At 35.8% G+C, this 72,089-nt stretch overlaps 4 protein-coding genes and 1 pseudogene across 7 annotated transcripts; 4 read left to right on the plus strand and 1 right to left on the minus strand.

Moving 5' to 3' along the window:
• The first annotated feature begins 253 nt into the window (after nt 1-253).
• LOC142615378 (protein RSI-1-like) lies at nt 254-1,038 on the plus strand. The gene is made up of 3 exons (XM_075788131.1): nt 254-331; nt 714-735; nt 857-1,038. Exons 1-3 carry the CDS (start codon nt 254-256, stop codon nt 1,036-1,038), a joined length of 282 nt encoding a protein of 93 aa, XP_075644246.1.
• Nucleotides 1,039-17,566: 16,528 nt separating this feature from the next.
• On the plus strand, nt 17,567-24,160 carry LOC142621830 (G-type lectin S-receptor-like serine/threonine-protein kinase At4g27290). Its single transcript, XM_075795197.1, has 7 exons — nt 17,567-18,988; nt 19,120-19,245; nt 22,480-22,637; nt 22,732-22,942; nt 23,086-23,323; nt 23,406-23,556; nt 23,746-24,160. Exons 1-7 carry the CDS (start codon nt 17,704-17,706, stop codon nt 24,049-24,051), a joined length of 2,475 nt encoding a protein of 824 aa, XP_075651312.1. The 5' UTR covers nt 17,567-17,703; the 3' UTR covers nt 24,052-24,160.
• Nucleotides 24,161-26,231: 2,071 nt separating this feature from the next.
• LOC142629425 (zinc finger BED domain-containing protein RICESLEEPER 2-like) lies at nt 26,232-29,037 on the minus strand (annotated as a pseudogene).
• A 3,572-nt stretch (nt 29,038-32,609) lies between these two features.
• LOC142613049 (senescence-associated protein AAF, chloroplastic) lies at nt 32,610-40,679 on the plus strand. 3 transcript variants are annotated; one of them, XM_075785236.1, is made up of 13 exons: nt 32,610-32,782; nt 34,924-35,317; nt 36,625-36,777; nt 37,117-37,190; nt 37,491-37,567; nt 37,674-37,745; nt 38,883-38,951; nt 39,150-39,196; nt 39,305-39,434; nt 39,522-39,590; nt 39,691-39,794; nt 40,189-40,264; nt 40,346-40,679. In XM_075785236.1, exons 2-13 carry the CDS (start codon nt 34,986-34,988, stop codon nt 40,517-40,519), a joined length of 1,377 nt encoding a protein of 458 aa, XP_075641351.1. In that variant the 5' UTR covers nt 32,610-32,782; nt 34,924-34,985; the 3' UTR covers nt 40,520-40,679. The 3 variants fall into 3 exon arrangements, with proteins under 3 accessions (XP_075641351.1, XP_075641365.1, XP_075641358.1); XM_075785250.1 differs by lacking the exons at nt 40,189-40,264; nt 40,346-40,679 and adding an exon at nt 39,890-40,070; XM_075785243.1 differs by lacking the exon at nt 36,625-36,777 and having other exon boundaries at nt 32,643-32,782.
• A 5,081-nt stretch (nt 40,680-45,760) lies between these two features.
• LOC142622439 (myosin-binding protein 3) lies at nt 45,761-49,982 on the plus strand. 2 transcript variants are annotated; one of them, XM_075795901.1, is made up of 4 exons: nt 45,761-47,215; nt 47,338-47,553; nt 47,653-49,114; nt 49,247-49,982. In XM_075795901.1, exons 1-3 carry the CDS (start codon nt 45,931-45,933, stop codon nt 49,077-49,079), a joined length of 2,928 nt encoding a protein of 975 aa, XP_075652016.1. In that variant the 5' UTR covers nt 45,761-45,930; the 3' UTR covers nt 49,080-49,114; nt 49,247-49,982. The 2 variants fall into 2 exon arrangements, with proteins under 2 accessions (XP_075652016.1, XP_075652015.1); XM_075795900.1 differs by having other exon boundaries at nt 45,796-47,215; nt 47,335-47,553.
• The last annotated feature ends 22,107 nt before the right edge of the window (nt 49,983-72,089 follow it).

The following is a 72,089-nucleotide window of genomic DNA, read 5'->3' on the forward strand; positions in this document are numbered from 1 at the left end:
ATCCCCAAATATCCCTTATAAATATCTCTTATAATTTCACCTCTCCACAAACCACAACTTGCCACATGGGTGAGTTGTTGCATTTGTTGTGCCACTTTATGTGGCACAAAGACTAATTCTTCCCTAATTGCATATTGATCATCCCCAAATGTCCCTTATAATTTCATTGCTTCAGCATCTCTCATTGTGCTTTGTGAGAAAATTATTACTTCATTAGTTTAGCGCTAGAGTTTAAGCAGCCTCTAATATAGATATGCCAGGACGTCCGTACACCTCTCTCATGTTGCTGGTTTCTTTACTTCTCTTAATCACATTCTCTGACATTGCTGAGGTACAACAATTTTCTCGCTTTTGTTTTTTGAAATCGTGTCTTCAACTCACATTTTCAGTTGTTTGCACACTTGTGTGTCTTTACACAGTCTCTTGTTTTTCATATTTTGTTACTCTAAGAGAGGGTTTGGATAGCACATCTGCGTCTAGCTTTCCGCGTTTTTTTTTTTTTTAAGACCAGCGCTTAGTGCACTGTTCATGGGACATGAACAGTGCACTAAGGCATATGAACAGTAAAAAAAGAGTAAACAGTAATTTTTTTATACATTTAAAAATTATTTTGCTACAGTGTTTTCAGTTTTCAGCAATAAGTTCTATCCAAACGGACTCTAAATGGTTTATGCTTGTGTCAAATTCTAATGTGTATATATTTCATGAAACAGGCTGCAAAGCTTCGTCCTTCAGGTACATATTTGTACAGTTCTTGTGCTCAAATGAAACACACTACTAATTTTGTTATTCTTATGAAGAAGTACATGATTTTAAGTGATCTGATGAACAGTAATTCTCTAATTGTGACATACAGATTGCAAGCCAAAGTGTACCTATCGTTGCTCGGCAACTTCACACAAGAAGCCATGCATGTTTTTCTGTCTAAAGTGCTGCTCCAAGTGCCTCTGTGTTCCTCCTGGCACTGAGGGCAACAAGCAAGTTTGCCCATGCTACAATAACTGGAAGGCCAAGGATGGAAGACCCATGTGCCCTTGAAATTCTTTTATACGATAGTAATAGCATAATCGGATAGCAGTAATGGCACAATTGTTCCCTTGGAGAGACAATCTATGCTGCCTAAGATCTGTATGGTAGTAGATCTTTACCCATATAGTGATGTAGTTTTTGTTCCCTTCATCTGTTGTGAAGGGGGCACTATTGCAAGATGCATACCTGGTTGCCACCTCATTTTTATATTGGCTTTTAATAAAAGACTTAATTAATTATTTCTCTATGACATTTGGACCTAGCATACCTTTACGTGGAAAGACAATCGACTCTATAAGAGTATTGATTTAAGAATAATTTTAGAAATTTTTAATGGGGAAAAAAATTGTGACAACTTTTTATATTTCCAATAAAAATGATATCATAACTTTTCTAAAATGTTTAATTAACAAATGGAATAAGAGTACCTATTAATCAGCCAATCTTTACTATTTATAACAGGATTCTCCTCTTTGAACTAGATTTTTATGTGGTTTAAAAATACCCTTAAACTCTATGTTTAATAGGGACAAAACTATCTCAAACTCTATGTAAAATGCCTAAAAAATAGGACACTCTCCTAACAAGATTCTCCTTTTTGGACTGGACTTTTCTGTAGTTCAAAAATACCCATAGAATATGTTTAATAGGGAAAACAAACTTGGGGATAACCTGGTAAAAATATATCTCCAACTTCACGTAAAATACCTACAAAATAGGACATTCTCCTACTAATTAATGTCTTTAAAACAAACTTATCCAAAAAATTTCTTGTACAAAAAAAACTTATCCAAAAAAGAAAAAACTTCTCAGTACACTTTGATATTTCCTTCAATACCACGTTCCAACTTTTTTTTTTTTTTTTTTGCTTTATCAAGACTCATTGGTTTCTTTTATTTTATTTTTCAGTTTTTTTTGTCGTTGTTGAATTTCCGGTTTCCTTAATTCCCAATCTCAAGTTTTTTTTTAAATTAATTTTTTTTAATTTTTAGTTTCCTCATCCATATTCCTTAAATTTAGGCACTACCATATATGCTCATTGAAATACCCCACATTCCAACTGAAATTCAAATAAAAACTGTAAGGACTAGAATTTTAGCCCACCAACGATTGATGATGGCCCAACAAACCCAAAATAATATATTTGTTAGAGAGTGGATTTTACAAGAAAAAGACTCTACAAATCAAGTATGGGCCTTAATTGGTTGGATTTGTACCACGAAGATAGGAAAACACAATCTAAAAAAATAACACTCCTCGGTCAGTTTCGAGGATGAAGTGTTCTTATATTCACTCAAGTTTTTCTAAGTACAAGATGTTCCTTCTTTTTTTCTTCCTTCCCAGATTACATGCCCCATTTTTCACGGGGGCCTTTTCTTTATATAGTTCTTCCATCCTCATCCCAGCCTTCCACTTGTTGATCATATAGGTGATCTCTTGGATGCTTGTCCCATCAGAAACCTGGAAGCTTTGTGGATAATTGTAAACTAAGATATCACTATTCAAGTGTCATCTCCACATAAATACGGTCAAGTGATTTGGTGTAGAGCATTTAATGTAGTGGTAGCAGCCTTCTTCCCAGATATGTCCTCCCTTATTATTAGCTACTTTCCTTGATGTTTATCCTCAAAGGAACAATTCCCTTTTGTACAGAACTTCCGGGATAGCTGGGCTCCATCCTGCAATAATACTTTCCGAGGAGGCCTGGTTCCTCTGGAACTATCGCTCATCTGTTATTATCTTCCCTTATCCTCGGCTAATTGACCCCACAGCTTACTAAACCTTTCAACCATCCTCGGGCTCCTACATGTCCTCAGGCACAGTCCACTGCCCAATACTCTTGCTCGGCCTATTTATCCTCACAACAGCGCCTCAAAACTCTACCTCTTTTCTCTCTTGAAGGAAGTGGGGTTTTGATTTTTGCTTCCGAACTTCATACATGCAGTGAACATTCCCACATGATAACGTCTTTTCACCTACTTTGAATAAGCTCTTGATGCTTCGGCATCCATAACGCCCCATTAATTGCTTCACACGGTGCTCTGTCCCTCACGTTCTACAGTGCGATGATAATCCTACAATAGAGATTTTTTCATGGGAATTCGAGTGGGAAATTTCTTGCTCCCTTTGCCTTGCTATATAAAGGAAGCGGGGGGTCCAATTCTTGAATCTTCAGACTTTCAAAGAAGCGGTCCGAAGTGCTCCAAACTACTTCTCTGTAAGTGCCATTTACTATTCTTCCTTCGCCTATAATTCTTTTCCTTATTCTTTAGCATTTTTCCCTCCACCTCTCTTATGGGTAGGTTTGCTAGTCTGGTAGATACTCTTGAGGGCATAGAAGCCTTTGAAGCCCAATATAATATACCACTCGGGGTTACCATACAACATTGCCTTCTAGGGGATCGACATGCTCTTAGGCCAAAAGGGGCTATGGTGATCCCTATGATAGCTTTTATAGAGGGGGGAATGCAAATCCCTGTGGGAAGGGTGACTAGGGATCTTTTTAATTGCCCATAGAATTTGTCCAACCCAATGTTCCCCAAATCTATTTAGGATACTAGGTAGTGTTGATGCCCTTAACCAAAAAATGGGGGTAAACCTTACCCACCACGATGTTAACTTGGTATATAATTTCCAATACCTTAAGGACATTGGGTATTACCTCAAAACTAGGGTTCCCTCAATTAGACTCATTTCATGTCTCCCCGAATCCAACAAGGGTCTAGACCAAGACTTCTTAATTGTCTCGAGTGAATGGCATGATGGCCTACATTGTCCAACTTGAGATGGGCAACCAAGTGGGGCTTCCTAGGCCTAAGCTGTTGGAAAATCTGGTTTTGTATCTCATACAAAACACACAGCGAAAGCAACAAACATAGATCTACTTCATTCATGAGAGATAACATGTAACCTTGAATTATAGAACAAAGAATAGAAAGCGTACCTTGATGCAGTGTAATTCAAAACCAAGACTTGAGAATACCTCTAATTTTCATCCCAATTCCATGTGGTGCCTAAGAAGTGTGGTCTCTCAATCAGTTTACACATATGTATGTTCAAGGGAGAATAAGAGAGCGACTTACACTCACATACACACCATTTTCATCTTCTATTTTCTATATTTTGAAAATTCTGTATGTTTCTCTCCTTATACATAACTGATTATCTAATTGGACTAGCCTTTTGGACCTGCCCAATTGGGTTGTATTTTGTGGCTTGAGATGGGACCAAAAGGAACAAATAAGACTCTAGCTCCAATGGGCCTTGGGCTTATTTATCAACTCTTGACAAATCCAAAGTTATCATTAATTATATTTAATACCATTATGTAAATATAATTGCACTCTAGATCTTATTAATAAATTATATTCCAAGATTCTAATGATATCATTTGACTCCTCCATGAAATATCTACAATGAACAAAGTCATAATGAATTGTCATTTTGTAAGCAACTATTTTATCCTTGAGTATCCGATTTAATCTTTTAGTTATTCACCTTTATTGAAATCCGATTTCAATAAATATAAGCTTTAGTAACTCCTTACTAAAGTAGGCACCCTAAATAACCAGTTCCCATTAAACTTATCTCAAGGGGATATTTTGTGTCTTCATAAAAGAAGATTATGAATTCCATCTTGAGAATATGCGTTCCCTCAACAGTGAATATTAGATCTCACTCCTAATATATCAAAGTAACCTACATTTCATGATCAGGTTCACTATCCTCTTAGGATTGAGAGTTTAGAAGTCGTGAGATTAATTATTCAGATGAAAGTTGTTGATTGAATAATTAATCTCACAACGGTCCAGTTCAATATGTCTTAACTCTTAAGACACATCAACTAGAAGTCTTCACTTCCATAATCAAGAAAAAATATCTTAGTTGATGTGTTAGTCTTCATAGATGAAAAACTCAATTTCATCACTGACTACAAACTATATTTTGAGTTTACAAGGAACTTGTGATTTATATCTTTTGTGACTAAATCACATACAATGCATCTCAAGGATTATGATGATTTCCCATTTGTTCATTTATAAATTGTCTCATATAATTAAACAATTTAATTATTTATGACATGTTACTAAATTGGATTTTAGGGCATAAACCCCAACATAAGCAAACCCTTCAAATAATAGAAGCTTTAAACTTAAATCTGTTGGGAAATTTAAACCCCGGTTGATAGAATTAACAAATTTTAAACCCAAGTTGTTAATTAGATTTATTATGAATAAACCTTGTTAAAACAAACAAACATCAATATCATGTCAATATCATGCACAACAAAAAATTAAATAAGACAAGATATGATGACCTAAGAAAGTCAATGAAACAAACTAGTTTTACAGTAAAAAACCTGGGGGGAAACCTTTCTGAAAAGAAATCCACTATAGTAAAAAGAAGTTTCAAATCTAGTACAAAACCTTTATCCCTAGACTCTACAATCCCCGTAGATGAATTTACAATAGAAACCTTCTACAACTTTAGAACTTCTGAACTCTTCAATATATGAACACGTAGTCTTTTTGCACGGATCCCAATATGTGACTAATCAATGATGCACGGCTCCTAGTTCATGACTAACACACCAACTTGAAGCTGAAAATTGGCTGCAAAGTATTTCACTTTATCGACAATGAAGATCAAGAAGCACTTGGTTAGAAAACCCTAAGGCGCAAAGACGCAGTAGCTTTTTTCAGAGAGAATAAGGCACTCGGTCATCTTTTGCATGTGTTTTCCTTGTATTCTGTGTGATAGCTTTAAAAATAAGCCTTATATATGTCTAGGGTTGTGAGGAAAGAAACCTTACATAAATACATAAGCATGGGCCGAAAATCAAATCTAAAAAAATGATTTTTGTAATTCTCAATAGATACAGCTATCGAGACCTCGATAAATAGAATCTGTCGAGAGCTGTTGAGACTCATTAAACCTCGATAGATACTATCTGTTGACAGCTGTTGGGAATCTGTCCATTTTTAATGAACAGTCCTTCTTCACTTGTTTCTTGGACAGACTTGCATGGCTTTAACACTTGAACTTGAAACCTTGTTCCTTAAAGTATTAAACACATCCTAGATCTACCCAAATATAAGTAAAGTGTGTTTTGTCAAAGGATTAGCCAATTCTAAATGACATATGTTCTTTACATGTTCCACATATGTCCTAACAAAATCCTTTTTTCTTTTTTAGCTATTGCATGTCTTCTCTCCTTCTTCTTTTAATTGTTATTTTGTTTTTGGATTTTTGCAAAAAAAAACCATACTACCCCCAATTTTAGCTTGGTTAACAAGGCAGACCTCACTAGAATTCTTCAGTCTGAGATCTTTCTACACATGGACAGACAACCGCGTGTCGCCCACATAATCCTTGGGTACAAGCCGATTTCATCCAGCTTTCAATCCCCAAAGAACTTCATCAAAGCAAAGGATCCTTGGCTGAAGCAGATTAACATTGCAGTACCTGGATTCCTCACTAGTCCTCCTATTGAAGGTAGTCATCAAGCCATACTGCCCGTTCAACACATAGCCGAGGACAGAGCGACCTCCCCGGGTTCAGCACGAGAGGAAGAAACAGTCAAAATCATTGAGGTGGTAGATTCTGAAGAAGACTTTGAAGTCTTTGACCAACCAGACCCTATAGAGTCTCCAAGCACCACTTCTAGGCCTCTACCCTCTACTCAAATTAGCACTAACCAAGAGAAGATTGATATTCCAAAAGTTATGGTACTCCAACGTAGGACTTAAGCTATTGGAGTCACACGCAGGGGGATCCACACCTGAGGTAGCCATCCAACCTTGACCTCCAACTCCCTTTCCTACCTATGCTTCCCCTTCTGAACAACCCGAAAAGAAAAAAAAAAGGGATGGAAAGGGTAAAGAAGTAACCAAGGAGGGTAAAGTTGTTCCCTCCAAAGACCTCGAGCCCCAGAAAGGGGTAAAAGCTTCTAAAGTTGCACCGAGAAAAAACATGTTAGAGGGCTCAAGCATAGAGGTGGTCTTTGAGTGCCGCCCTAGGGTTCCGATTTGGAACCCATCACTTGAGTTGTATGAAGCCCATCTTCCTTTGGGCTCCTTTATTAGAGACTTTCAGAAGGGAAAAGTGGGCAACGTGGCCAACGCTCTAGAGCAGCTCCTGCTTTTGCCATAAGACATGGCTGACCTAAGGTCTCTAAAAAAGCACGAGGTTTTCCTAGCCCTGAAGAGGGACCTTGCCATGGTATGAGCCTCAACTTATTTCTATACCGCATATGTAAATATTCTTATTTTAAAAATTTTACTTCTAGGCTATTCCTCACACTATTGCTTTCTTTCAGGCAGTTCAAATGAAAAACATTGTTGAGCAATGGGTGGATAGGGCACATGCCCAATTGAAAGACGAGAAGGCATGCCGGATATCTGCTGTCAAGACTCTGGCCATGGCCGAAAAGAAAATTAAAGACCTTGGCACAAAGCTGATTGAGGTAGATAAAGAAAGGAAAAGCGCTAAAGCTATTTTGGCCAGTGCTGAGAAACAGGCTGAGGATCAGCGTCAGCAATTTCGAAAGGCCAAGGAGCAGATTGAGTTTCAAAAAAAAAAAAAAGCTGGAGAAGAAAGAGGAGGCTCTTGCTCAGGCTGAGCAGTTCGATTATGATATTGGAGTGAAGAAGACAAAGGATGCTCTAAAGGCCCAGGTCATAGGAGTTTGCTGAGGTTATTGTCTCCAGGTATGGACCGAGGCATTGAACTTGGCCAGAGTATAAGCTTCCTTGGATCTGAGGAAAACAGAAAACATTTTCTATCCTCTAGTGTCGTGAATAGTACTACTTGAGTTGACATTATACTCCTCCACGTGAAAGACAGGTTGCTACCCAAAGTTGCTTGTGAAAACTCACAATTAGGAAAATATTTTGCCTTTAACACTCGGTAAGCCAATGAGTTTTGTTTTTGTTGCAACCTCTATCCTTGCTTAGCTAAAAGGGCCAGATTGAATTCTTTTAAACTCTTAAAACCCATCCCTCTGCAAGCTTTTGGAGAACACAATTTCTCCCAACTTAGCCACGCCACCTTCTTTTCTTCTTGCTTTTGACCCCACTAGAAATTCCTGATCATACTTGTTAATTCCTCACAAAGAGAATCAGGCAATTTGAAATAACTCATAGTATAAGTTGGAATTGCTTGTGCCACTGCTTTGATGAGTATTTCTTTACCTGCTTTGGACAACAACTTCTCTTTCCAACCATCTAGCTTCTTCCTCAATTTATCCTTGATATCATTAAAAGTATTACGTTTGTTCTTCCCTACTAGAGAAGGCAAGCCAAGGTATTTCTTATGCTGCTTGATTACCTGCGCCCCAAATCTATTCTTTATCTCTTCTTAGATCTCCCTTAGAGTGTTACTACTAAAAAATAGTGAAGACTTGGCTCGGTTGAATTGTTGGCCCGATTCATCCTCATAAACTTGTAAAATCTTTTAGAGCTCATTGCATTCTTCCAAGGAAGCTTTACAAAAAATCAAACTATCATCAGCAAAGAATAGATGAGATAGCTTGGGGCGTCCCCTACTAACTGCAATACCACCCATCTTTCCCTCCTCCATTGCCTTTTTTATTAAAGTTGAAAGACCTTCTGCACATAACAGGAAAAGGTAGGGAGACAAAGGATCCCCCTATCGGATTCCCCTACTAGGGACAATACGACCCCGTGGCTTGCCATTAACTTTGATTGAATAGGATACAATAGTGATACACCTCATAATCAAAGCCCTCCATTTGTCATTAAAACCCAATTTTTGCATTAATTTCTCCAACCATATCCATTCCACCCTATCATAAGCCTTGCTTATATCCAGCATTAAGGCCATCTCCCCTACTTTGCCCTTCCTCTTCTTACTAATATGGTGCATTGTCTCAAAAGTTATGAGTACATTATCAATAATCAACCTTCCGTGCACAAATGCACATTAGGTATCACTAATAATAGAGGGAATAACCTTTTTTAACCTATTAACAATAGCTTTAGAAGCAATCTTGTATATCACATTACAAAGACTAATTGGTCTATATTCAGTTATCTTCTTTGGTTCTTTACATTTTGGAATAAGCATGATATGGGTTTCATTAAAATTTGGAGGAGAGATACTTGAGTTTAAGAAATCCAGAACTGTCTTTATAACCATATCACCAACCTTTGGCCAGAAGTGCTGAAAGAACAAAGGGGGCATACCATCTGGGTCTAGAGCTTTCAAAGGGTACATCTGCTTGAGTGCCATCTGAACTTTTGTAGCAGTGAAATCTTTTGTAAGAGTTTGATTCATTTCCGGACTCACCTTGTGCTGGATAACCTTCAATACCTTTGTGAAAACTGTGGGATTGCTTGATTTAAAAAGACAACTGTAGTAATCCACTGCAATGCCTTCAATTTTATCGTCCTCCTCCTGCCATCTCCCATCTGCATCTAACAAACCATCAATGTAGTTATTTTTAAACCGGGCTAATGCTTTCTTATGGAAAAACCTCGTGATCCTGTCCCCAGATTGCAACCAATTAATGCGAGATCTTTGTCTCCACATCTCATCTTCCTTCTCAAGCCAACAATTCAAGTCAATCCATGTCTTCTTCATAGCCTGGCTTTGTTCTGTTGAGAAAGGTTGTCCCTCTAACCATTCTAATCTTTTTTGTAAATTAGCAATGGTATGGCTCACATGACCAAACTCCATTTTATTCCATGTATCAAGCTTTATCCGGCATTGCTCCAAGCAGCTGGTAATTGTAGAGTTTGAAACCATAGACAAGCCTTCATCCCATGCTTCATGCACTACCTCCTCACATCTGGAGTCCTGTAACCACATTGACTTGAATCTAAAAACTTTTCCCAACTTCCTCTTTCTAGGCCTTCTTTCCAAGTGTAGTGATAATGGGGAATGATTCGAGGCTGATGAAGTGAGATGATATAATTTGGCTGATAGGAACAAATTTAACCAATTTGTTGTTGCTAGGGCTCTATCCAATCTCTCTCGAATCTGTACTCCATCTTCCCTTTGGTACAACCATGTAAACTTTGGACCCACAAACCCTACATCCTAAAGCCCACACCCATTGATGGTATCCATAAAATTCCCCATTTGTTGCTGTGGCCTACTACTCCCTCCCTCTTTTTCATTCGATCCTATTATCTCATTAAAGTCTCCAATGGCTAACCAAGGCAAATTAGAAGTGCTGCTAAAAAATTTGAGTTTTTGCCATGACTCAGGTCTTTTAGAAGTTTTAGGTTTCCCATAAAATCCAGTCAGGTGCCACCACCCCACATCGGCTCCTCCATCCACCATAGCATCTATATGTGACTGAGAGTATGATTGGATATCTAGTTTCACCTCTTCCTTTCAAAACATCCCTAATCCACCACTTTTTCCCCTACTAGGAACAGCTAAACCATTTTTAAACTTAGTCTAGTCCCTCACCTTTACCATCCAATCTAAATCTGATTTTGTTTCCATGAGAAATACAATTGCAGGATCTTCTTTATTGACGACCCTTTGTAAGGCCTTTACTGTCCGAAAGTTCCCAAGCCCTCGACAATTCCAGCTTATAAGACTCATTGTTCCCGGCAGGGTTGCGTTGCAACCTCCGTCGATATAACTTGAGAATCCATAAGAAAATATGCTGGATTCGATTCATCATTCCCTTTGATCTTCTTGTCGTGCACCAAACCATCCTCTACATTCTGTGGTTGATAGTCATTCTTCCTTTTTGGACCCATCACCTCAAGCACATGATTCTTGGATTGATTGGGCTTCCGTGCTATTCTGGTCCACGAGCTTTTAGTCGGCCCATTTTGCTTCGATAGAGAGTCCTGGATAGGTATGGCTTCAACAAGAAGCTATTTGTTTCTTCCCCGAGCTTATCCCCTTTCTTGTTGCTTCCACTTTTCCTTCCTTTTTTATCTCTATCCTCATCTGTCCACCCTATTTGAAATCCACCATCCGATAAACTCTCACTCTGAATCACAGATTCTGACTTATTTGTAACCAGGTCCCTCTCCACTTGCGTGACGTCTGCCACTATAACTGGAACATCTATAAGCATTGTCATCTCCCCATTAATCTCATTAGGATCATCCGATATCAAAATTGAATTTGAATTCCCTTTGAACCTGTTGATGGACTCATCGATATCTCGAATTATCTCCTCAAAATCCGGAGTAGCTTGCTCAGGGGTCGAAATTCCGGCAAACAGCGTCTCCATGCTTCCTCCATGCAACGCCACTACACCTTCTAGAACTAGCTGATTTGGTAGACTATTCTTCTCTATTGTTGCATTCCGTGCTGATGCACCCGATATTGGTGTGACCACACTTGTAGAAGCATGATTTTTATTCCATGATTTGTCATACCCCTGCAATTCCACCACTGTTTTCCTCGATGGATTATATTGCGTTGCTCTTATCCACGACCCAAACTAACGTTCCCTTTCCACCATAGTACCCTTGCTTCGTAACCACATTACACAGTCCTTATCATCATGACAAAGCTAGCCGCACCAATAACATATGTTGGGAAGGTGCTCATACTTAAACGAAACCCACCCCTCTGAATCCTTGTCCTAAGTGACGCATCTTGCCCTACACAACGGCTTAGTGATGTCAACAACCACACGAATACGCATGAAATTACCCCCTCTCAATTCTAATGTGTCCTTACGGATCGATACAGCTCCTAGCGTTTCACCAATACTTAGGGAGACCTCAGTCGTCATGAAAGAGAAGGGGAGCTCATGTATTTGAACCCAGAAAGAAGTTGTATTGAATTGCAAATTCTAAACTAGATTAGATCTGTCATATCACTCCATTACAACCAGATGTCTGTCAAACGTCCACGGTTCCCCCATAAGGACTTTTTCAGCATCAACATTAAGCTCAAAATCAACTAACACCATGTTGTTTGCAATATCATTAACCTCAAAGTTATCTCTTGTTCTCCAGAGTGGCCTAAACGTGCGAGCCACTGCTTCCACATTGATGTTCCTGCGAGTAAAGAACTTCGCAGCTATGACGTGTTCCCCAGTTTTCCTTTTCTTCGAAAGATCGACCTTATTTCCTTCCACTTCAAACAACGAAAGCTCTTTCCACTTTTTCGCGAGGTTTTCCATCAAGTATCCCTTGAGAACTACCCCATAAAACACACCAAAGCCCTACTAGTAAGCACCTTACTATAGGGGACGTATATACCTTCCACATGAAGGAACAATCTATGCTACCATAAGAATAGAGAGAATTCCCCCCCTCTTACTGAGAAATTTTTCTCATGTATTCCACAATCCCCTAAAGCTCCTACCTATTATTATTATAATAATAAGTATTTAGTTTATCCCCCTTGATTAATAAAAAAAAAAAAATTGCCCCTTGAGAAAAGATATATATGTTTATATATATAAAACGAAGAGCTAAACATTAGATTTTGAAAAAAAAAAAACACAGAGATAAATATGGCATTTCCTTGAAACTTAACTCATGGTGAATTTTAAGTTCAAATCAAATTTATTTTTCTAATGACATTTAAACTCAAAGTAACTAGTTAAATTTAAATAACTAAAAAAAATTATATTATTTTCTCATGACATTAAATTCCTATTGCTCGATCCCTCTACTAATCCTTTTTCCTTCAATACTTGACTCTTTCATAGTTTCAAATCCTAGGTTTTTAGTATGAACTCAAATTGTAAATAATTAAATTAATAGAAGAAGAAAGTTGAATTCTACATAATTTCTTAAGAGCAATCAAGTCAATGCGATGATATACAACTTTCTAAGTATATTGCTATGCTTTTAAGAATAATTTAACCTAAATATGAAAAATAAATTATAGTGAGTTTTTATTAAAGTCATATTAAAATTTTGGGACTAATCTTGCTTCCAATCTTGCTACCTGAAGTGAAATCTTGGTTCTGCCAAAATGAAGGCACTATTAGAGAAGACATGTTGAGAAGGAGCAGAGAAGACTTCAGAACCTTGGATCTAATACATTGTAGAAATTATGAATAATATACTATTAGAGCACTCACATCAATCAATGTGTAATAGTATAAGCAGTAAAATTTGCACATCTAACTCCAAAAATCACCCATGTCAGTCCATGTAAACTTGTGTAAATTTCAATTGTTTTTATAGTAACTATGTATACGCATGGTTAGAGCATCCGCACGAGTATGTGTAAAATAGAAAAAGATGTGAATTTTACACATTTAAGCCCCCCAAACTACCCACACCAGTCCATGTATACCACTATAGATTTACATTTTTGTTACATAGTTACTATAGTTTTTCATCTTAATATTTTATTAATTTTTCATTATTTTATCTCTCTCCCTCTTCTCTCTTCTTTGTTTCACTGTAAAACCCAGCCACCATCAACCAGCCAACACCACCACCAGTTACTACCCATTACGAATTTGATTATCCTATCACAATACCCAATCAACCCATTAGCTGGAAAACCCAAATCAAACCCAATGGAGATCCAAAATCAAACCCATCACCACCCACCAACCATGGTAACTAGCACCGCAAACCAACAAAGAAGAAGAACCCAACGAAGATCCAAAGAAGAAGAAAAAGAACCCAACAGAAATTCGAAGAAGAAGAACCCAACGAGATCCAAAAACCCATGACCACCCACCCACCATTGTAACCCAATGTCAAAACCCACCAAAGAAGAAGAAGAAGAAGAAGAAGAAGAACAAGCAAAGAGCTAAGAGGCGAGAGAGAGTTTTTCATTTTGTGTGTGTGTGTGTGTGTGTGTGTGTGTGAGAGAGAGAGAGAGAGAGAGAGAGAGAGAGATTGTTTTGATACAATAGGTTAAATAATAAAAAATGAATATTTAAAGAAAATAGAGTGTATAACAGATAATCTAATGTTGAAGTTTTTGTAAAATGCTTGTATAAAATAGAAAAAGTAGGTTATTATGCTAAAATAGACGGAAAATTTTAGATGGTCTGTCTAAAATTTTCTTTCTATTTTAACATAATAACCTACTTTTTTCTATTTTACACAGCCATTTTGCAAAAATACCTACATCAGCAAGGTTATCAAAATTAGGATTCTAAGCAGGATCGTGGAAGGTAGGTGGGATCGTAGATCATAAGATCGGATCATGGATCATAAGTTCTTACATTATTTGAGAAAAAAAAAAACACATTGGTATGTTAAATAATCACATAAATTATACATTCATTGATATAATTACCATATATCACTATATCCATTTGTAAGCATTATTTGAAAAGGCCAAAAACCTCAAAATGTGACACTATTGGGATATTTTTTTTATTTGAGTCCAACTGACACTCTCTCTACATTAGAGTGGAAAAACTTGATCTATTGAGGTTTATTTTTCATTTAGGTCCAACTGAGCCTTCTGTGAAGTTAAAAAAGATTACAAAAAACCAAGATCGTTTGGGATCGTCAAAATCGTACGATCCTACCGATTCTAAACGATCGCAAAGATCCTTAAAAGATCCGAATCGTTTTGGGCAGGTGAGATCGTAAAATCGTAGGATCGTAGGATTCAGATTGGGATTTTGACAACCATGCACATCAGACAGTCTATTATACATCATCTTTTATTTAAATAACCATTTTTCTCACTTTTAAAATTATTTCATACCAACCCACCTGAACACACACTCTCTTTTTTATTTTTTTTATTTTTTTATGAACATTCTTATCTATGTCTTTCTTCTTCTTCTTCTTCTTCTTCTTCTTCTTTTGCAATTTAGGTTTGATTATGGGCGGTGGTTTTGGGTTTGCAATTTGGGTTTGATTATGGGTTTGCGGTGATTTCTTCTTCCTCTTCTTCTTCTTCTTCTTCTTCTTTTGCAATTTGGGTTTGTTTATTTATATGGGTTTAATGAGTTTAAAATCTAGATTTAGAATGAGTTTGAAGAATTTAATGATTTGTATAGATTTGAAGAACCCAATGAGATCCAAAAACCCATCACCGCCCACCCACCATTGTAACCCAATATCAAAACCCAACGAAGAAGAAGAAGAAGAAGAAGAAGAAGAAGCGAAGAGCTGAGAGGCGAGAGAGAGTTTTTCATTTTTGTGTGTGTGTGTGTGTGTGTGTGTGTATGTGTGTGTGTGTGTGTGTGAGTGAGAGAGAGAGAGAGATTGTTTTGATACAGTAGGTTAAATAATAAAAAATGAATATTTAAAGAAAATAGAGTGTATAACAAATAATCTGATGTTGAAGTTTTTGTAAATTTCTTGTATAAAATATAAAAAGTAGGTTATTATGTTGAAATAGACGAAAAATTTTAGATGGTTTGTCTAAAATTTTCTTTCTATTTTAACATAGTAACCTACTTTTTTCTATTTTACACATCCATTTTGCAAAAACACCCACATCAGTAAGGTTAACAAAATTGGGATTCTAAGTAGGATCGTGGGAGGTAGGTGAGATCGTACATCATAAGATCGGATCGTGGATCATAAAATCTTACGTTATTTGAGAAAAAAATAAAAAATACACATTGGTATGTTAAATAATCACATAAATTATACATTCATTGATATAATTACCATATATCATTACATCCATTTGTAAGTATTATTTAAAGAGGCCAAAAACTTCAAAATGTGACACTATTGAGATTTTTATTTTTATTTGAGTCCAACTGACCTCTCTCTACATTTGAGTGGAAAAAATTGATCTATTGAGATTTTATTTTTCATTTAGGTTCAATTAAGCCTTCTGTGAAGTCAAAAAAGATTACAAAAAACCAAGGTCGTTTGGGATCGTCATAATCGTACAATCCTACTGATTCTAAATGATCGCAAATATCCCTGAAAGATCCAAATCGTTTTGGGCAGGTGAGATCGTAAAATCGTAGGATCGTAGGATTCAGATCGGAATTTTGACAACCATGCACATCAGACAGTCTATTATACATCATCTTTTATTTAAATAACCATTTTTCTCATTTTTAAAATTATTTCATACCAACCCACCTGAACACACACACTCTCTTTTTTATTTAGTTATTTTTTTTATGAACATTCTTATCTATGTCTTTCTTCTTCTTCTTCTTTTGCAATTTGGGTTTGATTATGGGCGGTGATTTTGGGTTTGCAATTTGGGTTTTGATTATGGGTTTGCGATGATTTCTTCTTCCACTTCTTCTTTTTCTTCTTTTGCAATTTGGGTTTGTTTATTTATATGGATTTATATATGGGTTTAATGAGTTTAAAATCTAGATTTAGAATGAGTTTGAAGAATTTGATGATTTGTAGAACATGTTGCTGGATTCAAGATAAGATAGAGGGTGAATAGAGAGAATCGGATGAAAGAGGAGAGAGAAAATCAAATACACGATTATTGTAGCAAGAATGGATATGCATAGTATTATAGATGGAATGATGTGGGTAGATATTGAGCAAAAACGTGTAACATTGTGCACTTTTTCTATTTTGCACCTACAGATGTAATCGCTCTGACTATTCATATACAAATATATTTTTTAGTACTTTTTTTACTCATATATACAAATATAGAGAGTAATAAATAATTGATAAAGAAATACTATTTAAATGAAATGTATTGTAAAATAGATCATTTGATATGAGTATTTTTGAAAAAATTGTATAAAATAAAAAAGTAGATTATTATGCAAATGGCCTTAGTATAAATAAAGTGCAAGTATATCATACTATGTAGACTATGAAGTACACTAATACAAGGAAGCATAAATATATTAGTTTAATGGGCCAAAGAAAAATTCTTGAATCCCAAAGGGTGGATTCAAGACATGGTAAATTTTTAGGGTCCATTTGGTTGAAAGGGTGGAAAATTGAGGGGATAGAAAATGGTGGGATGATGGAAAAGTGAGAGGATATAAAAAATTTTAATTTTCCTCATTTTTGTTTGGTTGAGAATGAAAAAATGAAAATATGGAAAAAAAAAAAAAGTTTGTATAAATTTACTAATGTACCCTTCTTAAAAATGATGCCCAAATGCAATGTCTAGAGGAAAAAGAAAAAGAAAAAAGGAGGCAACTTAGGAGGAAGGAAAAGAAACCTATAAATAAAGGGTGAAGAAGAGCAATGTATAGGCAAAGGCATGTGCACGTACACATGGGCATTTTTGCCCATTAAGCAGCCCTATTTTCTTCTTTTAGCTTTCTCTTTATTCTGGAGAGAAAACTTTTTGGTGGGCCCAAAGAGAAAATATCTAAATTCTACCATTCATTTTTTTTTCCTATCCACCCAACCAAACACACTCAAAACAAGTTTTCCTTCCCATTTTCTTTCCAAAGCTTTTCATTCATCTATTTCGCCCATAAACGGAGGAAAGGCATGGTTCGCAAGAGTTAGGTACAACGTACGCCCAGAGTTAAATGCTGGAGGAAAAATTTCAGCCAAGTCTACTTTTGTTGAAATGTCCAATACGCTCTGATTCTGATTCACAGGAACGTAAGGTCTATGTTTAACTAGTGACTTTTCTTTGGATAAACTGGTTAACTAAAGACTTGGTTGATTGTTAGATCCCTTGTAAAGACTTGGTTGACTGTGAGACTTGCTTACAGAACTTCGAATCGATACCCCGAGAATTCCCCAGTTACACACAACTTAGGTCCTCTCACAGTCAAGAGATATAACAATCACATTAGATAATAAAACTCCTTTCACCAATTCAACCATGGATTTGAATTCCATTCTGTTTCAGGGTACCATCTTACTTCTTCTATTCTCTTGGTGCACCAATGCAGCTGATAGCATTACTCAATCCCAGACAATCAGTGAGGGCAGAACTTTGGTGTCAGCAGGTGGAAGCTTTGAACTGGGTTTCTTTAGTCCAGGTAGTTCCACCAATCGTTACTTGGGAATATGGTACAAGAATATCGCAGTTAAAACTGTTGTTTGGGTAGCAAACCGATGCAACCCAATCAAAGACTTGTCTGGGGTGTTGATGATAAACAACACTGGCAATCTTGTTCTTCTCAGCCAGAATACTACTAGTATTGTTTGGTACGCATATTCAACAAAACAAGCTTCCAATCCAATAGTACAGCTTTTGGATTCTGGGAATTTAGTAATAAGAGATGGGAATGATGGAAATTCAGGAAACTATTTGTGGCAAAGCTTTGATTTTCCTACTGATACGTTGTTACCAGGAATGAAGCTTGGATGGGACTTAAAATCCGGTCTTGTCCGGACTTTATCAGCTTGGAAGAATTGGGATGATCCATCTCCTGGAGACTTTACCTGGAGAATGGAACTTCATGAAAATCCTGAAGCAGTTATGTGGAAAGGCTCGGAGGAGTACTACCGGAGTGGCCCGTGGAATGGCCTTAGATTTAGTGGTGCACCGGATTTAAGGCCCAACCCCGTTTTCAAGTTCAATTTCGTCTCCAATGAGAACGAGGCATACTATGAGTACCTCACCTCGGATAAATCCGTAATGTCAAGAATGGTTATGAACCAAACCAACTATTCCCGTCAACGATTCATATGGATTGAAGCAGATTCAACTTGGAGCCTGTATGCATCTGTGCCAAGAGACAATTGTGACAGTTACAACCTTTGTGGTCCCTTTGGAAATTGTATCATTGGCGATTCACCAATCTGTCAGTGTTTAAAAGGATTCCAGCCTAAATCACAACAAACATGGAACCCAATGAACTGGTCTCAAGGATGCGTACGCAGGACACAATTGAGTTGCCAAGGAAAAGATAAAGATGGGTTTCTAAAATTTGGTGGGCTCAAGTTGCCAGATGCTACAAACTCTTGGGTGAGCAAAAATATGAGCATTGAAGAATGCAGGATCAAATGCTTGAACAATTGTTCGTGTATGGCTTATACAAATTCAGATATCAGAGGAGGAGGTAGTGGCTGTGCCATTTGGTATGGAAATCTAATTGATATTAGACAACTTTCAGCTGGTGGGCAGGATCTGTATGTTCGAATGCCTGCTTCAGAGTTAGGTATGTACAAACTTAGTTTTGTTCGTCTGATTTCTTGTTTCTCTTTGGATTATTTGTTGCCATATATAGGTTTTTTTTTTTTTTTGGCTGAGTTTTGATTGTATTTGCTTTGGTTGTTCATCCTGACCCAGGAGAGGCCAAAGATGAGCAAAAGACAAGGGTCATAGTGATAGTTATAGTTGCAGTTACCGCTGCCATAATTTCTGGGGTGCTCTTAATTGCCTATCTCATTTGCAAAAGCAGGACAAAGTTCAGAGGTAATGTTACTTTCTATGACCTTCAGAAAACATATTGCCATATTGTTTAATTGAGCTTCTTATTACAAATGTATGGTAGAGTTACTAATTTTCCGAACAGGAAAACTATGAAATGTGCGTAGCCATTTGGTCATAATCAAAATGCATTGCAGAGTGAAGAATTGATTATAGATATAACCAAGATTAAGATTTAACCAAGATTTTCTTTAAACCTGACCTTGTAGTTTCTATATCACTTGCCAAACCCGACTTGAGTTAGAAACATAAATATAACTTCATCAAAATTACGGATTCCTTGTTTTTAATCAAATACTTGCCTTTAACCAACACAATATGCAGTTAGGATTTGTAATGTTTTCACTGACATTATGCATATTATATATTTTACATTCTTGACATTATATCTATATTTAGTCGTTGCAAAACGGAGGGTCAAAAATTAGGTTCAGGTCTAAAAGGGTTACTTAAAACAGGTTAAAAACAAGTCGAGTTGGATTGGATTGGGTCAGCCTATATGTTTTCACATGAATTTTTTTATTATTTTTAAAACTTGTATTTTCCACTTGGCAAGCCATGTAATTTCCACTTGAATTCACCGCTTATATCAAAAAAGAGCTTAGCTCAACAAATTGATACTTTGTTTAATAATTTTATAAAATTATACAAATTCCAACATTATTGTCCACAATAAAATAGCACAAACACATATGAGTCTAGTTTATTACACAATATCAACATTCCAAAATAGAAAATAAAATTACAACTGCCCTATTGAATAACAAATTTGACAAAAAATAAAAAGATATAAGAAATTTACAATCTTGAAAACTAATTTCATAATTAGATATTTTGAAAATAAATCTAATAGTTATGTTTAATTTTAGATGCAATGTGGTTAATATTCTATTTCAATTTGAGAATAAACATCAAAATTTGATTGTTTACTTATTTATACATGATCTTTTTTATAAATATTATGTTATTGTTAAGCAACACACTCTAGGAAACATCTGAAAGCTCAATTAGTGTGAAAATACTAAAGCTTGCTTAGACCCGCAGTTTTAAATTACGGCTAAATTGATTTTACTCTAACTTATTTAAATGCAAAATAAGAGTAAATGAAGCACAATAAACAAATAACACTATTCTAAGCCATAAGCAAACCACAATGAGCAATAAACGTAAAGCTTAAAGAATAGGGAAGAGATATGCAAACACAAGATTACATCGAAACATGTTATCGAAGAGGAAACCGAAGAACTCGGCGAAAACCTCTCTACGACCCTCTAAGTCGAAATTGATTCGCTAGTGAATAAGTTGGAATACACGAATATCAAAAAGACCCTCCAAGCTTAGTTTACCCAATATACTTGAGTCCTTCAAGCTCCTGCTACCAATAAACTTCTCGGAGTTTTGTCTTCACTAACTTTTCAGATCCTGCAATTCCGCCTGATTTCATCTGCCACTCAATGACTTCTTCCAATACTTCCCAAAGGCACCAAAAGTTCTCTCAACACTCAGAATGTGTGAAGTAAGTGTTTGGACTAAGAATCTCTCAAGGATGTGTAAATAAAGAGGTGGGAGTAAATAGAAACTTTAGAGAAATGATGTAGAGAGTTGCGGGTAAAACAATCTCTAACTCTTAAATGTTTAACTAGGGTTTTTCTCTCAAAAGTTTCTTCAGAAAATACTCCTTCTTCTTCTTACATTTCGTGGGTAATAAGAGTTTATATAGTGTTGGTAAAGCAAGAGACAGTGGGTTTCGCGGGTCACTCACGACTTGGCCTGAGTCGCAAGTCACTTGCGAAATCCAACATGTCAAAGACTTTTCAAATTCCAGCATATGCTTCTCACATGGCTTGTTTCGCGGGTCATCAGTCGCCAGTCCAGTCGCAAAAACCACTTCTTCACCAAATTCTCACACACAACCCTTACATAAAATCCTACAAAAATACAGAGAAATGATTGAACAAAATTACAATCAAATTTGACATGGAGTTAAAGCCAACATAAATATAGTTGTAAATCACAACTTTACAATATCATTTTTTAATTTTGAAAAGCTGTTTATTTTGGCTATGAACCTGTAACAATATAGGCCTAAGCACCCATAGTTTATGCTAGTTTCATTAATATACTTTAGGTTCACTCTTTTCACATTTATGAATGTTTTTCATACATGTCTATAATTTCAAATATATGTTTTTAACTCTACTGTAATCAAATTATTTTGACATGTACTTTATCATTTGATATCTAAAAATCTTTACTTGTTGCGTTATTCAAGTGAAATGAATGCCTCAATTATTAATCTTTCAATTTGCTTGCATGTAACTAGATAAATGTTTCAATTGTTTTCATAAGGCCACTATATTTGAGAGAGAGAGAGAGAGAGAGAGAGAGAGAGAGAGAGAGAGAGAGAGAGAGAGAGAGAGAGAGAGAGAGAGAGTTATCCAAAAAATGTTAAACAAATTGATTTTTTTTTTTTAAATAATAACCACGTGGCACTAACATTATATTTGTCAATTGTGTTTGAGTTGTGCATTGTAAAGCTCAAAATAAACAAGTAAATCAACCATGTCTTAATTTTATTATTATTTTTATCCAATATTTTTTTTTAAAATTGGTCGGGTCACAAGTCTACCCGTTTTTATTTCTGGTTCAAGTCTAGTATTTTCCTTTAGGTTTGGACTGAGTTGTCAAGTCCGAGTCATTTTGCCACATCTATCTATATTCAGTTGAGGGAGAATTTGAACCACGTACATGGAAGAATTGGACAATACCATTTTGAAATGTAAAGGTTTGGGTTGTGAGTCAAAAAGATTACATTATCATATTAAGAGCATGGATGGGAACGGACCTGGTATGGGTCGAAACCATGGTCATATTTGCAATATATTTACAAATAATATACGATTTTATTAGTATTATTAATAGAATTAGCCCCTCCTTAGCTTTGCCACTGACCATTGCCACAATAAGTTGAGCAATGTCATTGAATTAGTAAAATCATGTTTTTCATATTATTCGTGAATTTCCAGGTTATGGTTATGGGCCTTATGGCTTCGTTAATTGGCTCCCAATCAAGTTATGATTTGGCTTGATTAATATGCATTTAGTCCAAATGAGTTATAGCTATCCTATTTATTTATTTATAATTGGATAATATAAATCATGTTTTACTTTAATTGTTTCTCAAAAAATATATATATACATATATTTTACTTTAATCAGAGAAAATGGAGAACAACGTGATCATAGATAGGCGCATTAAAAGCGAAAGAGAAGATTTGGAGCTCCCATTATTTGACCTAGCTACAATCGAAAAGGCCACAGACAATTTTTCAAGCAACAACAAGCTTGGGGAAGGTGGTTTGGGACCTGTGTACAAGGTAACTTACAGTGTTCTAGTTTAAGAACCCCAAGCAAAAATAGCTTTTATCATATTCAGTATATGGTAACCTTCCTACAAATGTGAATTTTTAGGGTACACTAATAGATGGACAAGAGATTGCTATAAAGAGGCTTTCACAGAGCTCTAGACAAGGATTGAATGAGTTCATAAATGAAGTAATATTGATTGCCAAACTTCAGCATCGAAATCTTGTTAGGCTTCTTGGTTGTTGCATTCAAGGAGAGGAGAAAATGCTAATCTATGAATATATGGCCAACAAAAGCCTGGACTCTTTCATTTTTGGTTTGAATCCCTCAAAACATAATTATTATGTTATTAGATAAGAAATTTTGTTATGAATTTTACAAAGAATTTACAACCTAGTACTTTTAATTTGGTTTATAGTTCAGGGTGACTCTTGATAACATAAATGAGATACTTGTCAGATCAAGCAAAAGGCAAAATTCTACCTTGGTCTAAGCGGTTCCACATTATTAATGACATTGTTCGGGGGCTTCTTTATCTTCATGAAGATTCTAGACTAAGGATTATACACAGAGATCTTAAAGCAAGCAATGTATTACTTGATAGTGATATGAACCCAAAAATATCAGATTTTGGCTTGGCTAGAATATTTGAAAGAAATCAAACTGAAGGAAATACAAATAGAGTGGTTGGAACTTAGTAAGTATCAATTTAAAATACTTTAAATAGAGTATATATTTATTACTAATTGACATGTTTTATTCTTAATGATGTTTTGCAGTGGTTACATAGCACCTGAGTATGCCATTGATGGACTTTTCTCAGTAAAATCTGATGTCTTTAGCTTTGGAATGTTATTGCTAGAGATAGTAAGTGGAAAGAAGAATCGAGGGTTTTACCATCCAAACCATAGTCTTAATCTCATTGGACACGTGAGGATCCAAAAACTTTACATGAAAATTTTACATATAATGCTTTCTAAAATTATATATATATATATATATATATATATATATATATATATATATAGATACGTGTGTGTGTGTGTGTGTGTGTGCGCGCGCGCGCATGTGTATTACATATAATGAACCAATTATTGATAGAAGGCTGCAATTTTTTAGGCATGGAAATTATGGAGAGAAGGCAGGCCTTTGGAACTAATTGATGTGTACTCAGACAACTCTTGGACTCTACCGGAGATGTTGCGTTGCATCCATGTTAGTCTCTTATGTGTGCAACAAGTTCCTGAGGATAGGCCCAACATGTCATCTGTGGTTATGATGTTAGGCAGTGAGAGTTTACTACCTGAACCTAAAGAACCTGGTTTTCTTATAGGAAAAAATTCACTTGGCGTGGATTCCTCATCGAGCAAACATCAATCGTCTTCAACAAATGAGATATCTATTACACAACTAGAGGCACGATAGAGGATTATTCTATTATATGTACCACATTGCATATCCTATAATCAATATCGTTCGCTATAAATTTAGTAACTTCTTATACTAGAATTCCAATACTCGAGTTTGTTTTATCAATCTTCTTTGACACTTCGAATTTGAGATTCATTTGCATAAGTTAAGCATTTTGAATTCTTCTTAAATAATGTTGGGTTCAAGACTGACCCTATTGGAATATATCTATTACCCAAATTTTTATACAAAGATTGAATTAAGTTACAACCACATCATCAATCTTGAGTTTAATGTGGCAGAAAATAAATTTGACACATGCAATATGGTCATAATGGGAAAAACCCTAATGGGTGATTCAAAGGCAGCCACCAAATTTAAAGAATCCACTAACAAAAATTAAGGTTCGAGTACAAGAAATATACCCAATCCTGAAGTATCTACCTATAATAGAACTTACTGAGCTATCTAAGAGTAGCTCCAACCCAGTTGGACTACTCTTCTTAGTGAACTACTTCACTGTGCACAAATATCCAATTCTTCACTGACTTCATAATCAACCATCTTGATTGAAGAAGTTGTAGGTGCAAATTTCTTCACAAAAAACACGCTCCAATGGTAAACCAGAAGTAGCTCGATGTAAAAACCTAAGGCGCACAAGGTTGCAGAAACTTCTCCAAGTATTCATGTGTTCTCTTTATGATAATAGCTCTAAAAATATTCTTATATACCCTTGGGAAGCCTAGTGCATGAATCCTAAGTGGGCCAAGTCATTATGGTTTGAAACTGAAAATTTTGTTTTAGTTTTCCCACAGCTCAATCGGTCGAGTGGAGTTGAGTTAGGAGTCGAGTTTGATTAAAGCTTGATCGATCGTGAGGAGTCTAGCTAGGAGTTAAGACAGCAAAACTCTATGATCTTGAGCAGTTTTCTTATGTCTTCAAAATCATTCTTTAACACTAATATAAACACTAAAAACTAAAGACTCAATTAAATCAGAATTACCATTGAGTTTTATGAGTTTTGATGATTTTTGTTTGAGAAAGAAAGGAAGAATGAGGAGAAAAGGGAGTTGTGTGATCTGAATGTTTTTTTTTTTCCTTCATGAGATTGAGAATTGAGGATGTATGGAGAAGGAATGAGGGAGTGAGATAGGAGAGGGAGAATAAAGAGGAGAAGAAGAGAAATGATTTGTAACCATTGAGGAAATGAAGAGGTAGGAGAAGAGATTACAAACAACTAAATGGTCATCTCCATCCTCTCACTTTTCTTATTATCCTCCTTCATTCTCTCTATTTTCTTCTTCTGCTCATATTCAACCTTGTCATGCCCATCTCATTCAGTGTCCTCATAGTTATCTTCCAAATCTTCATCTCGAACAACATTTTTCTTTCCTTTTCCCTTTTCCAGCTTGGATAACCTATCCATGATACTCTTCAATATCCCTTCCATATGGGAATCATGATTACCTCTACTTTCTTCTTCGGCCATTTCTTGGATGATGTCTTGACAAGTAGTAGGAACTTGAACAATGGGAACTTTTCTCAAACTACTTGACTTGGGTGAACGAACCCACCTAAGATTGAGGATGTGTTCTTGAGATGCTTGTGGTGCTATATTGTCTGAGACGAGGACACACTTAATTAATCACATTTGTCCATAATTCATTTTGACCATAAAGGGGACTCTCGAGCCATGGCATTGGGCTAAAACACTTCTCTATAAGACTTCTGAATAGGAATGGCAACGGGTCGGGTTCGGGCCGGGTTTTTGCATACTCGGACCCGACCCGCGGGCCAAGACCCGAAACCCGGACCCGGCCCGAATAATAATCGGGTTTTTTTCTCGGGGCCCAGACCTGTCCCGCCAGGCCCTGCGGGCCCCGTTTAACTTATTGGGCCCAAATTTGGCCCAACCAAAAAAAAAATTAAAGCCCATTAAATTTTTTTCCCTAAATTCAAGCCCATTCAAGTCATTTAACATGGCCCAAATGCCAAAATTTGCCCTGTTATATGGTAGCCAAATCATTTACCTCCATTTATATCATTATATGGCACCCAAAATCATCTTATATGGCAATAAATTACTTAAAAAGCTACAAAATAAATCTCACAAGTCTAAGAAATTACAAATTGTCTTATCCTCCACAAATCAACAAATTAAAAAGACTAAGAAATTACAAATGGTTTAGAATAATTACAAACCAACAAATTAATCTAACAAGTCTAAGAAATTAAAACGGCTACTAAATTATTACAAAATGTTTAATCGTCCACAACTGTGACACAACTCCCATCCTCTTCATTAGGCTCCCCATCATCAAGAATTGTTTGAAAATCACAATCACCAGACATAGTTGAAGAACCTACAACAATAATGAATTAAAAAATGGAATAAACTTCATCAATTTGTAACAAGCAAATATAAAAATACAATTTTGATTTTATAAATAAAAATTAGACAATTACTAACCGTTGATTTCACTCCATAACTAATTCTGAGCACACATCATTGCCTCTATAGTCTTGGGATGTAGCCTACTACGGTGTGGACTTAAAAGCCTCCCACTAGTGCTAAAGGCAGATTCTGAAGCAACAGTTGTGACAGGAATGGCTAAAATATCTCTTGCAATCCTTTGTAAAGTAGGATACTTGAGACCATTACTTTTCCACCATCCCAAAATATCAAAATCTTCACTTCTCTTCAACACTCCCTCATCAATGAAATAATCAAATTCCATTCTAGCACTCCCATGTTTCTTTGAACTATTGTTCACAAACAAATCAAAACATGACATTGACCCACTCAACTTAAACTTCATTTGAGCCGCAGGGCTTGAAGCACTACTTGCAGGAATATGAGAACTTCCTTCATTATTTGCAGGGGACTCATCTAGATCTCCATACTCATCAAGCAAATCATAACAAAGATTCTTTATTTTTTCAATCTCCAAATTTGAATTATCACCATAAATGTTAGGATAATAAAACTCCAATAACTTCATCTTATATCTTGGATCTAAGATAGCAGCAATAGCCATAACAACACTAACATTAGCCCAATAAGAATTAAATTTAGCAAGCATACTTTCTGCCATTGTAGCTATCATCTCATTTGAAGATAAACTCCATTCATTCAATGCAATTTTCAACTCACACACCAAAGTAAAATACATATTAGTTGTGGGGTACTTACGACCTGAAAAAAACTCAGTCACACTATGAAACAACTCCAACTTCCCACAAATATCTTTGGCCAACTCCCAATCATGATCATATGGCAAAGAAGAATAAGATGTTTCACGTTTAGCCAAACGAGGAAAAACATCTTTATAAATCAATGCAATAGAAAGCATTAAGTAAGTTGAATTCCAACGAGTTTTACAATCTAAGACTAACTCTTTGGTGCATTGAACACGCAATTGACGTGCATTTTCTTCAAATTTTTGCCTCCTTTTTGGTGATCCAGTCCAATAAATCACACTATCACAAATCCTTTCAATACCATCACCAATAAGAGACAACCCATCTTGAACAATTAAATTCAAAATATGTGCAGCACATCTCATATGCAACATAGACCCACCCAACATGAGAGAACTAGTATCAAGCTTATTCAAGAGAAGTCTTATCATAGCATCATTAGTACTACAATTATCAACGATTATTGTGGACAACTTCCTATCAATATTCCACTCTAAAAAACAATCAACAAGGACATCAGCAAGGACATCTTTTGTGTGTGGAGAAGGAACATAAACAAACCTAAAAAAATAATAGGAATAATTATAACATAACTCAATAAACATTCTAAATGTAAATTCTTTAACATTCAATTTATAGATAAAAAAATTACCTTAAAACCCGGCTTTGCAACGTCCAAGTATGATCAATAAAATGAGCGGTAATGACCATAAACCCTCTCTTTTTGTTACTTGAAGTCCACATATCAGTTGTAATTGTCATTCTACTTCCATTCTTGTCCGTCATCTTCAAAACTTTCTCCCTCTCATTATCATAGATTTTAAGAATGTCACTCTTCAAAGTATTTCTTGTGACAAGTTTAAACAACGGTTGAAGAGAAACCACAAATTCTCTAAACCCAATGTGGTTAACTATTGAAAGGGGGTATTCATGTAGGATGACCATACGAGCAAGATTATTCCTCACTTTGCCTTGATCAAATTGATAAGCATTTAAACTCATAGTTCCATCCACCTTATTTTGTTGTTTAATTAACACTTGTTGTCGCATATCCCTTATATCTTTAAACTTCAACCGTGGACATCTTGCTAAATGATTACGTAAATGGGTTGTACCTTGGCTAGAATCACCCAAGTAAAGTTTGCTACAATGATGACATTGGGCTTTAATTTTTCCATCAACTTTCTTCCTTGTAAAATGATCCCAAACATCTAAGGTAGTCTTTCTTTTTCTAGTTGTATCCAACTCCAAGCCCTCATTTGTAGGCTCTCGCTCTCGCTCTCCCTTTCCCTCTCCCTCTCCCTCTCCCCCTTCTTGTTCCTCTAACTCTAAGTCTTCTCCTAAGTCCACCGTTGGGGATTTTGGACTCCTAATTGGTTCAAAAGTTTAGGAATTAGAATCACAACAAATATACTTAAATTTATTATGTGACATACTCATTGATTAATACGCACAAATTCATAAATACACAGATTCACAAATTCTATCAACCCAAACATAATTAAACATGATTAACTACAAATTCCAAACGCTTACTCGTTGTTTAATGGGCATAAAGGTGATGGTGATCACGAGGGTGTTGCCGAGCGACAATGGTGAGGGTGAACGTGAAAATGGTGAAGAAGGCCACATAGCTGGCAAAGGAAAACGTTCGGTTCTCAAGGGAGAGCCGCTTGGCGAGGAAGAACTAGATTTGTTTCTCAAGGGAGAGCCGCTCGGCGAGGAAGAACTAGATTTGTTTGTGTTTTCCATCTCCATTTTAGACTCTGCATTCACAACAAACACAAAATCATGTGACATGAATTACCCAAAACCCACATACCCCATATTTCAAATTCAACAAACTGTTTAACCACAAAATTCAAAATTACCAAAACCCAACATGAAAATTCCAAACCCAAAAGTATTCACTCCAGCAAATATTAAGCACTATAATATCAATTTTCATTAGATTTCTTTGTATAATTTTTTGACTAATCATCTACTATTACAATTTACTCAATAAAAATTCATAGAACGAGCCCACATATAGAACTAACATATAAAAATCCAACACAGTTGCTTATACATTGAAGAGATATTCAATTTCACAAACTGTGCAAACAAATTTAACATCCCCTTTCACTAAACATCTATTACAAAATAAAATTTCATACAATGAGCCCACATATAGACTTATCATATAAAAATTCAACACGATCGTGTATTCATTGAAGAGATATGCAATTTCAAAAACCATGCAAACAAATCAATAACTGCTCAAAACGAAGCTATGAAGCAATTGATAAGAAGAAAATGGATAACAAGTCTCTGTTTATTAGGTTTAATTAGATATGAAAAGTCAGTCTTTTGTGTTACTGAATCAATTGTTATCTCAGTTGTGCTTATTGGATGGCTGGTGCTGAAGTACAATGATTGGAGAATGTGCATGTTTGTTGAGTTGAGTGATAGGTTGTAGAATGTTCTTGTTTGTTTTCTTATTACTACAGGTCTTATGTTGCTGAAATTTAACGGAAATATACATAAAGAGTTGAAAGTTACTTCTAAATTTGGTCATGCTTCTCTTAATATAGATATTAAGCAAAACCATCATGGTGCTTTGTTGAAAGGTTTTAATAGTCCACGAACTTGATTAGAATTTTTACTTGTTAATTGTTATCAATTGATTAGAATTTTGGGTTTTAAATTTGAAGCTGGAAAAATAAAAATAAATGAGTTTTGGGACTGATTTATTTTGGTAGGGAAATTCTCTCCAGCAAAGCTGCATTTGACATACTACATACAACAACAACAAAATTTTAGTCCCAAAACTACAGTTTCGGCTATGAATCTCAACAGACTAATCAAAATCATTCACAAGTAACTAACATTAAAAAACCCAAGTTACATGGATTAAAAAAAAAAAAAAAAGGTACAAATCGAAATAGGCAAATCCATTGACAAATGAACCAATAATGTCATGTGTTTCCACAAAATTGTTTTGAGAAGCAAAACCTCGTTTAGCTCAGCTAATCAAACAAACACTAATCAAATCTCGCCTTCTTACCTAGTAATAAAAATAATCATTATTATAACTGCCAAGTCCAACCAATGTATGTGTTTATTGGTCCGTCTCAGAAAGTTGGACAAGTCAAACAAACACTAATAAAAAATACACACATACATATTATTATGGTACCTTTTGGCCGCGAGGCGAGACGGCGACGTGACGCGAGGCGAGACGGCGACGCGAGGCAAGGCGAGACGGTGAGGCGAGGCGAGACCGCGACGCCAGACGGCGAGGCGAGACGGTGACGCGAGACGAGAGCTGCGGGCTGAGGCGAGGCCGCGAGGCGAGGGGGCTGTGTGCTGAGGCTAGAGGGCGGCTGGCGAGAGGGCAGGGCTGAGTGTGAGAGAGGCGGCTGGCTATGTGTGCAGTGAGTAGAGAGTAGAGACTTAGGGTTTACAAAACAAAATCAGAAACTATATATATATAAGGGGTATTTTAGTAATTTAATATACCGGGTATTTATCCGGGTATTTATCTGGGTCGGGTTTCGAGTCGGGTCTGGATTTTTTTGATAAAACCCGGACCCGACCCGGACCTGTTTCGGGTTTTTTTTTTTTAATCCATACCCGACCCTATTCTTTATCGGACCGGGTAAAACCCGGCCCATTAGGGTCGGGCTAGACCGGGTATCCGCGGGTCGGATTTAAATTGCCATCCCTACTTCTGAAAAAAGTGGCAAGATGCTTAAAAAGTTGAGCCCTTAAGAGAAGTGAATATTCTAAGCTAACCCCTGGCCTATGATTTACTTGTAACTAAGACCTAAGTTTTGAAAGGTTGAAAGGTTTGAAACAACTTATGGGCCTAGGTCTAAAATAAATCATGACATCACTTTTTATTTTGATTGCCCCATTTGGAGATTCCCTTTAGAAGACTCCTTTTTTATTTTTTTTTTTTTTGGCTTGAAAAAAAGATTTTGACACAAAATTTTTTTTTTGTTTTAGAAGGGAAATACTTTTATTATTAAATGCTTTGTTATTATTATTCATAAGATGCAAAAAAAAAAAAAAAAATGCAAGAAAAACATGACCTGAAGTGATGCAAAGATCCACAAGGCAATGTAATGGGCTTCAACCCGTTCTTCACAGTGTGAAGACTTCCAAAATTCAAGTCCCACATGTCATTTTAACGTGGAGCTCTTGATCCTTAGAGCCTGAGGTCACCTCAGTTAAGGGTTTTTGTTAAATGTGTTATATATAATCTTTCATAGACTCAAATTCTTAAAGAAAAACTTTTAAATTCGCACATCTTGATACTGTCAAAGAAATGAGATCACGTAGAAATGTGTGTGCACGTTCAAAATCAAAAGTAGTCTGTATCTCGCTCTTCTCTTTCCTATGGATGATACGGGTGCTAGCAATGACATAGGTGAAGATATAGTTTATGATGATGATTACACCTTTGAGAAAAACATTCAACAAAAATAATATAGAACTTGGTTTTAATGATTGAACATTCATCATTGTGTACGCTTGCGTTGTTACAATAGTAGAAATGTTTGGAAACATCCTGTTGTTCTTTGTGTTGTGTTCCTTAGCTGGATTGTTATGTATATTTATGGTGTCCAAAACATATAACTTTGGAATTCGGAGTTTGCCATTTGTTTATATGTCGGTAATTTGGTACATATTGTTCTTTGTGCTGTGTTCCTTAGTTGGATTGTTATGTATATTTGTGGCCCAAGCGTATAACGTTGGAATTTAGAGTTTGCCATTTGTTTATATATTGGTAATTTGGTACTTTTGGTGGTCATTTCCTTCCTTTTATAATTAATTTGTTTTCCCAACGGTTCTTTAACATATATCATCATATGGGGGCCTTTTTTCTCTTACTAAATTAGCATCTTTCAACCCTTAATCCAATCAATGAAACCCGGACATGTATAACGATTCCTTATTAACAACCATGATATGTATTGTACCCACGCAAGGAGGAAATGATACTTGAGTCCCATGGCCATGAATATGCATATCAAATAATGTTCTCCAAGGTGTCTAAGGAAGGATAGCATGTAATTGATGTAGGCGTGACCTTACTCATGGTGAGGTCCAAAAAGTCCACTTCCCAAACAGATTATCGGACCTTTATCCATAATGGATAGGCTTTTCTGTCGTTTAGCAAAAGAACCGAGCAAGGCCATAAAATTTTTTAATCAATAAAACAATAATCCCATAGACATAGTGACGCCGACATCATAATTGCAAGACACGCGGCAAAAGTAAGCAGGGCAAACCTTGAACTGCAGAGGAGGTCGCATGTACCAAATTCTTTGTCCCTGTTTAGTAGTGTTGGCCTTTAAGGGGCCACAAGCTTCAATTGTGGTTGCAATTTCCCTTCATAAATTTCTTGGCCCTGCATGGCCCAATTTGCTTCTCTCTCTCTCTCTCTCTCTCTAAAACTCACTCTACATATTCACCAGCTTTCCTTAATCCTTGTACTTCTACTTCTCTCTTTCTCTCTCTCTCTCTCTCTCTGGGAACTAAGTGCTATTTTCAACAGGTTAGTTTACTCATTAGTCTCATGGTCGTGCTTTTTCTTGCTTTCTGAACTGACTTTATTTTTTTAATTGCCTTATGCTGTTATTCTACACTTTTTCCTTAATGGGTATTCTTTATTTAAGCTGTAATTAGTGAGATTGAGTTGCAAAAGTTTTCCTTGTGTGGCACAACTCTGATGCTTGTAGGTTTTGTTTGTACTAACCTTTTCCATACGAGGTATTTTTGAATTAATGATGCATGTTTCAGTATTGGAATCCCTTAAAATACACTTTGTGAGTAACCACTGTTTGTAAATTTTCATCAGTGTGATTAGTTTCATGAATAATAAATGTCAGTTGCTTGAAGAAAAGACTTCCTATGCTGAAGCCTAGGGACAATTTTGTAACCATGTTGCTAGTATGAGATTTATATGGAGGCATGATTTCTTCTTGAATCAAGCTTTGAGTGTTGACACACTTCCAATTAGTGCTCCTATTTTTGGATGATATTGCTTACAATAATTGTGAGTAACTCAATACCTCTCAAAAGTGCCCGATTACAAATATGTTTGCTTTTCTAAAATTGGTGGATAATCTTACCTGTATCTGGTATTTCGTACTAGGATTGCTTTAGACTTTACTAACAATTTTATCATGCTATACATCTGAATATAACAGAAACATGGAAAGATAAAATATCTTCATTTAATTGAGATAGTGGAAATTATTAGGATAATGGCTAAATGATAAAATTTAGAGAAATGTTATGTCCACAATATTTTCACAACAAATCCTATGTGGCAGGTTGTTACGAGTTGTCATTGGTGGGGTAGAAAAGTAATTTTAGTGATAGGTTCAAATTAGAACCAATAACAACTAACCACCTATGATTTGTTGTGAAAATATTGTGGACGTAACACCTTTCTAAAATTTAACTTAATCTTTTGGGATAAGTGATAGTTTATCATGGTATTTGAGCATGTGGTCATGAGTTCAAAACCTGCCTCTACTCTAGCTTCCATTTAAGACGTTAAAAATACTACTTGTTGGGAACCACTTATTAAGGGGAGCCTAAGTGCACATGTGAGGGAAAGTATTAGAATAATAATTTTACTGATAAAATTCACAATTTTCTGACAGTTTAAGCTTTTGGAAAAAGTGGTAGTTTATCAACAATGATGAGCTTCATAGCTCAAGAATTTTCCAATGAAATAATTTATCACTATTTAGGTTGATTTGAAGCTTGAAAAATCTTAGAATAAGAAATCAAAGGACTTCTCCCTCACAGTGTTGGATCTTGAAATACACGAGGAAGTGCTAATGTTTTGATAGATGATCTTTGTCTAATTGACTATTTGGCCATAGAATAGATAGAAATAGCACGTCTTTTTTCTTCATTTTCTTGCACATTCCGTGTGAGTATGATAATGTGAGCCAAGCTTTGATGTTATTTGTTATGGTATTAACTTCAACATATGTAAGTGTCACAAGAGACTTTTGGGCTGTGATTATGGCCATGACATGAGTTTCATGTTTTAATACAGCCTCAAAATGGCAAGATACTTTGTGGAAGAATTACATCAATGTATTATATGAGATACGTCTTAGATGCAAGACAGATTCCCTTGATTAATTATTACGTTTAGAGGCTCAAAGTACTTTTCCAAAAGTTAAAATGGCTTAAATTTGATGCAATTGTAAATTTTATGAGTGCATAGGTGCCTTGAGAGACTTGTAAGGGATATTTATAGGGATATCTGGGGAAAAAAAAAAAAGTGTCCTCCTTTGGAAAGTAATAACTTGATGGTCACCAAGGTCATACATAGTGCTATGTTTGCAGCTTCTCCAAATAAATTGTTTTTCAATCATTGGTCAAGATTTATAATGCTTTGATTACGTGGTTGTTAACCCCACCCCCCACCCCAAATTCTTTTCTAGTTTCTCTCCCCTTTTGCTTTAGTTGTCATGTTCTATTTTCAATATAAGCATAAATGGTAATGGCAAGGTATTTTGTAAATGTTTTTGTATGATTGCAGTTTTTTTTCTTCCAATACACCTTTTGTCATGTTATAAAATTTGTAGTTGTTCATTTTCCACAAAATACTTAAAAAAACTTATAGAACATATGACACAGCCTGATGATATGATTTTGGTTTTACTCAAGATTTGAGCTTCTGTAAGGGAAATGGTGTTTAAGGTCTGTTCGTTGCTGTCTTGATTCTTCCGATGGCAATTAATGCAAGCAAGGTTTCAAGTGGTCCTGTGGTGACTGATAGGACAAATGTCTCTAGATTCACTGGATCTGCATCTTCTTTTGCCATGTCACCACAACACAAATTGCAACTTACAAGTCAAGGAATTGAAATTAGACAATCAAGCCCTGGGCGTCTCTTGAAAGCAAGCTCAAGCTTTTCTGGTGAGGGTTTGTGGGGCATATGCCGAAAACCTTTTAGTTTCATTTCTCGGGGTTCTTCTCTGTTACGTCGGTCAAGAAAAACACATAATACTGAAGCAAAAGAATGTGTTACAACTTATGGTGATTGTGAAGATGTAACTAGGTAAGAATGATTAAGTATTAATGATCAACTACCATTTTATTGATATAGTTTTATACTTTAATTTGATTGTTTTTTTTTAACTTGCCATGATGCATGTATTCTTAAGTTTCTGGAAAGGATTTACTATGACATGTATATTTTACAAGGGCGTTGTTTTTTTTCCATCTCTGCAAGGCAGCAAGGTGTTGGGAATGGCTACCTAACATCTAGATATGGGAGATGGCTGTATCTGTCACTATATTAATAATTGAAGGTGTTGAAATAGATATAATTGAATGTGGATGGGATATATAATGATGAACTTTTAACTATAAAATAGTTACTTTTATGAAAAGGATACATGTTTCAAGATTAATCCTTATGCTAATATCCAATGTATTAGACATGCATCATGTTTGTCATCTCAGCATATTTCCAAACACCCATAGGGATTAGTTGTTAGTTTGAGGGCTGTTGCACTGAAGCATATGCCCTTCGTTTAGCATGCAAGTGTCACAATCTACAGACCGTCTTCTATGGCTAACTAGTTAAAACATACATGTAAGTTGGACATTATGATATGTATATGTCTAGATAATTAGAATTAATTTCCATAAACTTGTAGCTTTGCTTTGCATTAAGCATGTGATATTTCCTGGTCTCTATTGGGCCAATAATGCTAGGAATTAGATAAGGCTTCATCAACATATTAGCATGGTTATAAAAGGACTAATTAAAGATGAATGTGTCATCATATCTCTGGGGTAGAAAATCTCGCCACATTTACAAATGAAATGAAATTATTATAAAAGCTAACATAGCATTGGTTTATGTGTTCCATCCCGGAAGGCCAAAATCTCAAAATTACTTGAGCACTTGTGTAACAGGAGTGGAAAATATGGAATATAGTTTCTGTATGGCTATTATAGATCTACTCTACTTTTTTCTCCCTTGGAAATCTATGTGTACTCATATATGTTTGGTGAAGCCTTTCTTCACTTATCTAAAGTACAGCTTTTTCTTCCCTTTACATATTTTCACCTACAAAGTAAGGTTATTCTCCACTATGTTCAGCAATATCTATTTTCCAGTTCTATATACTTTAGTTACAATGGCTATTGTTCTTTTGTAAACACTTCATTTGTAACTAGAAAATGAAATTGTATTCAGGAAAAAAAAAAACAACAACAACTAGACAAGCCCTTATGCTTATTTGCCAAATGATTGTGCAATTTCATGCTTCCTGATGTTGACTTGTTGAGCTTTTAAGTTAGTTGATGCTTTCATTTTATTTTATCTATATATCTAAAAATCCTGTTGTAAAGCAGTGCACAAATTGGAGATGAAGAAGATGAGCATCAAGCTATGCCTGAGAGGACTACTCACTCCAATCTGGGCTTAGCCGAAGCTTGTAAATATGTCTACAATGATGCTAAGTTTGTAAATGAAAGGGCTCGTAATGACATTTTCTTGCTTTCTCGGTAATCTTCAGTACTATGTAGGCCTGATTATTAAGAGCTTGCAATGATGATCATGAATACCATGCATTGTGGATGTAAGATCATAGAAATTTGGTGAACTAGATAACTCTTTTTTTCCTTTTCTTTTTTTAAATTACATGCAATGAATTCTTGGGTTCAAACTAGGCTAATTGGTAAAGCCTTAGGGCATCTAATAAAATCAGTGGAACATGGCACAGTGGTTCTGTTTGGTTGGGTTTAAATATTAGTTATTGGTATTTGCTTGGCTATACATGGCCTTTAAAGTATTTTGATTTTATGTAAACGCATTATTGCTAATGATTTTCCACTTAATGTCAGTGGCATAATGAGGTTGGATGCCCGTGCACGTCAAGATTTAGCTATTCTTGAGTCAGAGTTTCTTAAGCTAAATGGTAAAACTTTTTCCTCCCTCTCCAGCTTAAGAGCTGTCCAATTGCTAAATATATGTTGATTGGGCAATAATGAAATAATCCAAAGTTGTACTGCAAAACAAGTAGAATGAGCTTATTTTATAGCATAAAAGTCTTTATCTTGAGTGTATAGAATCAAATTCACAAAATTTCAGGTATCTATTTCCCACAACCTACAGTGGAATTGATTTTGTTTTTCCTTGGTGCCCAAACATGTTATTACTAATTTGTTGTGTTTTATCAAATTTAAGGTTTTCCTCATGCTGACCTTATGCTTTGTAGCCCGGGCAAGAGAGGATACTGAGAAAATTGACCGTGATATGAAAAAAAGGGCTAAACACCTGCATCATATTGCCACTGTATGTATGGCCAAATTCTTCAATATTGGTTCACTTGGGGATGAAGACACGAATTTGATATTGCCTATGTGGCTGATATTTCAATGATCTTTGTATCCTCTTGCAGATATTGACAGACAAAGCCCAGTCTAGATTGAAAAGAGCTGCTGACAAGCATTGGAGTGATGGAGCACTAGAGGTGCCATTACTATTTTAATTATCTTGTAATTCTTGTATGTCTGCATAATTCTAAATCTGTTAAGTTGTACAGGACCCTTACGATTTTATTTCTATCAAAACATTAGGGGGTTCAAATGTTGCAATTGAAAGTTTTGGATTAAACTGTGATAGGACCAAAACCCAAGGAGATAAATTGTAATTTCCCCTAAATTTTATTATTAAGGAAGAGGTTGGACCTTGGTGTGATAGCAAGTGCTATCCTAGAAATTTTATAATAATTATTGTGAAATAATAGGAATTTGAATTAGTTTAATACTTCCATACATGGTAAAGATTGGATTATTCTAATTGGCTGCCTAGATAGGGTAAAATTAAGTAATGTTGCATATAGAATAAATAGCATTAGAAATGAAATTCATATTACATATGGAAGTAAATGTATTAAAAGTTCATGCTTCTGTTTGGATTTTTTTTTTAAGTGTGAATATGTGGGGTGTTAAAATCTGACGTGTACAACATGGGTATGCTCTGCCTTTAGAAGTAGAGTAATGCTACAATTACAACAATTGAGTTGGCAAGATTTTATGGTTCTTATCTAGACCAACCGTTGACATCATTTTTTTACCTACCATTAACAACTTGCCACCTTGGCAGTTGTGAAATTTTTTGTACCAAGAGTTATTGTTAGAAGCACCCATACAACACAAGAAAGAGGCAACTAGGTTGGTAACATGGGAAATGTGCCATGGAATTAGAGAAGTTGGCAACAGATTATAGAAATGATACAATTTGCAACATAATGAGCGGAGCCTAATTAAAAGGGAGACATGGTTTGCATGAAATGCTAAAAGTGAAAAACAGAGGAAACAACTAGGTCTAGATGAGAAGGGCAATGGGAAGGGGATATGATCAAAAAATTATTCCTGATGTTACACATGGGGTTGTGCTTTGATGCACATAGAATGCTTGCAAATATGTGTTTAATGTGTTTGAATATTACTGTTGTGAGTAAAATATAACAGTACTTTATTTGGACTTTGTTGTTTGACTAAATTTCTTAGCTTCCTCCATCCCCACTTCCAAAATAAAAAACTGTCACAAGTAAATACATGTTGCATGTAAGTCATATTTATGTCACCATTTGACTCGTTTTCAGGCTGATTTGCGACTTGCTGACTTCCGTGCAAAACAACGCGCAATGGAAGATGCACTAATGGCTTTGGAGGTCAACTGTTCTATTCTTTGATGCTGATTATGAATGGGATAATTTATAGGATGATCTCTTCTTCATAGTTTTCATGCGTCATGTGGAGATTTGCTTGATACTAATCTTTATCGTATCTTTTTTACTTTGAATAATATTATGGACATTCTTATTTTTGCTTCTAAGATGATATTTCATTCCTGTTTTGTGAATATGCAGTTAATAAAAAATATCCATGACATGATGGTGAGCAAGATGTACAAATTGTAAGTTTTTTCCCCCCAGTTATTATTATCTACCCCTCACCTCATCCCCTGCAGGAGGTGATAAATTAAACAGCCTTGAAACCCTAATTTCTAATGTGTTCAATCCAGTCCTCTGCGACGGTCAAAAGGATCTCTATCAGGCAACAACATGATGGGGCGTATAATGCTTGAAAAGAATGGGAAAACTCTTGATTTCTTCCCTGGAGAAGTGTCAACTGATCGTATTGCTGCTATTCAGGTTTCTTTTTTATGGCTTGTAACACTTTTAACCATCAATTGCATCAGAAATTATGACTTTTGTGTGGTTTCGTTTCATAATGTGCAGGAAGCTTACTGGAGTATGGCATCTGTACTGTCTGAAGCTGATGGGATTGACTATACTGATCCCGAAGAGGTTCAAATTTCCTTGTATTCATGCTCCTGATCTGAGGGACCATTAGTATTATTATGGTTTCAGTATCTGTTTATTGACTGCTATTTACTATCTGGAGCAGCTTGAGCTGTTGATTGCAACTCTTATAGATCTCGATGCAATGGATGGTAAAAGTAGCGTCTCGCTATTGGCAGAGTGTTCAAGTTCTCCTGATGTCAATACTAGGTGAGCTAATTGTGCATAGCTTCTTATATTTATTGTAATATTACAGCCCATCCTGTTAAAGCTTCTTGTAAGCATGAACATTATTCTGCACATAGATCAGCAGCATTGAGCGGCCGCTTTTGCTGCACTTGAACAGTATTTTTGTCATCCCATTATGATAATCGCAATGGCTGCAAAGTAGCAGTACTTAGGTAGGCACAAGTTTATTAGCCACATTGGTCAGTGGTATCATGTTTGACAAAATTCTGAAGGAAGTTTCCGTTATATAGCAATATAACACCAAGATGGAAACCTGAAAGTATTCTGGTAAAAATTTACTTTCATAATTGAGATATTATTAGTGTACCTTACTTTGTGAGTAATTTATTCTTCCTTGTTATTTTCTATGGTATAGAAAAGCCGTAGCCAACGCATTGGCAGCAGCCCCATCCATGTGGACTCTTGGAAATGCAGGCATGGGAGCCTTACAGGTAGTTGATTCTGAAGTATCATAGTAATACTTTTGTACACTTATTGGCAGAAACTGATGTTTCTGGTTCCCCTCTCTTTAGAGATTGGCGGAAGATAGTAACCCAGCAATTGCTATTGCGGCATCCAAAGCTATCTATGAACTGAAGAAACAATGGGAGATAAATGAAGGAGACAGCTGGAGGTTTATGATGAACCAGGAGACCATGGAGGAAGTAGATAGTCAAAGAGCAGATGATGATCCAGATACACATTGAAGTACTTTTATTTTAAACTACTGACTATAGATATTTACATGAAGGTCTCAGTAGTAGGTTAAACCCTCTGATCATTAGAAAGTGATCAGTGCTGATGTAAAGGAAAATGCTGTTATATTATAAATTAGCTTATTTTTCAATTTAATCTCCAATTTGGCAATTTCCCTTGCTTCTAAGTATATGGATATTATTTCTTCCCTTTAATCTTTATAGATTTTACTGGTGGCATCGATGCACCAGGACTGGAGTGGAAAGGCTCTTACTCATCCACTATACATGGCTTGGAGCTTTTATATGTATACAATAACATGAATCACGACAACTGCTACTTGGATGAATGATGAGACTATGGTCCTCATGCACATTAGAGGGGGCAACTTATAGAATTGCATGTGGTTAAGATGGCTAGTCTTGCAAGACATTTTGTTTTCCCTCTTGGTTTAGACACTGGAATTTTGCACATTTAACGTCCCACCTGAAGTAATTATCCTTTTAAGGTTTTGCCTCCCATCTGAAGTAATCATCTTTTTAAGGTTTTGCCTTTTTGCCGAGTTGTGTTATGCACATCAAAGCATACTAGGGAACAATGACAAAGTAATGTTTGACAGAAGTGTGATTAGTGATTACATAACTCACAGGTCTCCTTTTCAAAGGTCCATCCAACCGAGCATTTGGATTTGATCTAATTTCTCTGTGCCATGACCTTTTTCACTGATGCTTTTATATTAAAACCTGCAAAATTGTCTGCTAAAGTGCCTCAATTTCTTCCACTAATATATATGTATATAATTATCACAAATTTTGCATACAGTGGGGACAAGACCACCAACTTACCTGACTAGTGTATGAATGGGTCCATGAAATAAGCTACATTTTCCATATTGTTAGGCCGAGTGCCTCTGTAATGCATGAATACACCGCCTACTTGAATTCCAATATGGGCTGAGTGATTGCAGCATTGGAATTGAGCAACCCCATCAACATCATTTGGTCCCACAACATCGTGGGCTCCATCTCGTGTGGCAAGATGGTCATTATTTTGGGCCCACAAATCACCTAAGATCCCCTAAAATCAAAAAATGGTTAAGTAAAATTCTTTATAAAAATTATAAAGAAATGAACAAATAAATAAAAGAGATCACCTTTCATTTTAGATTAAAATGGATTGAGTATGTAGAGAGCTCAAAAGTCAGAGTCACATATGTCCTAGGTTTAGTACATTCATGGCTGTGTCACTAGATAGTGAGTTTCCATGAGCTGTATGGTCAATGTATGCCTATACATGTGTATATAAAATAAAATTTGTGTCTCATATATTACGAATATAACATTTTTTTTATATAAAATTTCAACTTATAACGTTCGCTTCTAATAATTGCTCTTTTTATCATCAGACCAAAACACCAATTGGTTTTGTTTTAATTGAAAGTTTATTATCAAGTTCTAAGAAATTTAAAAATACTACTTTGATAAAAAATAAAAAATAAAATTCTGAATTTTTTTTATATTAATTTTATATCATAATGTTTTACCATAAATTTTATTTTTAAATTTCATAATAAAAGTTTGGCCTTATAGTAGTGCTTGTGTTATGGGGCTTAATGTTAGTATTACACATTGTGCACTAGAGGGTTCACCAAACCGCAAAAACTGTACCAAAACTATCCGTGAAATAGCATAACTACATTGCACCGCAAATAACAATGCATTGCATCACACCGCAAGTAACAATAAACCACACCGCACCGCACCTTGGTACCGTCCGTGAAATAGCATAACTACACTGCACCACAAATAACAATGCACTGCATCACTCCGCAAGTAACAATGTACCACACCGCACTGCACCATGCAGTGCCGTTTGCGGTTTTATAATAAGAAAACTGCACAAACCTCACTGCACCCTCTCTATATATTAATATAATTATTTTATTTTTAATATTAAATATATTATTAATAGTTTAATAAGCCTAGTTTTTAAAAAATATAATAATAATAATTTGATAACCCTAGCAAGTGTTGACTAAGAAAGCCAGTCTAAAATAAAGAAAAACGAGCTCAATAGTTTAAAACTTGGCCCAAAATAAAGGGAAAAATTAATTTTCGATTGGGTAAGAAAAGCCCAAAATTTGAAAAATATATCGACTTCAAACCATTTAAACCGGATCTTATACACTACACCACACATGTGACTGCAAAAATGAGGTGTAGTGTATTAATGGTTTTGGCTAATTTCTAAACCGCATTGCACCGCACATGTGACCATAAAAATAAAATGTGGTGCAGTTATGGTTTTAGCTAAACCGCATCGCAAAGTGCGGTGCTAAAATTGGCTCAAAACCACACTGCACCTCTTGTGGTACATTATAAATATATTTGATAAGAATTTGATTACTAAAATATTCAATAATTTTTTATTTAAAAAATCAATATTTATTATTAATTATTTTATAATCTATTATATATAATATATTCTAATTTTGGTAACGTGCATTCTCCACGTAGCATAAATTATTTTCTATTATATATATATATATTTTGGATCTATTTTATTTTTCAATTTCAATTAACTTTTTATCATTTATATTATTATCTATTTTAAATTTATACAAGTGGAATGTTTATGTGTAGTTTTGAATTAAACCATACTTCACACAAGCGTAGTACTAATCAAAATCTAAGAATTATCTAATCATGGTACTTGCTACCCTTTCGTTATTTTCTTTGTTTTTCTATAGTTATGTTTTGTTTTCATTAATTAAGGTTTAGTTTAGTAAGCTTTAGAATTCTCAAAAAAAAGAAAAAAAGAAAAAGAAAAAGAAAAAGAAGCTATATATAAAATAGTAAGCTTTAGGTAGATCCTTTTATTAATATTCTTAGGTTTTTCTTTAACCCGGGAATGAACTTTTGAAAAGCAAAAGCAAGAAGGGAGAATTTGAACTTGATCCCACAAACATTATTACCAGCTTTATTCATACAAAGGCTCTCAAATCACTATCAGAGTCCCCCAATTTGATCCACACCCATTTCCTTTTTCTCCTCACTTTTTCTTTCTTCTTAGCCTTTACATCATGCCTACCACTGTGTGACAACCTTGGATCATCATTCCTTGCCACTCACTTTTCTTTTCAAATTTAGTATCCCAAGTTATATAAATAATTGATGTATGTTATACATTTTTTTTATATAAAAAAAAATATATATCCAAAAAAGTATGACAAATTTTTAGTAGATCAGGTATGAACTCTTGTGAGGACAGCAAATGTAGATTAGAAAATTGACTACATGGATTAAATAAATGAATCCCCACAGCTTAGTTGAGAAGAGCGTCTGTCTAAGTGTGCCATTACTGGTGGGCCTGTTCTTTACTTTACCATTTTACATTTATGGCCCACCAACTTATTCATAGTACATGGATGGTGGTGGGCCACTTCTTGCGCGTGGTGTAGCCCAAATCAAAATGGGTGTACTGATTTGGGTAATGTTTGGTTGCAACAATAGCTCCAGTGTTTCTTCTCAATCTCTTTTGAAAATATTATGAGAGGCTAACTAGTTGAACTATAAAGCTTTTGATAACTTTTTTTTTTTTTTGGAATATTAGATGATGATATTTCATGTAATATACTGTTCTTTGCCTCTCTAAATATAATGGGTGGTGGCCTAGAAATCATTTAGGAAAAATGTTGTTGGGTTATTAAATGGATTATAAATAAAATCTAGGTCCTTCTCAAAAAAAAAAAAAAAAAAATCTAGTTCAAATTACAATTTTACTCCTTGAACTATGTGTCATTGTTCAATGTTATTTATATTTTCTTTTATGTCAGAGCTAATTTCCAAAATCATACAAAATTGTCTTTGAACTTCTTTGGTCTTATATTAATAAGGATTAACATTAATTATAATTGAATCACCAATTCCATAAAAATGACTTGTCTTTAGTGAGAGCGGGGATAATTGAACTGTTTTTATTTATAACTCTCAACACTATCATGATGCAAATTAATATTTTATGGACGGATTTAACCTTAAAACATAATTTATGGACCCAAATTACAATACTTTCTAAGATGCAAACCCATATCTCTATGTACCCTAGTGAATGACCTAGAAACTATTATATCAAAGCATGTACAGAAACTATTACAATACATAAGTATATAGAACAGAGATAAGTCTTGTTAAGGATCAAGGTTATAGTATCTCTATAAATAAAAATCTTAAATATACAAAGTTCAACTCTTAAAGATTCTTGATAGAAAAATAATGTAACTCGTAAAAACACTTTACAACAGCAAAAATCAAATTATTTATCTTGCAAAAACACTTTACGAGAACAAAAATCAAACAATTTAGAATCCCATGAAAGGAATTAATAATACAAATTGTTTTTCATTCGGTGAAAAAATGACATGAAAGGAATAGATTGTTTACCATTAAATTCAGAATTGTTGTTGCATTCTATAAGGAAAAAAATTTATAATCTTTATTTCTTCTTTTTTGATAATTCAATAGTTTAGAAAATGAGGATTTGAATCGTGAATATCTCATTGGAAATATCAAAAGTTGCCAACTAATTGAAATGAATAGATTGTTTACCATTAAATTCAGAATTGTTGTTGCATTCTATAAGGAAAAAAATTTATAATCTTTATTTCTTCTTTTTTGATAATTCAATAGTTGAGAAAATGAGGATTTGAATCGTGAACGTCTCGTTGGAAATATCAAAAGTTGCCAACTAATTGAAATGAATAGATTGTTTACCATTAAATTCAGAATTGTTGTTGCATTCTATAAGGAAAAAAATTTATAATCTTTATTTCTTCTTTTTTGATAGTTCAATACTTGAGAAAATGAGGATTTGAATCGTGAATTTCTCAGTGGAAATATCAAAAGTTACCAACTAATTGAGTTACAAAGTTCTTAACATAATCTTTATCTTTTGGCTTCCTTCCATTTCTAGAAGTTAATGGTAATTAAAGAATTATTTCATAAGGCTTTCGATTATTTAATTTATTAATACTATTAAATTGCACCCCTTTACTTCATGAAAAATTTTCTTCGCAAGCAAGGTTTTTTTTTTTTTTAGATGTATATAGTATTATTTTTGGATTATGCATCATCATCAGCATCATCCAGCAATGGATAAAGACGCGTATATTAATGGCATTATGGTATAATTACAATAACAACTGAGAGCCTCAGACCAACGTAAATAATGATACAGTGTGCGGTAGAGTAACTGTTACAACATTCTGAAAAGCGTCTCTGGTTCTCTTCTCTAGCACCAACCCAGTTTTAGTTTCTTTCTTTCAAAACTTGAACAGCATCTCTCTCTCTCTCTCTCTCTCTCTCTCTCTCTCCTTTTGTGTGTCAGTGTTTGTGTGTAAATAACAAGAAAACATAGCAAATCTATGGCTACCAACAAGTTTGCAAACATGTTGCATAGAAACACGCACAAAATTATTGTAATTCTAGTCTATGCAGTCCTTGAATGGATCTTGATAACCCTTCTCCTCCTCAACTCTTTGTTCAGTTATTTGATCAAGAAATACACCCATTTCTTTGGCCTAAAACCACCCTGCCTATGGTGTTCTAGAGTTGATCACATATTTGAGCCTGGTAGCAATGCAAACTCTTATAGAGATCTTGTATGTGACACTCATGCCACTGAGATCTCCAAATTGAGCTACTGTTCTACTCATCGTAAGTTGGCTGAACCTCAGAATATGTGCGAGAATTGCTTGGCTTCCCGGCCAAGTAACAGTGACAGCTTCGTAGGAAGGACACAGAGGATTACTTTTATTTCATGGGTGAGTGAGAGTGAGAGTGAGAACCATATTGAAAATGTTGAAAAGATTTTCAGGTGTTCATGCTGTGATGAGAGCTTGAGCTGCAAACTCTACCCTCCTTTTTGGCTTTTAAAGCCTTCTTGGGGTGCTTTGAGTTATACCCAGAATGACAATTTGGTTATAGAAGCCGTGGACGATGACAGCAATGAAGGGAGGTACAAAGAACTAAGTAAATCTGGTTCTCCGGCGCATCAGAGAGTGACTGAGAATGAGATCCATAGCGACAATGAGGAAGAAGACCGCGATGGTGATGATGAAGGGATAGCAGATGAACATGAGATAATTTCTGCTGTTGGAAGTTTTAACATCACGGAGGATTCTTCGAGGTCTGTAATGAACCTGCAATGTGATGAAAAAGAAGCAGATGAAGGTGAAACAGAGAGTGCTATTAACACCATGGAACTTGATACAAATGGTACTAATTCTGTTTATCAATCTTTAGATAGTGCCATGATACAGTGTTTCCCAGGACAGGATTACTCGGTTGAAATCATAAATATGCATCTTAAAAATCAAACTGCTTGTGAGTTTAATCGTTTAATCCCACTGGAGTTGATTGATTCTTCAACTACTGCAAACCAAGGATTATGCAACTTGAAAGAGGAAGATCTGAGAGAGCATGATCATCAAAATGGAGTTTCTGATTCTGAGCCATGGATTGAAATTCAACTCAACGTTTCAACAGAGGTAGCATTACAAATTATGCCTGAGAGTACAGAGGAGGCAACTAAAGAAGAGCTTGATATGGTTGGTGAAGGATGTAGACAAGTTGAAATTACTCAAGAAACTCCAACTTTATCCCTCAAAACTGAAAACTTAGACATGAAAGAACCAGATAATCCAACAGGTACATGGAAATTCTTGCTTCTTGTTTATGAAATTTTCCATTACAATCTGTGTGTTTTATTGTTTTCCCCAATATTGGTTCTCTATACTCATGTATGCTTTCAATTTATTGATAAAAAGCAGCGCATGGAGAAGAAACAGATTGTTTAAATCTGTTGTCTGATCAAAGTTCAGCCAAGACCTTGATAGGCACAGAAGTGTCTAACCATGCCGCTGACCATGACCCACCTCAAGCTGAACAACAAATTTCTTCATTGCAGTGCTTACATGATCAGTCTTCCACAAATGATGATGGAGTGGAAATTTCTACGGCCTCAGACATTGTTCAGAATGACCTTGGTAAGCTACAGAAATTATCTCCAATTATCAGATGATCAACTTTAAGAAAAGATATTAGTTAATGCAATATAGGTTCTAACACAAAATTGATTTTACTAGGTCGTAATCCCATGGAGAAAGCTACCCAGCAAGAAAAAACAATATTGGCTGAAAGGAGTCAAGAAGGGATAAATCATCATTCAGCCATGTGTTTGGAGCCAAATGAAATAGAGGAAGACAAATTTCCTGATACGCCAACTTCCTTTGACAGTCTCCATTACTTGCATAAGAAACTACTACTATTTGAAAAGAGAGAACCAGGGGCGGAAGAGTCTCTCGATGGAAGCGTGGTAAGTGAGATGGAAAGTGGAGATGCAGTTACCACTGTTGATCGGCTGAAAGCAGCACTAAAAGCTGAAAGAAAAACTTTGAGTGCTTTATATGCAGAACTGGAAGAAGAGAGGAGTGCATCTGCAATTGCTGCCAACCAGACAATGGCGATGATAACCAGGCTTCAAGAAGAGAAAGCAGCAATGCAGATGGAAGCATTACAATACCAGAGGATGATGGAAGAACAAGCTGAATATGACCAGGAAGCTTTGCAACTTATGAATGAGCTCATGATCAAGAGAGAGAAGGAGAAGCAAGAACTAGAGAAGGAGTTGGAAATATATCGTAAGAAGGTGTTGGATTATGAGGCAAAAGAGAAGATAAGAACCATGAGAAGAATTAAAGATGGAAGTGTAAGAAGTAGAACCTCTTCTGCTTCTTGCAGCAATTCTTGCAGCAATGCAGATGACAGTGATATATTATCAATTGATCTGAATCGTGATGTAAGGGATGAAGATAATGGCTACTATGGCCATCAAGATAGCAGTCAAAACAACAGCCCTGATAATGAAGTTCTAAATTTGGAAGAAATGGCACTAGATTGTGTAAAACATATGAGTGCTCTTGATGAGTCATTGGTAGAATTTGAAGAAGAGAGGCTGTCTATTCTAGATCAACTCAAAGCACTGGAGGAGAAGCTAATCACAATGGGTGATAATGAAGGATTTCTTGAAGATGAAAAGTCAATTGAGCATACCTCAATGTATGGTGTTCAAGAGCTTGAGGAAAATCATGAATTTACCAGTCCAGAAGAAAATGAAATCTCAAATGAGTTTCCAAAGGATAAACAGTTTCCAGACAGAAAAACAATGAGTTCAATGGCCAAGAGCCTCCTTCCTTTGTTGGATGCCACCGATAATGAAAACGAAGGGTTATTATACGAAGAAAAAGGTGAATCTGAATATGTTGATATGGAAAACTCCTTCATATCCAATTTTGAACTGGATGGCAAAAAACTAGCCATTGAAGATGAAGTGGATCATGTTTATGAGAGATTACAAGCTCTTGAAGCAGATAGGGAGTTTCTAAAGCATTGTATGAGCTCCATTAAGAAGGGAGATAAAGGAGTGGATCTCCTTCAAGAAATCTTGCAACATCTTCGAGATCTGAAGGCTGTGGAAGTCCGAGTGAAGAACATGAGTGACGATCCTAAGTGAAATTTAAGTCAACTACCACAAATGAGAAGCAAGAGGTAATACTATAATACTTCCTGTTATATTGTATCATTATTTCCATTCTATCTGATATAGAACTGCAATGGAATTCTACTTCATATCACACCAGGTTTGAATTCACATATAATAAATGTTTTTGATAAATACAGAGTGCTTTTCTCCGAGGTGAGCAGGATGACTCTGCAGATGAAAGTGGTTGGATGAACCACTTTACAGTGCACATTGGAAAGAAAGCTCATCAAAATGTATGCTTTCTAGTCCCAGGAAGTCTCTTCATGGAGAGGGAAATTCCTGGTAATGGTTTGTTTGAATTGGTGCATGAGATGCAGACTACAGAATTGAAGTCTGCTTAAACTTCTAATTTTTCTTTTGGAATTGAACTAATACAAGTTTGGTGCAAAGCCAGAGATCGGAGTTTCCTCAACACCACCCTTTCCTAAGCAATTGTGAAAGATGTAGAGGAGTGTGTCTGCCTGACCTAAGTGTATAAGTCAGGGCACTTGGGGCTCAATTTTGCCTTCTTTTTTTTTTCATCTCTTTAGTTTTAATCATGTTTCTATTTTTGATGGATGTGAGAGGGAAGAGCTTGGAGGAGAAGACATTAACTTTTTCTTCTTCTGATCTTTTCATCCTTAAATTTCATATGGAGTTTTCGATATCTGGGGGGAAAAAGTTATATGTATACCACATATATAAGTTATGTCTATACTATATTTGTGAGTGGGGGTCATATTTGTTCTAGTTGCCTTTATTGTTTCAGATTGTTAACCAGTTCATGGCATGGAAAGCTTTGAATGGAATGTAGCAGAAATCTTGTATTACACGCTTTTTTATTAGACAATTATAAGTTCTTGGTAGTTAAGCTGCTAAGGTTAAGTTTTTGCTAGTATAGGTCATTGTTCATTAGTATCTTTTCCCTTCGAAGTTCACAGCGTAGCATAATATCATATGTACATAACCAAAGTAGCCCTATTAATTGATAGAAACCTGTAAAGCAAGATATTAATGCTTTTATGCAGATCTTGTTTAAATAGGGCTGAAATCAAGAAGAATCCATTGAGTAAACTTAACCCCCCCCCCCCCCTCATCTTTATTTGCTTTTCTTGGTTGCCTTTGGTTCCTGAAAAATAACCTGAATTTTTTTTTATCCCCAAAAAATTTGTGTCAATTTAGTTTATATGTTTTCAAAACTATTCATTTTGGTCTTTTTATATGCTGACATTTCCCTTTTATGATGCTGCAACACATGACAGACTTAAAAGAAGCGAAATGAGCAGACACCTAACTGTTTAAGGGGGATGAGTGAGCCACAAGATAACCATAGTCTTACAAAAGTGGTACTGTCTAGGTCTTTATCAAAGGTAGGGTTTACTGACGATGATTCTAGGTCCATTATATGTGGCACATTATAATAAAAAAGGGACATGTTAACAGTTTCCATCATTCTATGTGACATGGTAGTATAGAAGAAAGGTTTTGGAAAAGGACTAAATGGGGACAAATTTTTACAAGGATAAAACTAAAATTCTTTTGATTTTTCAGGGACCAAAGGCATTAAAAAATAATAATAATAACTCAAAAAAAAGCCATTTTCCCCTTTCTTTTTGGCTAGATGAACCCACTGTATAAACCAAACTTTTCAAACATATACCCCAGTTTGATTGCTAGGATCTAGGTTTACGTCGGCAAATTTTCTTGTGTCAAAAAGTGCTTTAATGAGGATTGTATACATTGCAAGTTTGCATGGTTAAGTAGTGGTCAGTTGCTGCTTTGAAATCTCTAGTTCCATGATTTTATCAACTAAGTTTCTAAATTTTGTTGCATGGTGTAATAAATTGTGCCCAAGCAGTAATGCCACCTCAATGAACTAGGATCCTTTCCATTTTTCTCTAGTTCCATTTCCTACTTGAATTTGGTTACCTTGGGGCAAAATTTGCTCTATATCACAATTTTAGAAAAAATTTAGGAGAATATAGCACCCAAACAAAGTTATTTAGTTATATAGCACATTTTTGGAACTCGAGTTCCAGCTCAAACTCGAGTTCCAAAAATGTACTACATAACTAAATCACTTCATTTGGGTGTTATTTGGAAAATTTTGCCATTATCTTGGTACGTAGTATGCACTTTCTGCCACTTGTTTCATGTTTATCAATGAAATAAAATCTTAATTGATCCCAGTGGAGCTAAGTAATAGATTAATTGTCGCTTAAACCCAAAAGTAAAAGTTTAACAACCAATATAGACATAATAATAATCACCACAATAAAAAATAAGGTAGGGGAGGAGTTGAATCCTAACTTCTTTGTTGGAGACACCAAGCAGTGCAAACTGACCAAAATATCGGAACAAAAATTACCAACTTTCATGCGCCTATAGACTTTGACTAGAACTAAAATAAAATAAAATAAAAGTTAAGCTCTAGAGTCTAGAGAGCAAGGTTCATAATCTAGCTAGCTTTTATGGTGATTGAGAATGTTCCACTCCGAACAATCACAAATATAAGCGTGCAGGAATTTCAGTCAGCCGTAAGATACCAGAGGACAAACAAATAATTAACACACACTGGAGAGAGAAGTAGGTGCGATTAATACTAGGGAAACAAAAGCTTGATTGCTTGTCTACTTCCATGGAAGACATTAATTTACTCAACTGAGATGTCAAACAACAAGGTGTGCATACTTGTCGTCAGGTTGAATAGCAGAAGCTAAATTTGGCTGATTAATGCGCGTTTGGAACTCCTTTTAGAATAATGATTCAGCTATTGAAACCAACATTTCCTATTTGCTTAATCTTTCTGGATATATAATATATAGTTTATCTTGATTATTAGATAAGTTGGTCCTACTTTCAAACCTGGTTTTCACTCTTCTTGCCAAATACATATTAAGGGTTAAACTTGTTGCACATAGACTGTTTTACACAATTTTATACACCCCAAAAAGCAACTGAAAAAAACACGATGATTTAGTTACTTTTTGGAGTATGTAAAACAGTTTGTGTGTAATCAACACTACTCAAAGATAAAAATCATACATGTATAGAGAAGTGATAGAATAATAATTATTCTTAATAATCAAATATACCATTTTCTATCCACTTAAACTTTTGAACAAGTGACTGTTTGGTAACTCCAAATGTTTTTAATAAGAGTTTTCAAGCAAATATAGTCACATAATTCAGAGTGTAAAGCTGCATGCCAGGGGCATCCGCCCATAATTTCAAGTACTCTGCAGCTAAGGGTCCTCTACCTTTGCTGCATGTTTCAATTCTGCTTTCTGTTCCCCACTGTGTAGCACAAAATTACACCCTAAACCGAGAACCTCACTTGCTTGTGCTATCAATTTTCTTCTCTTTCAAGTGATGTCAAATCCAGTACTTTTAAGTTCTAACTGTCAAGAATACACCTATTAGGATCTTATAAATTTCTTCTCTCAATTGATGTCAAAAACAGTGCTGATATTTGTACCATATATACCCGATCAAAACACATTCCCAGAGGTCTACACTGCTAAATTCAGTAAATATATTGAGCTAATTAAGTTGACAGGAGAGTGGGCTTATTTCTAGGCATTTCTTCCATGTCCAGCCTCATTGTTTTGCTAGAGATAACCGTGTAATTATAAGTTACAGTAACATCTCCTGGGAATCCTGTTCTCAAAGAGTTCTATAAAAATATGCAATAGCTATGAAAGGACATGAATGCTAACAGGAAAGTGCAAATCCTTCTTTCATAATCGTGGCTGAAATACATGAAAATGTGAACATGAAAACTTTGTTGCATGGTAATATCCTATTTCAAAAGAAAGTAAAACCATTTCATTTTATTTAGTTCTTGAGTTCTTCAATAGGCAAACGAATATATTTTACCTCAACCAAAATACAGGAAACATGACAAAAAGTTCTTGTATTCACAAGCTCTCTATTTCCCCCCCCCCCCCCCAGAAAATTATAAATATAGATTCACTACAACATTACTCTTTGTTAGTTGAATGCTAGACAAGTACAAAGAGAAGAATGTTACGTGTGTAGTAGACTGTGTAATAGACATTGCTCCTTGGTTTAATGCATTTATGCACAAATGGAAAGCGTATTCTTCAAAGTTGACCTGGCATGACTAACATTCGGGTGGCTTAGTTGGTTGGATACCTAGCCAACAAGTCTCAGGACTTGAGTTTGAGCTTCAACAACTAACTGTGTGTTGGTACTCTTTATATCCTATCTCCATCTCAAACGATCCAAAGATAATAAGTGAGTTTCTCATAGTCTAGGAGTATGGGGTCTCGCCAAAAAGCGTGTAGAGTGTCACTATGGTCACGTCCAAATAGAGAAGCTACACTGATCGTCCCTTCTACCCATTTTTTGTTTACCAAAAAATAAAAAGTTGACCTAGAATGCAAAAGTATCCCTGAAAGCATTGTGGAATACAATAAAAGAACAATTTTTTTGTCCTTTGTAAGTTGAAGTAGGTGAGCAAAGACAGAAATGTTTATTGTAACTTCTGTCAGCATAGATGGAACTCGATACTTTCATTTCTGTAAAGAAAATTCTAAAAACAATGAATTGGCCTTCCATGTATGAACAAAGACGAAAATGAAAACTTGAAACCTTTGAATTAGCCGGGGCTAGAATGGCAATTGAAAAATGCAAGTTTCCTTTCCTGAGACTCCACCAGAATATAAGTTTATTCAAATTCACAGGTTTGAGATGAATAGGTGAATAGCAAATAGGTTCAAATTCAATTGAACAATCAAAAACATTATTCTAAACATCAGAAACCAACTATCAATCAGTGGATGAGATAGATCTAATAAGTTTCAGAAATTTAACAATTCAGAGTTTTTATGATTATCAACTGGGTTGATAATTTATGGGCAAATATTACGTAGACTAGACCATCTTATTGACTTCCCATCTCTCTCTCCTTAATAAACTTCCCATCTTGGAATTTGTTGATTGTTTCCATCCCTACTCTCTTATTTTTTGGCTAACGAAAAATTTATTAGAACAAAGGAGGCTAGAGGTTCAAGTGATAACGCAATAGTAATAACTAATAATATATTTTGTGTTGTCCCATATCAGTAGTTAAAACCTCACCACTCCTTTCTACGCTATCTACTAAAGAAAAGAAAAAGAAAAAGAAAAAAGGAGACTACACAGAAATACAAGTAGGCATGTCAAACAAAAAAGAATTAACAACCCCAAGGCCACCGTGAGCGATGAATGATACAATTTGGTGGACCCATCCTAAACATAGGCTCGAGAATACGTTACTAACTCAATATTAGGGCAGAAAATAGGATTCACCACTTAGATTAGGTCCAAAAAACACTTTGTACCCCAAGCAAGTTATTACAAGATTTAAGAGTTAAAAGAAGGCATACTAGCGCCTATGCATATAAGAAATCAAAAGACATCCTAAACATGTTCCCACGAATAGGTATCCTTGGAATGTTTCTATACATGTTAAAATAAAAAGGTCATCCTAAACATGTTCTTACTTATTTGAAAGTATATTTTAGCATGTCACTAATCAAAAGAACCCATAAAAGGAGAGGGGACATACCAAAGTTAGCCTTCCATGCACCTATAAAAAGAAAGAACAAAGGAGAAAAGTAAGCATAATTCGGTTTCCGATCAAGTTGTGTATGCAGTGACCTAGGGTGAGTATGCAACCTTGTACGTGCCCTTGATGCAGAAGAATAGAACTCTAAACAAGATGTTGAAAGACATAAATTAAAAGAAGAAAAAACTAAGAGAAAATAAAAGGACTCACCTATAAAAGTTACACTTGACGTAACTCTATAAAATGTTATACCAACCAATAACTTAATGTTGAATTCATATTTTGAAAATCTATCCGTTGGATCACATTTTTTATATGTTCTTAATATGCATGCTAATTTTCATGCCAATCGGATGTAATTTACCATTTGATCTTAAAACTCATCTTTTATGCGTTATTTTAAACTACAAAAACTTGAATTTAAACAATTGATTGATGACTATTAATCTTTGATCACCTTTAAATTTTGTAAGCATGAAAAATATATGAAGATAATGTAATCTAACGGTAGATTTGTCAAAATTCACATTGAATTAAGAAATATAGGGTTGGGTTCAAATTACACTCGATGTAACTCTAAAAATTGTTACACCAACCAATAAGTTATTTTTGAATTCGTATTTTGAAAATCCAACCATTGGATCACATTTTCTATATGTTCTTAATATGCATGCTAATTTTCATGCCAATCGGATGTAATTTACCATTTGATCTTAAAACTCATCTTTTATGCGTTATTTTAAACTACAAAAACTTGAATTTAAACAATTGATTGATGACTATTAATCTTTGATCACCTTTAAATTTTGTAAGCATGAAAAATATATGAAGATAATGTAATCTAACGGTAGATTTGTCAAAATTCACATTGAATTAAGAAATATAGGGTTGGGTTCAAGTTACACTCGATGTAACTCTAAAAACTGTTACACCAACCAATAAGTTATTGTTGAATTCGTATTTTGAAAATCCAACCGTTGGATCACATTTTCTATATGTTCTTAACATGCATGCCAATTTTCATGCCAATCGGATGTAATTTACCATTTGATCTTTAAACTCATCTTTTATGCGTTAGTTTAAATTACAAAAACTTGAATTTAAACAATTGATTGATGACATGGCTATTAATCTTTGATCACCTTGAAATTTTTTAGGCATGAAAAATATATGAAGATAATGTAATCTAACGGTATATTTGTCAAAATTCACATCGAATTAAGGAATATAGGGTTGGATTCAAGTTACACTTGATGTAACTCTAAAAAATGTTACACCAAGAAATAACTTATAGTTGAATTCATATTTTGAAAATCCAACCGTTGGATCACATTTTCTATATGTTCTTAACAAGCATGCCAATTTTAATGCCAATTGGATGTAATTTACCATTTGATCTTCAAACTCATCTTTTATGCGTTACTTTAAACTACAAAAACTTGAATTTAAACAATTGATTGATGACATGGCTATCAAATTTTGATCACCTTGAAATTTTGTAAGCATGAAAAATATATGAAGATAATGTAATCTAACGGTAGATTTGTCAAAATTCACATCGAATTAATAAATATAGGGTTGGGTTCAAGTTACACTTGACGTAACTCTATAAAATGTTATACCAACCAATAACTTAATGTTGAATTCATATTTTGAAAATCTATCCGTTGGATCACATTTTCTATATGTTCTTAACATGCATTCCAATTTTCATGTCAATCGGATGTAATTTACCATTTGATATTGAAACTCATCTTTTATGCGTTATTGTAAACTACAAAAACTTGATTTTATACAAAAACTTTACCTATAGCGGCGGTCACAAAAACGCCGCAATAGATCTCATCTACAGAGGCGGGCCAAAATCGCGCCGCAATAGGTGACATATAGCGGCAGTTTTTGCACCCGCCGCAATAGGCCTGCTGCAATTTCAGGGTCTATTGCAGCGGGTCATTGACCCGCCGCTATATCTAAGCTGAAGGCCGCTAAAAGAGGTCTATTGCGGCGGGTCACTGGCCTGCCGCAATAGTACGCCGCAATATACTAGGTCTTTTGCGGCGGGCCATTGGCCTGCCGCAATAGATCTCATGTACTGCGGCGGGCTGAAAAAGCGCCGCAATAGGCGACCTATAGCGGCAGTTTTCGCACCCGCCGCAATAGGCCAGTTTTTTTGTAGTGCTAGATGAGTGATTAACTGATATCGGCTAATAAGTGATTGTGAGGATCCGCATTTTTAAAGAAAAAGGTTCCGGGCCCTTGGGGGAATAAAGTGGTTGCTCAACTGGTTATGTGTTACTGTTACCCCCTACATTGAGGATTTATAACAGTCTCCACTTATTTTATTTAAAAGGAAATTTTTTTTTTTTAAACCTAATGAAATACATCTTTATTTAACAACTTTAAAATTACATCAATAGAATAATGAAAAGAAAATTGCAGGGCCTTGATCTTAGTTACAATCTAAGAAACAAAAAGGTACAATTTAAGGAAATAAAAACTATAATGTTTTGTTTTCTAGATACAATATGAGAATTGAAAAAAGTACAATAATTCGTTTCCTTATTACAATCTAGTGAAAAAGTGAAATTCCATTGATGAGGAATTAATCTATGAACCCAAGATCTAAGTTTGAAAGCTAAATTACAAAATAGGAAGTTGTTAGGCACCTATGCCACCCAATACAAATATCGATCTTCTAGAGATTAATGGATGGCATAACATATTGTGCTCTCATCCAATAATATTATCATGCTATGCAATACAGAAAAATAAATACTCATCATGTAGATTTAACATAAATTGAAATCTAATTCTCAAATGCATGACCATATTTTTATATGCGTGAACATGTTAATCAACTCATATCATCAAAAATTGTAATTTCAAACAATCAAGTATGGTGAGAATTAAATTAAGAATACACTTGCATGCACAACCACTTTCAAGTTTAGGAATTTGGACCACCTTGCTCTCTTTTCCCTTGGATGAATCCATGGATCTTTCTCTTTGTTAAGAATATAAAGTGTGAGAAAGAAAGACTGAATAGTTTATATATTGATATATATATATATATATATATATATATATATATATATATATATATATATATATATATCTATTTTTTTATGTAAATAATATTGTACAATAGAACACTTTATATAAGCTAAGTAAGTGTGATGTACAAGTAATATAAGTATACTACAAGTACAGTATACTAGGCTAAGCCCGATGGGCTGGGCTAGGCTAGACTAAGCTATATGTAGTGGCAGTGCCACCTTATAGCCAGGGTGGTCCCAAAACCACCTTGACTTGAAAAAAAAATTATATAATAATTTAAAATTTTATATTTATTTACCTTTAAAAAAAAATTTGGGACCACCCTGAATTTTTTTTATGCCAATAAAATTAAATTTTGGTCCATAATTTGAGCAACTTAACAATATATTGGGTTATTTCAAGCAAAAAGGAAAAACTCAAAAAAAAATTTGAACTAAAATCTGAAAAAAGAAAAAGAAAAAAATAGAATAAAACTACTACAGGCTGGGCAGTGGTTTGATTCCTTCGACTAAGCACAATGCCTAATACAACACAATTTTCACCCTTTTATTATTTTTTATTACAGTATTATTTTTTCTCACCAAACATATATTACTTACTTCTCATTTTTAATTATTTTTTCATGTTTATTCTTAATCACACACGTCTTTTGTCTCTTCAATTTTTATACTTCATACTTTTAAATTTTATCACTTCTTCATCTACACTTTTTTATATACATTTTGCCTTCCTCGTTCATAACTTCTATGTCTTCTACCAGTACCAGTGCGACAGTACCTCTTCTCAAGTTTTGAGTCTCAAATTTCTCAATACAATTTTTTTTAGCTATACAAGTACCTTTGTTCATTTCTTTTCTTTTCAATTTTTTTTCCCTTTTGAGGTTTATTGGTTTACAGAATGCAAATTTGTTTTAGTTTTAAGAACAATTTTTTTTTTAAGCACAAACTTCATGCCGGCCGAATCTTGAATTTCGGCCGATATTTACCGAAACACCCAAAACAGACTATAATGACCCGAAATTTTTTCCGAAGTGGAATAGGGTGGGTTACTGTTCCAGTTTGTTTACCAACACAATATTTTCCAGCTGTTACAGTCGGAACGGAATGGAATTAATAATATTGAATCAAACCTAATTTCTTAAAGGCTAAAAAGAAATAAGATTTTGTAATTTATGCTTCGTAAGGAACATCCTGAACAAAATTCCTGGAGCCGCCACTGGCTATATGCTAACATCCCCCCTCAAACTCGAGGTGGTAAGGAGGAATCCAGCTGGATTTTGGATATACGATCTCGAAGACAACCACACGGGTAAGTTTTGGTGAAGACATCAGCAAGCTGGTCGGCAGAGGAGATGGAGAACAATTGGAGATTACCTTTCTTGAGATGATAGCAAGTGATGTGGCAGTCGATGTCAATGTGCTTGGTGTGTTCATGAAAGAAATCGTTATGAGCAATGTAGATAGCACTACAATTATCACAATAAAGAGAAATGGCAGTGGGCAAGCATCCATGTCAGCCAAGAGCCATCGAAGCTAGACAAGCTCACGAGTGGTGTCGGTAAGGGCACAATACTCAACCTCGGTACTAGAACGAAAAACCACATCCAGCTTCTTACTATGCCATGAGACAAGAGAACTACCCAACAAGAAGGAAAAAAAAAAAAAAAAACCCTGTAATGGAGCCTCGATCAGTAGGATCACTTGCCTAATCCACATCAAAATAAGCATGGAGCTTGAGAGAAGACTAAGAGGAGTAGTGAAGACCATGATAAAGTGTGCCTTTGACGTATCAGAGAATTCAAAGAACGATAGCATAGTGAATAGAATGAGGGGCGTCCATAAACTTACTAACCATACTCACGGCATGTCAAATATCTGAGCGAGTGACAGTGAGATAGATCAGACTACCAACCAACTGAAAATAACGAGTAGCATCTAATATAGGTTCACCATCCAATGGTGTGAGCTTGGCATTATATTCTAAGGGAGTGGAAACAGTCTTGTTGTCTATAATACCAGCTTTGGAGAGAAGATCAAAAGCATATTTAGCTTGGGAAAGATAGCATCCATCATATGATGAGGTAACCTCAATCCCAAGAAAATAGTTGAGAGTGTGTAAACATCGCATTTTGTACCCATTGCGACCTGGACCCCCGTTCCCAAATAATGCTAAAATTCTAAGACCCAAGGTTGGTTTAGGGCTCAATTAGATGCTAAATTGACTTGAGAAATGTTAAAATGAAAAATACAACTTTTAATAAGCAAATAAATTTATTTTTGGAAAAATAAGGCCAAGTATGCCCTTAGCATGGGCACACAAAAATCATCCTGTGCGCGCAAGCCCAATCCTACGTACGCATGTAGGGCTCTAAAAACATAAAAGAGCAAGTTTTTTGCATTAATGCTGAGGTTTGGAATGAATCCCACATCGTCTGGGAGCCATTCCAAACCCTCATTTTCATAAAATAAATAGCCATACATGGTACCTTTTGCAAAACTCATAGAAATCCTAAGGGAAAACACTAAGATTCACTAGAAATAGTGAATCAAAGAAGGAGCTTTTCACAAAACAGTCTCAAGTCAATTTTCTTTTGATTAGAGCCTTATCTGGCCTTGATCTTTCAGTTTAATATTACTAATCACTTTTCTATTGATTATGAATAGATTTGACTGAGGGGAATGGTCAAAAATCAAGCCTAAGAGCTTTTATTTTGAGGTATTGAGTTTTAAACTCTTTGATGTAAAACAGATAGCACATGCCTTCTAATAACGCCTTAAAATATATACTTGTTATATATTTATGTGGACGTTATCTGCTTATTACTATACTTAATTTGTATAATCAAGCCATGATTTGCATTAGTCCTTATTATTTATCTTTACATAATTTCTTGAATAAGATATCATTCATTGCATATGATTTTATACTTTCAGGAAATCATGAGAAAAAAATGAGTTTACAAGAGTCTGTGAGAGAATGGAGGCCGAACTAGAATTAAAGAGGAGCTAAAAGACCATGCTTAAATGTCTAAGGAGGTGCAGCTGGAATGCTTGGGTCGTATACCATGTTTGGAAGCTTCAAATAAGGAAAGAAATCAAAGATGCAGAATCTGAAAAGGAAAAATCAAATTTGAGCACTAATCAGTATTTTGGGCGTATCTCTCTCTCTTCAAAAATCCAATTGACACAAGACTAGATGGGTTGGAACCGTGACTTAAATATCTACAACTTTCCAGTTTTAATTTTTTTTTCGAAATTCTTAATTTTTGAAGGTCAAAATTAACTCACAATTTACTGCTGTAAACCTGGACGAAAATTAAAAAAGTTTTATTTTCTTTGAACACTTGGACGTTAGGGTTTTGAAGGGAGGTTGAGTAGAACGAATTTGGAGAGAAAACCTTGTATTTTCTTTTCTCTAATGGCAACCTAAACTTTTTTCTAGGGCTAGGGGTTATGTTTCTTCTATACGGTATGAATATTCAATGTGATTCTTTCTAGGATTTTATCAACAACATATTTGATTGTTCAATTAGATTTATTTTCATGTATTAGTTCTTCCATGCTTTCAATAAGTTCAATCATGTTTTTCTTATTTTTTAGATAGATTTCTAATAGTTTCAAATAGAAATTAGGTTTTAAAGTGAATGAGTTGTTCTGAAAACTTTTCTAACCGCATTATCAATCTAGGTTATCATGCGTTATTGAACTGTCTCAGTTCAACCAAATCATAGCTATTTAATTGTATAAGAACAATCAATTATGAAATATATAATTTCTCAGATCACAAAGAATTTCATATCGATATAGAGAAACACCTTGATGCCCTAGTATTTACATTATTAACTTAAAATCAGTTATCACTGTTATTCTTGTTTACAATTACCAGGCAAAAATTATTCTTCATCTTCACCAAAAGTTTTTTTTTTTAAATTACATTGTCTTTGAATTTACCGCGCTCTCTGTGGTTCAACCTCTATACTCCGAGAATTATATTGCTACGATCTCCTGCACTTGAGAGTAAGCAAGCACCTTCCTGGAGCAGCAGGGGCGCAGGAAGTTACAACGCAAGATCAAAGGGAGGTGCCAGTAGGGGGCCGTCAGGGTGACAGTGTCGGAATTGCATGAAATTTGATAGGTTGAAGGGAAACGGAGTTCTGATCCAGATTCATGATAAAATGAATGTCGCCAAGATTTAAGTGAACTCCTTTGTTAAGGCCTCGAAAACAATGTTTTTGCTATTTATAGTAATATTTATTTTTCCTTAATATCTTTTAGTTTAAAAGTCAGAATAAGGTCCCGTCTGTTTTGGGACAACCCTTAAGGTCAATAGTTTACGATTCTGCATTTAACTCAATTTTGCCATTTTTGGTAAAATTTAGTATTTTTGTCACCTAATTGCGTAATTAGTGCGAATTAGGGTTTTAGACGTTTTTCTCAGTATTTATATGTTTTGTAGTCGTCAAAAGAAAATCAGATTATTATCAATAAACATAGAAGATTTGTCAAATTTTCTTTTGGTGGATTCCAATTTTATTCTCCTTGTGGATTCAGGGAAACCCCTCGTGGATTTGAGGTTTGCTACCAGGAACTAACAGTTTAGTTTCTATTCCATCAAGAGAGCATCGTGTGTGCTTTCTTTAGGCTTCTACGACATTAGTTAGTATCAGAGCCTTGACTTACCTTAGTCTAATGGCTAACCGGCGAGACGATGACCACCACAACATTGTCAACGATGACGAAGTCAACATCCCAGTCCTCACTAGGGTTGAGTTCCTTGATTTTCGTGATTCAACCCAGCAGACTCTAGACTAGATTCAAGAAGCACCTACCACCTTGATTAACCGAAACCCTAATCGTGATGTCGAAGAGCGATGTGATAACCGAGCGTGTGGCCCTCCCCATCGTGGTCCAAACCAGAACAAGCAGCAAGACTACAACAAAGAGAACAGTGAGGACGAGGAGTATGCAGAGAGAGTCCTTGGGAATCATCGTGGTCTTGCAAGGGATAATGGCCAAGATTATCAAGAGCAAGGGATAATGGCCGAGAGTTACCATCCTTTAATGGTAATGTCTCCATTGAAGAGTATCTGGATTGGGTCAGTGAGGTGGAAAAGTTTTTCGATTATATGGGTATTGTAGATGACAAACAGGTGTGTTTGGTGGCCTACAAATTGAAGGGAGGAGCATATGCCTAGCAAGATCGTGTTCAATTAAACCGTACCCGTGAACGAAAGCTTCCAATACGATCATGAAGGAGAATGAAAAGATTAATGGCAGATTGGTTCTTACCACCAGATTCCCAGCAGGAGTTGTTCAAACAGTACCAGGATTGCATTCAGGGTACTCAAACAATTAATGAGTACATGGAGGAGTTTGACAGGCTGGCAAGTCGCAATGATTTGGAAGAAACTGAAGATCAACGGATATCCAGATTTGTACACAGGTTGCAAGTTTCCATCCGAGATTAGGTATCCTTACAAACCCTATATACTTTAAATGAGGCTGTAACCCTATCCAAGAAAATAGAATATCAGCATCTCAGGGCAGGTTCGAAGTTTTCCAGCTGTAGTTTGGAGTCCTCAAATTCCACTGCCAACAAAGGTAAACAGCCCATGTTTACACCACGATCACAACTCGTGGTTAGGGAGAATAGTGGTGTTAACCCGTCTATATTGGCAGTAGTAGGTTTGACAGCCCAGCCAATAGCGAACACCAACCCCTAGGCTAACTAGAAATGAGTGCTACAGCTGTGGAGAACCAGGACATCGATCTAGTACTTGCCCTAAGCAAGCCGCAATGAATCTAGTGGTGGCAGAAAAGGGCGAGGCAGAAGGTGAACAGGAGGGTGAAGAGGTGTATAATAATGCTGATCCATATGCCTATGGTCCCAATGAGGTCCAAGAAGATGAGGAAGGCATGCCATTAAGGAGGTCTTTGCTGATTCAGAGGTTGTTGCTCACATCAAAGGTGGAATACGGTGCTCAGCGGAATGAGATCTTCTGAGCACGATGCACCATCAGTAAAAGGGTCTGTGATATGATCATTGACAGTGGCAGTGTAGAGAACATTGTGTTGAAGAGTTTGGTTACCAAGCTAGGACTGAAGGCAGAAAAGCATCCCTCTCCATACAAGATAAGTTGGATCAAGAAAAGTACAAAAACTCTTGTTACTCAACAATGTCGTGTTACTTTTTCTATGGGTAAATGTTATGTAGATGAAGTAGTTTGTGATGTTGTTGAAATGGATGCATGTCATTAATACTAGGTAGACCTTGGCAGTATGATGTAGATGCTACTCATAGGTGTAGAAATAATGTGTATGTGTTCTTTAAGAATGGCAGAAAAATTGTCCTTGGTCCTATTAAGGAAGGCAGTGTTCCTAAAACTTCTAAAGTGGAGGGGAAGTCATCACTTCTCATAGTCAAAAATGAGGATGAGTTTGACAGGAAATGTGAGTTGAAACAGGTATATGTTGTAGTGGCGACAGATGGCGAGCCGAAGAAGGTTACTGAGATACCTGAGGCAATTTAACCATTGATCAAAGAATTTGAAGAGCTTTTTCCAGAAGAGCTGTCTACAAGTTTACCACCAATGCACGACATCTAGCATTGCATTGATGTAGCTCCAGGAGCTAGTCTGGCACATTACAGGATGAATCCTCAAAAGGGTCAGATTTTACAGGGGCAAGTGGATAAGCTTCTGAGAAAGGGGCAAATCAAGGAGAGTATGAGTCCATGTGCAGTACTAGCCTTGTTAACACCAAAAAAGGATGGGAGCTGGCATATGTGTGTGGATAGTCGAGCCATCAACAAGATCACAATTAGGTATCGATTTCCTATTCCCTAACTAGATGACATGTTTGATATGCTAAGTGGGTCCAAGTGTAACACCAAGCTGGATCTCAAGAGTGGGTATCACCAGATTTGGATCTGACCTAGAGATGAATGGAAGACAGCTTTTAAGACAAAAAAGGGGTTATATAAGTGGATGGTGATGCTTTTCGGATTGTCCAATGCTCCCAGCACTTTCATGAGGCTTATGAATCAGGTATTGAAACCATTTATTAGAAAGTTTGTGGTAGTTTATTTTGACGATATCCTGATTTACAGTAAGACAGAAGCAGCCCATTATAATCATGTGCGAGAAGTATTGGCAGTGTTACAGGCCAATAAGTTTTATATCAACTTGAAGAAGTGCAGCTTCTTGACTGATAAGTTGTTGTTCTTAGGGTATGTGATTAGCGTGGATAGGATTCATGTTAATGAGGACAAAGCCCGTGCAATCAGAGAATGGCCAACCCCAAAGACAGTGAGTGATGTGCGAAGCTTCCATGGGCTAACAACATTCTATCAGAAGTTTGATCGAGATTTCGGTAGCATAGTAGCCCCTATCACTAAGCGTCTAAAGAAGGGGAGATTCTCATGGGGAAAGGAGGCAGAACAGAGCTTTGCCTTGATCAAGGAAAAGTTGAGCACAGCCCCAATTTTGGCACTGCCTAACTTCGATAAGGAGTTTCAAGTGGAGTGTGATGCATCTGTGGTTGGGATAGGCATTGTTCTTTCACAAGACAACAGACCAGTAGCATTCTTTAGTGAGAAAGTTTGTGAAACTCGAAGTAAATGGTCGGCCTATAAGCTGGAGCTCTTTGCTGTAGTACAGACTCTTAAGCATTAGGAGCACTACCTAATTTAGAGGGAGTTTGTATTATATACAGATCATCAGGCATTGAAGCACATCAACAGTCAAGTTAGAATTAATAAGATGCATGCTCGGTGGGTAGCTTATATACAGCGCTTCCATTTTCACATTGAAGCACAAGTCTGGCGTCACTAATAAGGTGGCTAATGCACTCAACAGGCGAGCATCTTTGTTGACCACCCTACGTACTGAAGTTGTAGGGTTTGATTGCCTTAAGGAGCTGTATGAGAATGATGAGGATTTTGGTGAAATTTGGGGTAGGTGTCAACAAACTCATACTGCTGTCAATAGTATGTACATCCAAGATGGTTTCCTCTTTCGGGGTAATCAATTATGCATCCCTAAAAGTTCATTGAGGGAGCAAATTATTAGGGAGCTGCATGGTGGAGGTTTAGGTGGACATATAGGCAGAGATAAGACTATAGAACCGGTGGAGGAAAGGTATTATTGGCCACAACTCAAGAGGGATGTTGGCAATCATGTAAGGAAGTGTCCAATCTGTCAAACTGCCATGGGTCAATCTCATAATACTAGTTTATACATGCCTTTGCTAGTTCCACAAGCACCATGAGAGGATCTATCTATGGACTTTATACTGGGTCTTCCTCGAACCCAGCGAGGTATGAATTCTGTTTTTGTTGTGGTTGACGGGTACTTGAAGATGCCCCATTTCATAGCATGCAAGAAGACTTCAGGTGCTACTCGAGTGGCCAATCTTTTTTTTTAAAGAAGTTGTGCATTTGCATGGAATGCCAAAGTCCATCACCTCTGACCGGGATACCAAGTTCATTAGTCACTTTTGGCGAACTTTGTGGAAGCGTTTTGACATTTCCTTGAATTATAGCGGCACCAGTCATCCTCAGACTGATGGCCAGACAGAAGTGGTTAATCGCACTTAAAGGAATCAAATCTAATGTATCTCAAGCGAGAAGCCCAAGCAATGGGATCTTGCATTGTCCCAAGCAGAATTTACTTACAACAACTCATTCAGCAGAAGCACTAGTAAGTCTCCATTTGCCATCGTCTACTGCGTGCCCCCAAAACACGCTTTGGACTTGGTATCGTTACCTAAGCTTCCAGAAGTGAGTCAAGCAGCAGAGAATATGGCTAACCATATTTAGGCCATGCAAAAGGAGGTGAGGCAGAAACTTGAAGCTACAAATGCCAAGTACAAGGAGGCTGCTAATAAGAAGAGGCGTGAGAAGATCTTTAATGTTGGGGATTTAGTGCTGGTCTATCTTAGAAATGAGAGATTTCTTGTTGGTACCTACAACAAATTGAAGGACAAGAAGTATGGGCCATTTCAAATTACTAAGAAGATCAACAACAATGCTTATGTGGTTGCTCTTCCTCCAGACATGATCATTTCTTCTACCTTTTAATGTTGCTGACTTGTATGACTATCATCCTCCTGATGAACTAGATAGTGGGAACTCGAGGTCGAGTTCTTTTCAGGTGGGGGAGACTGATGTAGAACAGATAGCATATGCCTTCCTAGAGCAGCAAGGGCAAAGGAAGTCACAATGCAAGATCAAAGGGGGGTGCCAGTGTGGCCATTAGTGTGACAATGTCAAAATTGCATGAAATTTAACAGGTTGAAAGGAAACGACGTTCTGATCCATATCCATGATAACATGAACGTCGTCAAAATTAAGGCGAATTCCTTCATTAAGGCCCCCAAAAACAGTGTTTTTGCTATTTATAGTAATATTTGTTTTTCCTTAATAACTTTTGGTTTAAAAGTCAGAATAAGGTCCCGTCTGTTTTGGAACGACCCTTAAGGTTAATAGTTTATGATTCTGCATTTAACTCAATTTTTCCATTTTTGGTAAAATTCAATATTTTTGTCACCTAATCGCATAATTAGTGTAAATTAAGGTTTTAGACGTTTTTCTCAGTATTTATATGTTTTTTAGCCATCAGAGGCAAATCAAATTATTATGCATAAACATAGACGATTTTTTAAATTTTCTTTTGGTGGATTCCAGCTTCATTCTCCTTGTAGATTCAGGGAAACCCCTCGTGGATTCGAGGTTTGCTACCAGGAACTAACAGTTTAGTTTCTATTCCATCAAGAAAGCATCGTGTGTGCTTTCTTTAGGCTTCCGCGACATCACTCTTTTCTCTTTTTTTCTGTTTTAATTTTGTTTTTAAATCTTATTTCTTTGCTTGTCTTCTGTTTATATATGTTTGTGTAGTTTAGATTTGTGTAGTTTTTATGTTTTAAAGCATGTTAAATTGTCAGAATTATTGTTTTAATGTTCTGCTCTGTTTTCTGTGTTGCTATGTTTTTGGCTAGGGTTTTTGAGCTGAATCCACGTGTGCATAATCCTGCCTGTGCACACAGGCTGGATTATGTTCACACAGGCTTGTTCATGCGTGCGCATGATCGAGCCCAAAAACCCTAACCCTAGTTTTCTGATTTTGTTTCTTATTTCCTTACATGAAGATTTTTTTTGTTTTAATCCTCCTTTGTATGCATAAGTCCTTGTTTCATTGTTTGATTATTTGTTTGCTCACCACATGTTAGAATTAGGGTTTATCTCATGTTTCCTTGTTTTGATGTCATGAACATACATTCGCATGTTCATGCATTAATGCTATAGGTGCTGAGATGCAGCAAAGTAAGTCATGCATTCATGTGTACGTGATATGATGGTTTGAATAAGCATGTTGTGTTCTTAATGTTTTTCATTGATCTCTTGATGATACCATGATTTTTTTATTGCATATGCTTTTGCCTTGAATATGATATGATGACATGGAATGCGTTTGGATAGCACAGCACGTCCACGTCCAGCCCTTTCTTTCTTTTTTTTTTTCCACGCACATATGTCATTGTTCATTGGCCATGAACAGTGATTTTAGGCCAATGAACAGTATTTTTTGGGATGAACAGTAATTTTTACACATTAAAAAATTATTTTTGTACAGTGTTTTCAGTTTTCAGCAATAAGTTCTATCCAAACGGACTCATGGTATTAGATGAATATTAGGTGGATGGTATGTATGATAGTAACATGCTAGGGTTTATGTTATATCATGCTAGATGAATGCTAGGTTGATATGACATTTATGCTAGATGAATGTTAGGCTTTGGTTGATTGCCATGATAGATGTATGATAAATTTTTAGGATAATTGATGCCATGTTGTATGCTAGTGTGTGTGAGAGTTAAAATGCAACATTGAGTATGCCTTTAATAGGGTTAAGACATAAAACACAATGAGAGGAACCTTAGGGTAGAGCTGTTTTGGATACCTAACACCTTTCCAAAACCGTACCTAAAATCCAAACCCATATCTCTGGTAGTAAGATCAAAAACGTCATTCCTCGAGAAGACGCTATATATATGGTTCCTAGACTATTGCAAAAACTAGGTGACGACTCCTTGTTATGTCCATAGAGTGCCCAAATCTTTCATTTCAAAATGTAGGCTAAGGAAGTGTTGAAGATAGCGGATACCTGCAGAATCATCTCCAGTAATAATCATATCATCAACATAAAGAAGAATAAGAGTGATACCAGTAGAGGATCTTCAGATGAAGAGAGCTGTGTCATGAGGACTTAAAGTGAAACCTTGCTGAGCAACGACTAAGGGAGCCTGCTAGAGGCCATAAAGAGCACGACAAAGGAAACAAACTTGATGGCCTAAGTAAGTATAGCCAGGGGTGGTTGCATGTACACTTCTTCTTGGAGGTCTCCATTGAGGAAAGCATTCTTCACATCCATTTGATAAAGAGGCCAGTGGTGAATGGTGGCTATAGCAATAAGACATCTGACAAATGTAAGGTGAGTAACAGGAGCAAATGTTTCCCCATAGTCAATATCATATTCTTGAGTGAAGCCTTTGGCAACTATGTGAGCCTTGTATCATTCAATAGATCCATCAGCCTTAGTCTTAATCTTGTAAACCCACCTACAACCTACTACAGACTGACCAAAAGGCAAATCAACCATATCTCGAGTGTGATTTTTGTAAAAGGCATCTACTTCTTCTGACATAGCTTGCTGCCAAAAAGGGTCAGTATGGGCCTCACGATAGGTTTAAGGCTCATATATGGTGGCAAGAGCAAAAGAGTAGTGATAATTAGTGAGATAAGGAGGAGGAACGCTTACCTGAGAGAAGCGACAAAGGTCAAGACCAACAAGAGGCTTAGGAGATGGTGGTGCCAAACGATCCAAGACAGGCGGGACATGTGCCGAGGACAAAATCAGAGATGAGTCATTTGGAGAGGCAATCGATGTTGAAGAATCCTCCACAAATTCAAGACAAAGAGGGTGGAAAAGATCAATAAAAATGGGAGACTCTAAGGAAGAGGACATAGGAAACTGCTGAAGACTCATGAAAGGACAATGTTCCCAGAACTCAACATGACTGGAGACAGTTATGGGATAATAGCAACGAAATCCCTTTTGAGAGACACCATAGCCAAGGAAGCAACAAAGACGAGCAAGAGGCTGTATCTTTGTCCGTTTATGAGAAGGAAGAGAGACAAAACAAGCATAACCAACAACCAGAAGAGAGGAGTTAAGGGTTTGACCATAGAGAAGCTCGAAGGGTGATTTGTTGTGTGTGATCGATGAAGGGATACAATTAATGGTGTAAACAGAAATAAGTGTTGCCTCACCCCAAAAGCGCTCAAGAATAGAGGCAGAATTGAGAAGGGTGCAAACAACATCAAGAATGTGACGATGTTTTTGTTATGCACAACCATTTTGTTGAGAAGTGTAAGGACAAGACTGATGAGGGAGGGTACCGTTGCTATCTAAAAAGGATAAGAAAGATTTATCATTATATTCTTGAGCATTACCTGACCGAAAGATCTTAACGGTGCGATTGAACTGTGTTTCAATCATTTTATAAAATGTTTGGTAAATGGACACAAGTTTAGACCTATGGTGTAGCAGATAAATCTAGGTATATCAAGAAAAATCATCTACAAATATGAAAAAATATCGAGATCCCCCCTTAGTGGGAACCAGTGCAAGTCCCCAAATATAAAAAATATATAAGATCAAAAGGTGCAGAAGAAAAAAAAAATCACTATTATTAAAGGGCAATTTTGTTTATTTGCCAAAATGACAGGAAGTCTAATCAAATTTTGGAAACTGAATTGAATCTAAATGACCTTAAGAAGCTAGCAATTGAAAATGAGATAATGATGTATAACCAAGACGAGCATGCCATAAATCAGGCGAGAGGGTGAAGTAGTAGTAGCAACAGAAACAACTCATGAACCTCAAACATACGTCCAACCTTACAGCTTGTCCCAAGCATTAGACTCGTCTGAGGATCTTGCACATTCACACCATAATTAGCAAATAGAATATCTACTCCTAATTCACAAAGTTGACTAACACTCTAACATGCATAGGAGTTCCATCAGCAGTATAAATATAGATAGGATGTGCTAAGGGTGCCATATCAGAGAATTGTGATTTATCATGGGTCATATGGTTACAGCATGCAATATCAAAAAACCAAGAATGTTTACCTGAGGTGACAGAAAGGGTAGTGGAAGTTTGGGATAAAACCTGTTAAACTACTGCCTCAAGGTCAGCTGTAGTAAGTAAGGAAGCTAAAGATGGATTTGTAGGAACCGGTAGTTCTAAGGGACATATAGCAGCTACCCGAGGAAGGGGAGCTTTGTCTTGCTCTTGCATGAATTTATGCAGTTTGCAGCAAAACTCACAGCGAGTACCTTTGGAAGACTGAGTGGTAAGACACCCAGAGTTTATGGACGAGCAGTGAATGCAGCAATATGAAGCTATGGAGGAGGAGAGGGTGTAGCTGCAAATGATCAGATGATGACATGTGATACGTAGGCCAACAGTTCTCCTCAAAGATAAGCTCCTTGATTGTAGTATCAAGAAAAGAAGTAAGAGACCGGCTAAGCAGAGAAGCCCTAGTAGACTTAAAATCCTCACTTAAACCCATCATGAAATGCATAAATTAACGACAATCTCGATATTTGGCAAAAAGCACAATGTCCTCAGGATACAGTAGTGGAGGATTTGCGGTAGAGAGTTGTTCCTACATAGAAGAAGTTTAAGAATAAAAAATTAAAAAAAAAGGCTAACCTGTCTCTTAGCGCATTTGATAAAGCTTTGATTCAATATAGAACTCCAGGCTTGAATCACTAGTGCAATTGTAGTGATTGGACAGAAACATCCAAGCAGCCTCAATAATACCAAGATGAGGAAGAATATAACGGATGGAAGGTATAGAAGTATTGATAAACCAAGACAAGATCTTACTCTAAATACTCTCTCATTCTTCTAGGCATACTTTATAATCATCCTTTGTAATAATAGTAGTCTTGGAAGAATCAGTATCAATTATGGCTTTAGACTGAGGTATTGGTACTGACTTGGGAATCAAACCAATTACATACCTTCATAATTTGTGACCCTTGAGAAAAACAGTCATGTTTTGAGACCATGCATGATAACTAGTAGGACCATCAATGGTGATAGGACGTATAATGTCTCATTCATTTTGTTGAGCCATAATAAAGAAAATGACTAAAAAGAGGGAATTAGAGACCTTAAAAGAAGAAATGAAGTCCCAAATCGGAATCTATGAGAAAAAACTAAGCAAGATAGGCTTTATTGAAAAATTTTGACTTTTTGGTAAAAAGTCAACGATTGGTCAACGATCAATCAATGG

This window comes from Castanea sativa, chromosome 1 (assembly GCF_040712315.1).
Source record: "Castanea sativa cultivar Marrone di Chiusa Pesio chromosome 1, ASM4071231v1".
Taxonomy (NCBI): domain Eukaryota; kingdom Viridiplantae; phylum Streptophyta; class Magnoliopsida; order Fagales; family Fagaceae; genus Castanea; species Castanea sativa.

What these genes read in the sequence shown, in the direction of transcription:
- LOC142615378 (XM_075788131.1), top strand. Translation starts at nt 254, where the DNA reads ATGCCAGGACGTCCGTACACCTCTCTCATGTTGCTGGTTTCTTTACTT. An exon ending in CATTCTCTGACATTGCTGAG is followed by an intron (nt 332 to 713) that starts GTACAACAATTT and finishes TTCATGAAACAG; the next exon opens with GCTGCAAAGCTTCGTCCTTC. An exon ending in TGCAAAGCTTCGTCCTTCAG is followed by an intron (nt 736 to 856) that starts GTACATATTTGT and finishes TGTGACATACAG; the next exon opens with ATTGCAAGCCAAAGTGTACC.
- LOC142621830 (XM_075795197.1), top strand. Translation starts at nt 17,704, where the DNA reads ATGGATTTGAATTCCATTCTGTTTCAGGGTACCATCTTACTTCTTCTA. An exon ending in AATGCCTGCTTCAGAGTTAG is followed by an intron (nt 18,989 to 19,119) that starts GTATGTACAAAC and finishes ATCCTGACCCAG; the next exon opens with GAGAGGCCAAAGATGAGCAA. An exon ending in CCTGGACTCTTTCATTTTTG is followed by an intron (nt 22,943 to 23,085) that starts GTTTGAATCCCT and finishes GATACTTGTCAG; the next exon opens with ATCAAGCAAAAGGCAAAATT.
- LOC142613049 (XM_075785236.1), top strand. Translation starts at nt 34,986, where the DNA reads ATGGCAATTAATGCAAGCAAGGTTTCAAGTGGTCCTGTGGTGACTGAT. An exon ending in GATTGTGAAGATGTAACTAG is followed by an intron (nt 35,318 to 36,624) that starts GTAAGAATGATT and finishes GTTGTAAAGCAG; the next exon opens with TGCACAAATTGGAGATGAAG. An exon ending in GTGAGCAAGATGTACAAATT is followed by an intron (nt 39,197 to 39,304) that starts GTAAGTTTTTTC and finishes TGTTCAATCCAG; the next exon opens with TCCTCTGCGACGGTCAAAAG.
- LOC142622439 (XM_075795900.1), top strand. Translation starts at nt 45,931, where the DNA reads ATGGCTACCAACAAGTTTGCAAACATGTTGCATAGAAACACGCACAAA. An exon ending in AGAACCAGATAATCCAACAG is followed by an intron (nt 47,216 to 47,334) that starts GTACATGGAAAT and finishes ATTGATAAAAAG; the next exon opens with CAGCGCATGGAGAAGAAACA. An exon ending in CATTGTTCAGAATGACCTTG is followed by an intron (nt 47,554 to 47,652) that starts GTAAGCTACAGA and finishes TGATTTTACTAG; the next exon opens with GTCGTAATCCCATGGAGAAA.